The 72,089-nt window shown below is 42.6% G+C and overlaps 2 protein-coding genes and 1 pseudogene across 2 annotated transcripts; 1 reads left to right on the top strand and 2 right to left on the bottom strand.

Moving 5' to 3' along the window:
- Positions 1–16,545: 16,545 nt before the first annotated feature.
- LOC149311905 (noggin-like) lies at positions 16,546–17,811 on the top strand (annotated as a pseudogene).
- Positions 17,812–25,624: 7,813 nt separating this feature from the next.
- On the bottom strand, positions 25,625–48,546 carry LOC149311904 (2-amino-3-ketobutyrate coenzyme A ligase, mitochondrial-like). The gene is made up of 9 exons (XM_089528138.1): positions 48,331–48,546; positions 42,354–42,484; positions 41,990–42,091; positions 41,040–41,186; positions 40,725–40,879; positions 38,977–39,059; positions 38,373–38,544; positions 37,494–37,615; positions 25,625–26,363 (listed from the first exon to the last, which is right to left on the bottom strand). Exons 1-9 carry the CDS (start codon positions 48,536–48,538, stop codon positions 26,212–26,214), a joined length of 1,272 nt encoding a protein of 423 aa, XP_089384264.1. The 5' UTR covers positions 48,539–48,546; the 3' UTR covers positions 25,625–26,211.
- Positions 48,547–61,517: 12,971 nt separating this feature from the next.
- Positions 61,518–64,000, bottom strand: LOC149311903 (histone H1.0-like). The gene has a single exon (XM_089528137.1). It carries the CDS (start codon positions 63,440–63,442, stop codon positions 62,864–62,866), a length of 579 nt encoding a protein of 192 aa, XP_089384263.1. The 5' UTR covers positions 63,443–64,000; the 3' UTR covers positions 61,518–62,863.
- Between the last annotated feature and the right edge of the window lie 8,089 nt (positions 64,001–72,089).

The raw sequence follows: 72,089 nt of genomic DNA, 5'->3' as shown, positions 1-72,089 counted from the left end.
AGGTTCAAGACCCCTTTCTCTTCAGCAGCCCCAAGCCTCAGTCCCCTGGCTCTGGTCCCTTCTGGAGTTTGTACTTGCCAGGCACCACTTAACCCTCTTTACTTCATTACATTCCAAAAGCTCTTAAGCCTCTTGCTTGTTTTGGTGAATTAGAATTTCCTCACCATTCTTTGTCAAGACTCAGTGGTAGCCCAACATGCCAGAAAGAGACCATGAGGAGCAAAAAGAATGGAAGCTTAATGGCATATTGTTGTGAAAGATTGCATTTATGGTTTTGCTGATTAATTAATGGTATCATGGAATTGCTAAATCTCTATGAAAATTTCTGTCCTCTGAACCTGAACAAGTTAGTTTTTAGAGACCAACTCCCAGAGACCTCTGGTCTGGGCATTGTCATCCAAAAAGTAAGTTTTCCAAACTATGCATTTTCTCTCTCTCTTTCTTTCTGGCACAGATCCCACACTCTTAAAAATGGCACAGCAAACGAATGGAAAAAGTGCACTTCCTCTGTTTACTAGGAAAGCTGAACCTGGTGGATTCCTTGTCACACCAATGCTCAAGACATAACTCAGGAGATTATGGCATTGCCCTTTTCCATCCTTCCCTCTCAACCTAGGCATGAGCTGAAACATCTTAAGCACGGATTTTTATTGCATGCCTTTGTGCCCAAGTCGGAGGCATCCCGTACCTGATCATGGCATCCCATATCTGGTCCAGATTTCTCCAAGACTTTCCCATTCTTTGCAAAGTATGAGAGAAGTTCGGATCGGGTATGGGATGCCTTGATTGGGTATGGGATGCATCTGACCTGGGCATGGAAGTATGTGATAAAACCCATGCTTAAAATGTTTCAGCCCATGTCTAGATCAGGAGAGAAGGACAGAAAAGAGCAGTGTGATAACCTCCTCAGTCTCTTGCATCTGGCTACCTTGCCTTATTACTGGCAGCTACAGTCAATGACTGTAAGAGTCAGAAGTCATCTGAGAGAGGCAGTGGAGCCCAGAAGATACATCAATAGGGTTGTCAGTTCAGGATCATTCAGGTCCTGAGATTTTCAGGCCAAAACCTGAGACCTAGAAATTGTCCCTGGCAATGTCATTAAATATCATGCATTAAGTAAGTCATTCAAACACATTGGGTCATGGCTTATCATTCAAACAGGGGGGGCAGGATTAGGAAAGACAACATATTTCCATGTTTGGAAAATGAAGAAAGAAATCTTAACTAAAGGGACAGTTTCCAGATTAAGGTGAAATGATAGGATTATGCTTTCTCACCTACTTAGGAAGACAATATAAGGAACACTGGATCAAGCCTACTTGTTTCTAGCCAGAAGGTGGATACAAAGCAGAGTTGAGGGTGAGTTCTGGTGCCACAATGACTGGGAGGAAAGGAGGAAGCTAACTAAGTAAATGTATAGGAAACCAACCCACCCCGGTCTTTCAAATTTGCAGCAACAAATGCAGTAATCCTGCTGCTCGTCTATCTGAGCTGGAGATTTGCACACAGCCCTTTCCTCTTGCTTGGAGGTAAGCCCAGCAGAGCTGGAGAATTTGCACCCTTTATCTCCCACCTGGACTCAGGGCCAGGCTTTGAGATTTGGCAACCTTATCATCAGAGTGGGCAGATTTACAGCATCTACCTAAAATGTATGAAGCATCTATGAAATTAGAGTGATTTGAGGAAGAAAGAGAAATGGAAAAAAAGATTACTGATCTTTTAAAAGAAGGGAATTATCTCTTTTGGTCCTTTGGCTTTCTACACCTGTCAAAAATCTTGGTAAGTGATAAAAGTCTATGTCTCAACTCTTTCTTCCTATAATCCCCTTGAGCCATGCTCTTTTTCTGTCCTGGAGTGCTCTCAGAACCTCATAAGGAGCTAGTTCTCTCTGCAGTAATATTCTTTATTCAGCGACATGCTATTTACTGTTGGTTATGAACAGCAGGAAAGAGGCTCTGCAGAGAATAACATAAAAGCATCTTCATACAAGAGGCTTATACTGTACAACATGGGCTGAAATGTAACTATAAAGTAACACATCATTAAAACATTTCCCCAATCCATATTAATCTAATACTTTTATTGGGCTGAAGAAAAGGGTACAAAAAGAAGTACCAGCTTTTGAGACCTCCAGATCACTTCATCAGCAAGTAATTACAAAAAAATAGGGAGAGTAAGAAGGGAATAAGGCTTCATACTGAAACCATAATATCTGCATGATCTACTCCTCTCTGCACTGCTTTCTGCAATATCTTGCCAGATGAAGTAATTTGGAGAATTCAAAAGCTTGCTTACATTTATTGGTGCCCCTTTGGTTGATCCAATAAAGGAATTTCATAGAATCATAGATTTGGAAGAGAACCCAAGGGCCATCCAGCCCAACCCCTTGCCATGCAGGAGCTCACAATCAAAGCACTCCCAAGAGATGGCCATCCAACCTCTGTTTAAAGACCTCCAAAGAAGGAGACTCCATTTATGAATATATATATATATATATATATATATATATATATATATATATATGATATTTGTATGCTGCCTTACTCCTCACAAGCTTTGGGCTCAAGTAAGCTAACAACAACAGCAGATAAAACCATAGGATTAAAACACTAGACATATTACGAACAAACTATATTAAGAAGGGAATGTACCTATCTATAGACAGATATAGATCTATTTTATAGTATAGATTTTTACATAGATTGTTAATATTTTTTAAAATGTTCATTATATTGATCCATTTTCAGTTATTTGAACATTACTTACTTTTTCTCTCTGCATTAATGAAATGTATTGAAATGCACCTTCACATACCCTCGGCCATGCAAGGTTGGCTCAGTGACTGTGTGGAGCTTTGCTTTTAGAAGATGTTCAAGCTCTGACTTTTTACTCACCCTGTTGTGGGAAAGTGCAGCTTTACATCCTTTCCCTCCAGTCTATCTGCTTTAGCTCCTCAGACAGGTTCTGAGCTTCCTGCATCAAACCTCCTTCTGCCTTCTTCAAATCAGTGGAGTCCCGTCTGTTTTCACACTGGAAGATGGTATGCTTCTCCCTTCATATTGCTGCCTGCTTCAAATGAGGGCTGGTATTCCTCTCCCTGCCTCCTATAAATGTAGTACTGTGGTAGGAGAAGATGCACCTGCTGAAATTCTCCTTCTGCACACCGGTTCAAAGGAAGCAGGAGCAGGACCTTTGCCTACTGAACGTAGGAACTCTAAGGGCACCCTTATTCTTCTCTCTTCTTTTGCACAACTCCTTTTGGGCCACAGTGCAAAACATCCCCTTCTCTCATTACATTTCATTCATTCACTCACACACGCCCCTCCAAGAATGACAGTACTACTCACTTGGTAAGGAAGAGATGGGCAGGGCACTGCCTGGGTGCCTTCAGGTCTTCTTCACCATCCAGTAGCAATGACTGGCCAACATGGGGAAGCCCCCTGGCCTTGCCCCACTTGTCTCCAGTGCCAAGGGGAAAGAAAGTAGGAGGAACTCTGCAAGTTGTGATGCACAGACCTCTACAGCGCCTCTGCCTCATTTCCTTTAGCTACTTCTTTCACTGCATCTCTCCATCTCGCCCCCACCCCAGCCTACATCTGCTTTTTTCCTCATTTCTCTCCTTGATGTTTCTCTAGATCACTGCTCCCCTCTCCTGCTCTTGCAATGCCAAGCCCATTGATCTTTTCTTTCTTTTTTTCATTGAGGTTGGGTGTTAACCCTGGTATGGCCAGATCTGTTTAATTTAAACAGATTCTGTCTGTCTGTCTGTCTGTCTGTCTGTCATTTCTGCCCAGGTTTGCAAGCCTCAATTGCAGGCACTATTCTACAGGCATCCATAGGAATGTAGAACAGAAATACACATATCTCAACAGCTGCCCCCACTCCCATGAGAGCAGAACATATTTTACCATTCACTTCTAAGCAGCGAGATCATTTTCAGAGCTGTAACAAAAGAATGTGGCAGCAGACCAATTTGATGTCCCGGGGAAAGCAGCATATAATACCTCACCCCTGCCAAATTTGTGACCAACTGGCACACAAAAAGTGTTTTCAGCATGCATGGAGGGGATGTATGTGTTTATTACATTTGTATCCTGTATCTCCCCACTACTAGCGAGATTGAAGAGGCATACATTGTGCTCTATATCTCTTCATTATAGTTTCATAGTAGCCTTGAGAGGTAGGTAAGATTGAGAGGGATTGACTAGCCCAGTGAGTTTCATGGCTGCATGGGACTTGAGCTTGGATTTCCCACATCCCAGTCTATCACTCTAACCACTGTCCCACATTGGAAATATAATTCCTAGTACTTCTTCTTGGCCTGTGTTAAAAGGCCAGATTCTGCACAGGCCAGTGAAGGTGATCAGCTCATTATGGGCTTGGCATTGCCACAAGCAGGCTTTGAGAGAGTTTCCCAATATTTGCCTGACTGTTGTGTGGATATGTACTTAGTTTCAGTGGTTCATTCCTGAAGGATTCACAAAACATAGAGATGGGCAACATGTCCCCAGCCATATGCTTGTACTGCAACTCAAATCATTTCATTCCATCAGGTAAATTGGCTAGGGCCACTGGGAGTTTCATCCACCAACAGTTGGAGAACCACACCTTTTACACCTTTTACTCACTGATATAAAGCTAGATGTACATAGAGAAACTAGTTCCAGAATCCCTGATAATATGCTCTGGAAATTAAGGACTTTACCACATTGGGACAATTGGAAGTATAAACAGTGATTATCGTGTGAAAATCACACAGTCACGATTAACATTTTCAAACTCCCATTATCCCATGCAAATCGCACAATAGCGATAATATTTTTCACAACATTTCAATCAAAAGCGATTAAAGCACCATTAATCCGGAAATAGCCAGGCAATAAACAGCAACAAATCATTCACAGGAAAATCCCATGAATGATTTGTTGTTGCTTATTGCCTGATAATTCCCAGAATAATGACCGCTGTGTGTGAAATTTTTAATTGCGATTTAATAATAATTGCATTATTTTCATGGGATAAAACTCATTTAAATTTCCAGTTTTCCTCCATGTGATAAACTCCTCCATGGTGGAACATAGTGCCTTAACCATGGTTTGCATTAACTATCCTGGCACTGAAAGGTTTAATTAAAAAGGGTAATAAGACACAAAGGAAGGCAAAGGCAAACCCCCTCTGAATAATCTTGCCAAGAAAGTTCTGTGTTAGGGTGCCTTAAGGTCTCCATAAGTCAGACATGACTTGAAGGCACATAACCAGTGATGTCACTATGGTTGGCGTCACCCAATGTGGAAACCTATGACATCACCTCCCTCCTCTGACTTCCTCCCATACCACACCATCTAGACTCCTTAGTAAAAAAAATGTATACTAGTGTAACTCATAAATTGTATTATACCATTGAATTTAATGGCAATAGTTGTGACATAAACAACAAGTAAAATTAAAATGATAACTTTACATTACAATATCATATGCACAGCCTAAATGGATTTATATGTACATAGTTTCATGTGGTTAAAGTGAAATTTTGATAAGATGTGATGTTTTGTTTTTTAAAAAATTAAATTTAAAATTTTCATTTTTCATTTTAAACTGAGGCCGCTCCTTTCTTCTCCCACTGAGCCTTGCCCCTTAATACCATCTCTTCTGCTGAGTTTCAGCAATTTAAAAGGATGTAGGCTAATGCTACAGCCCATTTCTGCCAAAAGGCAGATGTTTGGGGTGCAGCGGTATCACTTCCCCTTAGGATGTCATCTGATGCATCCCCCACCTCTAGTGACACCCCTGCACACAACAAGAAGCAACAGGACACATTCTGTATGTATATTTCAAATGAAACAGCAAATGGATCTGTTTTTGTTTTGTTTTCAGTTGTATTTTTTCCTGCTGTTGTTAAAAGCTGAGAGTCAAAAAATCCTTCCTGATCTCCCCAGAGATCTTCCAGAACATTCAGACCTATGTCCTTCTGTCCACCACCATTGTAAATAAATAAAATGTGCTCAAAGCTCACTCTTGCAAACATTGTTCAAAGCTGAGGTGCACAAAGCAATCATGAAGTCAAAGGCCTCCAGAGCTTAGAAATGTTATCTTTTCAGATGTTTTTTGACCGTAATAAAGAATTTCGTTTCATTTCATTTCATCTTTTCAGATGACAACTCTCAGAATCCCCCAGCTAGCAATGCTACCAGCCATGCTGGTTTGAAGACTTTGGGAGCTGTAGTCCAAAAAGGTAACATTTGTGAGCCTGCTTTTGTTTACCCCATGAAGTCCGCAATAGGGTTATCAAGCGTTCTTTAGTATAAGGATGTCCCATTTTTGAGGGCTGGAAAACTTGTCCTTTATACAACTGGCAGATGTCCCTTATTATAAAGGATGCCCCTTATTTATGGGTTGGAAAGCTCTTCTTTTTGAATAGACTGAACAAGATCTCCCCCCCCCCCAAAAAAAAAACCCCAAACAAACATATTTGCATTCTCTGAAGATGTCAGTCACAGAAGCTGGTGAAACGTCAGGAATAAACTCTTCTAGAATATGGCCACATAGCCCAAAAAATCCACAAAAAAACTATGGATGCTGGTCATGAAAACCTTCAACTTCACATTAAACATACTTCTGGTTGTGGACCCTTCATAAAAACATAAATATGTGCATCATGTAATTTGGAGATGTGGACAATATCTTAATTTTGCAGAGAAATACATGGCTGAGTTAGCTGAAATCAATACTTTAATTTGGTATTCCTACTGTCCCTTACTGATGTTTTGAAACCTGGCAACACTTGCCCACACAGATGGGATTAAGAAGTCAGCATTGGGGTGTGCAGCTTCCAGCCAGCCTTAGATTCTAGCATCCATCTTCTCTTAGGAATTGCGTACTGCATTGTACTGCTTTATTTCTTGTGAAGTTCACGTAAAAACACCATGAACAGCTGCTCATGGGTATCAGCATGCACATCTGTCTTATTCTTTCCTAAAGGGAGAAAGTGCTAAAAGAAATTCCATCTAAAGAAAACTGGCAGGCAGTTTATCCCTTGAGGATGTAAAGAGCTGCTACACTGCATTAGACCAGTGGGGCTGGATCAAACCTTAGTTATATTCAGAGTCTACCCTTTGAAATGTATAAGCCCCATTTATTTCAGTGGGTCTACTCTAAGTAAGTCTAGATGCAACCCAGTATCAGCCATCCTTTACCAGCCTTCACTTATAACTGCTCCCTGATATCTTGTTTTGCTATGTTGGTAAATGCTCTCCCAAACCTACTTTGCCAGTCAGCAGCCTCTCCAAAAGATGAAGGATCAGAGCATAGAGGGATGACATTTCCACCCTCTCCTGGCATAATTCCTTGCTACAGCCTTGCTCGCTGCCTGCAAGAGGAGGTGAAAATGTTACTATTCTGCCAGTCATCAACAGAACAGGCCTCCATCTCTCAGCCTGGTAAAGTAGATAGGGGAGGCAAGAGATGTGACTTATGCAGCTACAAATGCATATTTAAGTAGGCTATGTAGAATACGGTCCATCGACTTTCCTGTCCTAGAATTTTCCACGAGTGGCAATTCACCTTTTGAATAGGTTGCACCTCTGACTCTGCACTGTTTAACATTTAAAAAACAACTTGTTTTTCAAAACCAGAAATAGATTTCCTGCCATTTCTGGGTTTTGCTTTCTTTCTGCATTTTTTCCATGCAATTCCCTGAAGATTTCAGGAGCAGGAAACTACACCACGAGACCCATAAACAGCTGCAGTTGGTTTCCAACTTGCTCTAGATCTTCTATTGCCTTGTATTCTCCTCAATAAGTATAGTTTGTCAATACAGATTTGCTCAGCATATTATGTTGCATGAATGACTGGATAGCAAATAACTGGTTTCAGGTGGTTCAAAATTCACTATATTACAAAGCTGCAGCTGATTTTCTTATTTTTGATTTAATTGCTAGCATACTATTTCCTTCAAACATACACATGTCATTTTACTACCACTCCTTATAGCTGCTTCAAGTTTCACAAGAACTCTGTCAAGGATGAACCTCTGGGGTCCAGCCAGTAGTGTTCCCATGCCTGGTGTCACCCAGTGCAGGAGAGCTGCCAGGGGTGGCAGGCAAATGAATGTGCTCACCTTTCTCCTTCGCCACAGCAGTGGCCTCCTCCTGAGCAGGGAGCGGCTGCTTTGGCGAATCCTGGAGGACTGTGCTTGCCCTTCTCCTTCACCATGCAAGTGGCTTCTTCAAAAGGGAGCTGCCAGCGTGATGAAGCTGGGAAAGGCACACTTGCCCCTTCTCACATCAAGGCAGCAGGATGGCCTGACAGGTTGTCACCCCTCTTCTGAGGTATCACCTGGTGCAGACCACACTCCCCGCACTTCCCAGTGACGCCACTGGATCCAGCCACTGGAAAAGCATCCTTTCATTGAAGAACAGCAAAACCATACAGCAAATTAACTTCCAGGAAGGGAATGGAGTTTCTGTCTCATAGGTGATTATCACACCATGGCCAATTCAGCAACAATTGCACTTTTGGATGGTAGTGCAACAGTAGTTACTTAGCAATAGTTATTTTCACAGGATCACCAACTGCGCGACAACCATTGCATAAAACCTAATTAATTGCATGATTACATTCTGCACACATGCATGAATGAATCGCTATTACATTGTGATTGTTTTGTGCATGCATCATTTTGGCACTACAGTGCATGTCTGACATTAATGTTTCCATCAAGTACAGAATAAAATTATACACACACACACACACACACACATTACCACATTAATTCTATCTGGTGCAAACAGTCATGTCCCATAGCTTCCAACAAGACTGAAATCCACTCTGGAAACGATCCTAGCGTTGTGAACAAATTGCCTGTGCCGAAATGCAGTGTGAGTAAATGTCTGCAGTTGCGCCCACAATAACGCCATTGCTTTTCTCACTTGTGTAATCGTGCTTCAATCATGCTGTTGAAAACTAATTCACGACAGTTCCCCATGAATCAATTGCTGTTGCCAGAGCATGCTGGTTTCTTCATGGGGGCAGTCTGGGATGAGTGTGATGTCCTCTGAAAAGGTTTTGCACCATCACACGATTTCCCTGGGACAATCCCTTTTACTCCTGGTTTTTCCCCTTGTCTGACAATCTCCATAGTTGTGCAGAGCTCTGATGTAAAGGGGTCTGGTACTTTCTCTCATATAGGCTTGCCAGAGTGAAAGCTAGCAAGAGCTCCTGTACCTTTAATGGCTGTGTAGAAGAGGGAGTTTGAGCAGGTGTTGCTCATTTCCTAACTGTGTAACATTCAACACTTACTAAAATGTCTTCGCTGCCAGTTTTCAGCAGCAGATGCACTGCAAATTCCATGACAGCTGGAAATTAGTTTGCAGAGGAAGGTGTTTCAGATGTAGATAATGTAGAGCTATCCTTTTAGTGTATGTGTGTGTGTGCAGAAGTATGCCTTCAAGTCGCCTGTTGACTTATTGGAACCCCAGGGATATCATAGGGTTTTCTTAGACAAGGACTACTTCAGGGTGGTATTGCCAGTTACTTCCTTGAAATATAGCCTAACAACACCTGCTATTCATTGGTGGCCTCCCATCCAAGTATTAACCAAGACTGACCCTGCTTAGCTTCCAGTATCAGATGGGCTTTAAATATACAAGGCTTTAAAAGTCATCAACAGAAGTTTGTAACAAATATGAAAAGGGAGAGGGAGCCAATGGAGGGATGATAATAAAGCAGAAATGTGATTGAAGCAGTGAGCAGACATGATAATGTGTGCAGCTGAATACTGGACAGAAATTAAAGGACGGAGTTGAGAAAGAGGAAGCCCCGCCACTGCCAGAAGGAAGTTACAAAAATCCAGTCGCAAGACCATTAGGGCATGGACCAGAATCATGGCAGCAGAGGCCAAAAGAAATGGTCAGATTTTAGTGATATTATAGAGAAAGAATCTGTATGCCTTGGCTATAGCCTGAAGCTGGAGGATACACAACAGGGAAGAATAAAAAATGAAACTAAGACTGCGGGCTTCCTGCACAGGCTGAATAGAGAATGAGTTAACCTTGACTCATGGCAACACTGTGGATGAGATTTCTCCAAGCCCCTCATCCTCCACTGCTCTGCTCAGATCCTGCAGGCTCAGGCCCCTGGCCTCTCTGATTATCCATCTGGAATGTAGTCTCCATCTCTTTCCACTGCCTTCTACCTTTCCTAATATTATTCTCTTTTCTAATGATTTGTGCCTTCTCATGATGTGTCCAAAATAGTAGTTTCAATTTAGTCATCCTGGCTTTGAGGGAGAGTGCAGAACCCATTTGTTTGACTTTTTAGCCACCCATGGTATTCTTAGCACTTGCCTCCAGCATCACATCTCAGATTACAGTCGCCCCTCCATTTTTGTGGGGGATCCATTCCAGACCTTCCCCCTCCCCTCGTGAAAATGGAAAATTGCCTATACTCTAGCCCCATGTAAGCCCACTAGTTGATCTTGGGCAAGTCACATTCTCTCAGCTTCAGAGAATGGCACTGGCAAACCCCCTCTGAAGAAACCCCCCATGATAGGCTCATTTTAGGATTGCCATAAGTCGGAAATGACCTGAAGGCACACAACCACAAGCAGTGCATGGAAACCCAAACATTAGTACAGTTACAGTGGTGTTGCTGCTGCTACTCAGCTGCTTTGCGTGTGGTATTTTTAGCTGCACAGCTGTTTTGGTTCCCCCCCCCCCCCCCTCTTAGATTAGTTTCCCTTCAGCCCACATTTTTGTCTTTCTGCAAATCTTGGGATTCCTCAAAAGCTGTTGATAACTCCCTCCTGTGTGTGGATGGTGCCCTTCTGGCAACATACAGTAAATATCAGCAGTCTAGAGTTATTAGACTGAAAACTGGAGATGGCTGCTGTATTTTTCATGGTTGTGTAGAATAAGGGGGGCCAGAATACTGTAGTGGTTTGTGTATTGGACTATGATGCTGAAGACCAAGGTTTGAATCTACACTCAGCCCGGGAAACATAGGATGACCTTGGGCAAGTCACACTCAGTCTCAGAGGAAGGCTCTTCTGAACAAATCTTGTCCCAAAAATACTGTGATAGGGTTGCCTTATGGTCTCCATAAGTTGGAAACAACTTGAAGGCATACAACAATAACAACAGAATAAGGAATTTTAGCAGGAATTGCTTGTTACTTGGCTACCTGACAAGCAACATCTGTTAAACTTTCCTCTTCTACCTAACCATTACACAGACATGAGCCCTCTCCATTTGTCAACCTGACAACCCTAGCACTCAGCACAACCCTAGAGAATGAGTGTTGTGCTATTAATATATGTTTAGTTACATGCTGTTTTTTCATAGTCAACTGTACTGAAAGTGACTATGGCGGGATACAGACGGGCAAAAAGGGGTGTGTTCATGACGTCATGAAGGTAGAGCCTTCAGACGGCCCTTACCTGAATGCCGCCATGAACACGCCGCCCGCACGCCCCAAGCGGGAAGAAGCGGCATTAAAAAGGTGCTGCTTTTCCCCGCTTCTTTTCTGTATGATGCGCAGCTGCGCAGCTCCGTCTGTAAGATGCTGCACCGGTACGCCAGAATTGTTACGCTGCTAATTTAAGTTGCCCATTTAAAAGCTCCGTGTCTGCTGCGTCACATAATGAGTCGGGGTCCTGGAACATGCGCAGTTTGCAGTCAGGCTTTAATTGCAGTGTCAGCTGCCATGCAGGTGTGGAAGCTGCAGCACAGCTGCAGCGCATTTTAAGACTCCTAACCCTAACCCTAACCCTAACCCTAACCCTAGAGCAACATGTATGCATGCACTGCTAGAATCGGGGAAAGTTTGGAATTTAAAGTGAACCCCTACACACATTCCTGTGCCATTTTCACCTAACAATAAAAACCCCTAAAACTTTAAATATTTACATATGTACAAGGGAGGTGATGGGGGATGGCAGGGGGACAGCAGTGGCAGCGGCGACAGCTGTGGGTGCGCATTGCAGATTCAGCAAGAGCGCGGTGACCAAAGGAGAGGAGGCATCCATGATGCTGGTGACATTGGCAACGTGCAAGCGGACAAGGATGCCAACACCAGCTGATCACCAGCTGGCAGGAGACCACCATTGTTCTTGGGCAGGGTGAGGGAAAAAGTTTTAAAGGGGCTTGGGCGCTTTAAATGTGCACATAAGCTTTCTGCCGCCGCTGCTGAGCGCCGCAGCTGCGCATCCGCCAGCCGGCAAAAGAAAAAAAAAAGCCCCATTTTTGGCCGCCCGTGAGGAAGCTGCCTCTCTCTTTGCAGCGTCCTCCGAGGCAGCGGTTTGGAAACTGCGGGTCAGAAACGGCCCCAGGTGAGGCGTCTTCACTGCCCCCCATGTGGAAGCCCCATACACCTGAGCCACGCCCCCGGGGCGGGCGGTCTGGAGGCTCCGTATTCAGCAGAATATACCTCCAAGACGTCTTCCCCTGCCCGTCTGTATCCCGCCTCAGAAAAAAATAATAAAACCATTTAAAAAACAAATTTAGCAACAACAAAAATACAGTTAGAAAACATATCCATTTGTTCAAATAAGAGCAAACCAGCAATTCAAATAGAGAAAAGGAGTGAACAGGTTGTCAGGGCCCAAAGAAAACAAAAACAACAACAACAACAACAACAACAATAGTCTGATGGGATGGACTTGCAGCTCTAACTCTGCAATGCTCCATCAGATGTCCATGAAATAGGTTTTATACAGGAAAAACATAAATATCACTTAATAGGCAGGTAGGTGAACCTCCTGGAAACATCAGAAATAAGCAGTCAGGCATTCAGTTTAGCTGTTTTACAGAAAATTTACATCTTGGGGGGAAACATCCTGCCCTAAGCAACAGACACAGCCCTAGATCTTGGATCAAGGAGATGCAGTATAATATTCTGCCATGTGGAAGTATGACATGTCTTCTCCATCACCCTCTGTCCAAAGCCACTTTTTAGCTGCAGCAGTTCACTCACAACACAACCATTTACAGGCCAGTAAAAAGTAGGTAGCAGGCAGAGAATTATCTAACTATAACCCTATGGGTGCACAGTGATGAGGTATTCTCCATGATTTCCAGGGGATCTTTGCATACCCTTTGACATTTTGCAGATGAAAACCAGGACTTAGGTGGCCGAGCAACATCAGAGTGTGGTCATGATGGCAAAAGTTAGCAATGAGAAAAAACACACAAGCTAGGAAAGGCTGCAGCAGTTTGCTTTTGCTTACTGGGAAAGGCAAAATTCTACTCTTCTTGCTGGGTTAAGTGCAAACTGTTTTTTCACTTTGAACTCATTTTGCAGCAATCTGAATCAATTTGAGGACAAAAGGGGGAAGTGGGAGGAGGAGAGACAAACCGCAGCATTTTAAAAGCTGGTGAAAAAGTGGGATGACAGAGGGTTAATTATGACTGCCCCTGTCAAATCTGAACACTTTGAGGGTATGCCTTTGCCATTTGTTACTAATGACTGTATTTTCAGCAATAGGAACATAGCTGGATGCTTCTCTAGCATTTCCCTGCCCAACAATAAAATAGCATAATTAATGTTTGTTTTTTGGAATTTATATCTTTGGGGAATATTTTCAGCCTGTGCATGGTTGAATCTGTGGATGAAGAATCCATGGATATGAAGGGTTGACTGTATTTTGGGATGAGTCAGTATGATCCTTGAAAACATCTACTGCTCTCAGAGTAGGATCAAAAGAGTCTCCTTCCACAGGAGACTAGGCTGGCCCTCTCCTGCTGGCCTTTTGCCGGCAGGCAAATAGATTTTTATTTAAAACAGACCTTTGTAAAATCTTGCAGGCTTGGTTTTATTTGGGGGATGATGGGGTTGGTTTTAGATTATTATTTTTAACTTTTGTGTTTTAAATTTTATATTTGTAATTTTTTATATTTTTTACGATTTCACTTGTACAATTTTAATTGGTGTTTTAATGTGTTTTATATATGTTGTTAGCTGCCTTGGGTCCCACTTTGGAAGAAAGGCAGGATAAAAATAAAACAAACAAACAAACAAAAGAGAGGTGGGAATCTCTTTCTCCATCTGTGCATGAACATGTGTGTGTTGAATTTTCCCTTCCTCCAAGTAATCCATCATTTCCTGCTTTACAAAATGTGCAAATCAATTATCAGAGGTGTCTATGGGTTGTTCATCTGTTGGTGTAAGACAACCATACTTTCCTGTATGGTGTGCATGTTTTTAACCTAATGTCTTATAAATGCATAATTATTTTAAGTGTAGAGCTGTCCTTTTCTTCGATAGTTCCTGAAGGAAGCCACAGTATAATTGATTGAAACATGAAACCAATTTTTTTACATGAGAGATGGGAACTGTGTGATCCTCCAGACATGGATGAACTCTGCAGCACCTAACATTCCACACCACTGGCTCTGCTGTCTAGAGCGGATGGGAGTTCCAGTTTAATAGCATCTGGAGGACTGAATCATTTCTACCTCTGTAAATCCAGCTATTCTTTTTCATTTGGTTACCTTGTTTCTTTCCAGTTTTCATTGTTTTTGTTATTTGTCATGGAGCTGGGACTCATACATTGCAACCACTTGTTGATTGTATTCTCGGTGGAAATGTCAAGTTTATTTTGTTTAGTGTGTAAAATGGCACTTCTCTTGTGCAGCTGAGGGAATCAAGAATTTTCCATGATAGTTGTATGAACGACTGTGCTAATTAATCCCTATGGAAGCAGAGTTGAATTTCACAATAATTTCTAATGTTGGTAGTATGGAGTTTGCAAGAGGAAGAGAGAGAAAGAAGTTTTTTAAATGAGATTATTGAAGTTTATTGAATCTGCAAGTGGGAATCTGGAGGAAAAATCTACCACAACTGCACAATGACTACCCAGACCTTGAGAAGTTTATTCTCTTGGAAGACAAGTTCCAGAATTCCTCAACCAGCATGCTTACTGGCCTGGTGTTTCTTGGAACTGGCCTCCAAAAAAGAAAGAAAGAAAGAAAGAAAGAAAGAAAGAAAGAAAGAAAGAAAGAATACTTTTGCAAGCTCCATGGCCATGTCAAATATGTGACCTTTACATCTGGCCAGCCAACAGGGCTCAGCCAAGACATCTTGCTGTCTGAATCAAAACACAAAATGGTATTCCTCCTCGGTTCCATTACAGAAACCATCTGGCCAGGCCAACAAACATTATTTCAACACTGGCAATAAAATTGGGATCCTTCACCAAATATGGTGGTAGCAGGATGGTAGAGAGCGTGGGATCAGCCAAGTATCACATGCACGTCTGTCCTAAGAGATTAGAGTTGTTGGGAAGCTTAGGTGAAACAGTCAGGAGATGTTACTGTCCATCAATATCTGCCAAGGGAGGTAGTAGCCCCGTCTGAATCCAGTGATAGGACTGCTCTTGTGAACTTTTGCCTCACAAGATTTAGATGTTTTTGTTGTCAGGTGTGACTGTCAAACTCACACTTAAACCTTATGCAGCAAGAAGAAACAAAGGGAGCCGGAGGCTCTGGTTGAACGCAAGTGCTTTGCTGCCATGGAAACCAATGCATGTTGAAGTATGTGGCCTTGTCAATGTGCCCTGTTAATTAAAGAGCTCACCGTTTCATATACCTCTTTCAGATTAGCTAGATTTGTGGTATTTACAGAATCATTCACTGTGTTCAGCTTTATGAAGGATGTTTCCATTGTTACTGCTGCTGTTGTTGTAGGTAATCTGCTTGGACTCCCACACCAGACTGTGCTGGCACTGTATCACGAATGGTGTTAGCTGAATGCCCAGAACCAGACCTAGCACATTTCTGACAAGTTTCTTCAAGCATGGTGTATGCTATCACTAAACCCACCCAGATTTGCTACACCCATTACGAATATTTGTTGTTGCATGCCTTCAAGTAATTTCCAATTTATGGCAACTCTAAGGCAGTCCTATCATGGCGTTTTCTTGGCAAGCTTCTTCAGAGTGAGTTTGCCATTGCCATACTCAGAGAGCTGAGAGAAAGTGAATTGCCCAAGGTCACCCAGTGGGTTTCCATGATTGAGCCTGGAATCGAATCCTGGCCTCCCAGTGTCCTAGATGTTTATCACACTATGCTCTTAAAGAGGTACTATTCCAGTGTGACTCCTCTAGCTGCCTCCTGTTGCATGCTGGGATTGGCAGTTTTAAGGAGGGGTATTTAGAATTCTCAGGCAGAGAAGTTCAGCTCCTTAAAACTGCCAATCCCAGCATGCAACAGGAGGCTGCTAGAGGAGTCACACTGGAATAGTAGCTCTTTAAGAGCATAGTGTGATAAACATCCTAGTCTAACACCCAAACAATTACACCATGCTGGCCCTTATTACGGACAGTAGCATACCATTAAAAGCACAGAAAACCAGTGTATTACAGTGGTTAGGCTGCTGAACTGGGACCTAGGAGATATAGGTTCAAGTCATTGCTGAACCATGAGAATCACCAGATGACCCTAGGACTGCTTTCTCTCCAGCTCAACCTGACTTACCTCACAGAGGTGTTGTAAGGAAAGAAGAGAATAATCTTGACCTGGGGTAAGGCAAGATATAAATGCAGGAAATAAACAACAGCATAGGCTGCCATTCAAATGTCTACTTGGCTAATAAGGTGGCTAATTTCACCCTCTCCATTTCTGTATGTCATTGAGAATAGCAATTCTGTCTGATATCCAAGGATGTAACTAGGGGAAAGGGAAGCTAGTAAACTCTCGGCCAAAGGGATATGTTGATAACAAAAAAGGGGTGGAGAGAAGCAGCCCACAGGGTCAAGTTTGCTGTAGTTAAGAGACGCATATGACTTGAAGGAAGAGTGGCAGTCATGGATCTCAGAGCACTCTTAGTGAGTTTGCTGCTGGTGCTCAAGATGAAAGAGACCTGGTGCCAGAGATCTCCTTACGCTGAAAAAAAATTCCCCTCTCAAGGAAGGAAGTCTTCCCCAAGTGAGTCTCCTCCACATCATGATCAGATCGGTGAGATGGATCAATCCAATCCTGACATCCACCTCATCCGGAGTAAGCTGGGCATCCAAGCAAAACCCTACAGTCTGTCTCTCTCCCCTGATGACTACCATCATTACCTTCCCAAACCAAAGCGCCTGCGCACCACTCGGCTGATGAAACTGTTGGGATCTTCCTATGACCCTTTCTGGATGTCTCTTGAAGATCCCCGAGGTCGGAACACCAGCCTAGATGAATTAGGTGCCTTGAGTCTGGACCTGGCTGAACGTACAGCCCGATTTCGGAAGAAATTCCTGCAGGAGGCAAAGGGAATAGATCTTTCTGAGCTTTTATCTTCTAAGGACAACATTCCTCACAACCTGACTGAATCTTTCATTGACCACCTCCACCAGTGGTTAGTGAACAGTGCTACCTGCCATCTGACCTCTTCCTGGGTGGATATGGGATCAATTTTCTGGCCCCGCTGGGTACGTCACACTGACTGTGACCTTAATAATGCCAAGTGCTCTTGGCCTCCTGGCATGACATGCAAGCCTGCCCAGGTCACCCACATCAAACTCTTAGCATGGCATTGTTGGGTTAGCAGGGACCAAATTCTTGGTCCTCGGAAGTCCTTTCAGCAATGTGCTTGGAGACAAATCCCTTACCCTGTGGTGGCAGTATGCAAGTGTTCCTGCTGACAACAAGATGGCATCAGGATTCTGCATGGCCAGTTCTCTTAAGGATTTTGTGGTCACTTGCCAGTCACTTAGAACCTGGTGATCAAGATGAAGAACGAATCACAAAGTATCTGACCTAGAGGGAAGCTGTACCAGAAAATGAAAGGAAGCAGTATTCTGCCAAGATACAGTAAAAAGCAGTATTTTGGAGAGCTCTTCACTCAACAAGAGAGAACTGTATATTGGGAACTATGGCCATATTTCAGGGAAAGAAGCCAAGTGACTGAAACAGTGGATACCAACAGCTTCCTTGGATTTACAAGTATTTTGATAAGTTGACAGCAGAAACTGAACACATTTGACCACTGATGTTCTGTGAGGCAAAACTCAACTAATTGTGGTTGTCAATTAAGGTGGAACCTAATGTTCCTGTGAAGAAATAAATGTGTTCAATAAAAGTTTAGGATAATTAGCCGAATCAACTTTTTCTCTGGAGCTAGAGCAATTGTCATGTTGCTAAGCAGTAGGGCTGCAGCCTTGTTTGCAGCCTATACCTTCTGGTAAGCCATACATTAGGGTTGGGGAACCTTTAGTTCTCCATCTGTTTTGGAACACAGCTCCTTCAATCCCTTGTCACACTGAATAGATTGGACTGGAGTTGTCAGCCAAAACATCTGAAGGACTAAAAATTTCCCAATCCTGCTCTTAGATGTAATGATGTGGTGTATAATTCAACAGGCTGTCTTCTATATGGGCCGAATGAAATAAGTGGAAATGCGCAGAAGCACTTATGTTCTTTTGGTATTGAAGGGCTGCTCCTTGATATTCTTTTCTGTGTGTTAATTCTTAAAAGTGCATTTAAGGCAAGGATGGGAATCATTCAGCTGTCCAGATATTGGACTGTAATTCTATCATTCCACACCATCAGCTCTGCTGGCTAAAATGGCTGGGTTTTACAGCCGCTGTGACACCTGAGAGTTGTAATCCAATGCATCTGAAGGGCTTTAGATTGGAGAAGGCTCAAAGCTCAGAAGAGCTACTGTTCTCTGAATCCTCCAGTAGTCATAACTGGCTGGGAGTTTTGGGGAACTGGAGTCAAAAGAAACAAAATTTCCAAGCTCTGGGAATGTTATTCTAGCCATTTAGACATAATTCTTGGGCTCTGATTATGTAGACTTTCCTGGGAATTAATCCCATTCTACTCAGATGGCTTTATTTCTGGCTAGCTATATAGAGAATTGTGATCATCAAGAAACAGCCTCCAGGGAAGCTCAGAGGTAAGCATCTATCTGAAACACATAGCTGAAAATACCCCATTTCTGTCTAAATAAATATTACTATTAGAGTAGTAGTACATGATGATGATGATGATATTTTTCTTTAATAGAACTCAAGGTGATCCTCAGGCAATTACTCACCCTGACAGTAATCAGATCCAGAACTGCTAGACTGTAGTAAGCCTGCTGCACTAGCTGCAGTGAAGTTGCTACCTCCATCTCATAGCTCTCTAGCCCTTGGAACATACATAGTGAAATGTAACAGAAGGCATCCAAACCTCTATTCCATTATAATAAAACCTGGTCTTCTCAAAGCAGAGAAATCTTTTTCTAGTTGCCTAGAGCTGCATAACCACACTATATACTTAATGTCATTTAATCATCCTTTCCACTTTCCAAGGAGTCCTAGGAACTGTACTGGGAATAGTAGATCTGTGAATAGGGGTGCTGGAGAAACTCTTAACAGCACCTTCCTCAATCTGGTTCCCTATGATGTGTTGGACTATACTGGCTGGAATGATGGTATTGTACTCCCAACACATCAGGACATGAGGCACCAGATTGGAGAAGACTTCAGGGATCAGGTCCCAGTACCCCTTACCAAATTCCAGTTCCCAGGTGGAATCCTGGATTTAATACAGTTGCTTACCAGAGGCCATGGTTTGAAGTACGGGTATACCATCAGCACAGTTAAAATAGGAAATGCATTAGGACTTGATCTCTTTCTGTCTGTAGAGACAGACAGATCTGAGAATAGGTGAGATAATAATGTGCAAAAAAAGGCTACACAACTGTTCATCACAAAGAGCCCCAGGAGCAGTTTTAAGAGTTTTAAATAGAGGCATACTGGGACAGTGGAGGGAGGGTAGAATAATGTGCTGGTTCCACAAATATTACAGTAGTTCTCTTGTACTTGAAGTACAAATGAGTACCATCGCTACCTTGAACTAATTTGTTCTCACCACTCCAAAATGATAATTTCTTTGTATATTACAAAGGGGCAAATTGAAGCTGAAAGTAACTCTATTGATGGCTTGTAGCCCAGCCCTGTCTATCAGACCCCACTAGTGATTAGAATGAGACTGGAATGTAGTCATTAAGAAAATAGCAGTCCTGTAATGTTGTGAAGAGGGAGGAGAACCTTGAATTGGAAGAGCAGAGAACAAAACATGACACAAGCAGACTGGGATTCCAAAAGTGGAGGATTAAAAAGGCTTGGCTGAACCAGGTGCTTAAGTGTGTGCACGCATGTGCTCATGTTATATGCAGGATAGATAATGCATCACTTTGGCAGTGCATTGTGCATTACAACAAGACATATTACACTAGACATGAATGTCACTGGTTACATCAACCAGCAGCTTGCTGTACAGTATGAATGCCCAGAAATCAGTTAAGCAGCTCAGAACTCACAAAGCTAGCTACGATATCTGCATAAATATGGACATTGTGATCAATGCCAACTGCATTATTAATCTTTTTTTCCCTGCTGAATTTTAAATATTGCAGTCTGCTTTCATTTCCCAGTATTCATTTTGCTATTGTCCAAAGTTGTAGCCTGGTGCATAACATAGCTGCCGAAATGGAAGAGGGCGGGGGGGGGGGGAGGAAGGAAGGGAGGGAGGGAGGGAGGGAGGGAGGGAGGGTGGGTGGGTGGGTGGGTGGGTGGGTGGAGATAAAACCCTGAACCCTATTGATTGGTTCCAGCTAGACCCATTGAATCAATAATTCAATTATGAGTCAACACCCAGATAAATCACATTAATTCTGGCAGAGACCAGTAATAGGATTTAGGCCAAAGTACTTGAAAGTTAAAAAGTAGGGAGGGAGCACATTAGGAGAAAGGGAGCCAACTAGTCTGTATGAAGTTAGTTTGATCATTTTAAAGCAACATCTGTTCATGTGAACATGTGCGTGTATGTGCCTTCAAGTTGCCTGCTGACTTATGATGACCTCATAAATTTCATAGGGTTTTCTTAGGCAAAGAATACTCAAGAGATGGCTTTTTCCAGTTCCTTCCTCTGAAATGTAGCCTACCGTAACTGGTATTCATTGCTGGTTTCCCATCTAAGTACTAACCAGGCTGACCTTGTATATCTTCTGGGTTCAGATAGGATCTGGTACCTTTAGGGTATTTAGGGTCCGTTTGTGTAAATACACCTACAAAAAGAACAGTGGTTGAATTCTTAAAGGGTGTCATTTGGTGTCAGGAAGAACAGTATTTCTTTTTAGTGAAGAATTGGCAAAGAGCAGCAGCTACCAGAGGGAAATAACATATGACAAAGCAGTGTTTTTCAAATGCTTGAAATAGACTCCTCTTGCCAGTGTGTACACACATGCATACTCTTACGCCACCAATTTGCTTCAAGTGGGAGTAAGTAGATATTCTCTTGTACAGTCAACTGTGTAGAGCATGTGCGTGAGAGGATCTGTGGGCTTGGAAATTAACTCAACCAAGCTATCACAAGAGAAATAGGGAAGGACATCTCTGAACTTTTCCTAAAGGCACATAGAGGTTAACAGTGAACAAAACAACTACACTGGTAAGTTACAGAGACTGTCTTGTGCTGGCCAGAATGTATGGATTGGCCCACAAAGGATAGTAAATGGGTTCATAAGAAAGGTCAAGGGAGGAAAGAGGAAGGCTGGCTTAATATTCTTTGGCCAAAGTCCTGCATTTAGTCACAGCCCTGTGATAGAGGAGTATAAGGAGGCAACAGACTTGGTTGGGTCTAGGTGCTTTGGAAGTTTTCTGTTATACCTAGGACTGTTTTTATGTAATTCATATAAAAACATAGGAACCGAGAATCAATTCTGGCAATCCTAACTAGGTGATCTTGGGAGTTGTAAGTCCCAAGAAAGAACTTATCCAAGCTTTGATTTTGGCCTTGCAATACACTTATTTTCCTAAATCTTTCCAGTATAGATCAGTAAGGGCCTATTCACCCCATGCATCCTGATTTGTAAGAAGATTCCAGCTTCTTAAAGATTTCTTCCCTCCCTCTCTAGCATTCGTCCTGGTTCTCCATGTCTCTTCATAATTTGAGAACAAAAGCATAGAGACACCAGTACACCAAGATGTAGCATAAGGTGTTAACTTAATTGGATACCTCTTAGGAACCTCTATCAGTGTCAGGAGATTACAAGGTCTGCTGTTAGAGTGGCTGTATGCCAGGCAGAGCCACATGTGGTCCTTCATCTGTTTTTGCAATCCTCCTGATGTCCAATGAGTCCTGATGAAATATGACTGTGTATTAGTAGCCAAGAAAGCTGTGATTTACCTTTGGACCTTATCACACAGGAAGGAAACACCCAAATCCCATGGATAAATGGGGTTTAAATCGGGGAATATCCCATAAAAGCGGGACTGTTTTCAGATGACATCAGGCTAATTGAGCATTAATGTGACATTAACCCATGCAGAAAGCGGGCAAAATCAAAAGCGGCACCATTTTGCAATTTTATGTAAGGGTTAATGTTGTGTTAATGCTCAATTAGCCCGATGTGTTTGAAAGCAATCCCACTTTTGCAGGATATTCCTGGGATATAAACCCCAGTTATCCATGGGATTTGGGTGTTTTGCCTCCCGTGTGATAAGGTCCTTTGAAATAAAGTGGAAGGGTACAGATGCTCGATTTACAAGATGATTAATATTCCTGGAGGCATTTATCATCATGTGGAAGCAGTAGTGGCAGCAAATACACCCCACATAGCAAGAGCAATGAGGAAAGGTTCACTTAAGGAGGGAGGGACATTGTCCAAGGGACCTAGAAAACTGCCACTGTAGAGGTTATCGATGAGATGGAGGTTTGCTTTATTTGAGTCACAATGATGAAGAGTAGGGAAACACTCTGTGTCACCTACTTCTTCCATACCAGAGCTGCTTATGCAAAAAAGTAACATTCATAAGCTCTTTTTAATACTCAGTTCAACGCTGACCTGCAATAAGCAGTAGAGTTTTCTACTGGGAGTAAACAAATTCAAGAAATACCAAGCTAATTAAGAGAAAAGCCTACACTAAATCCTAGTGATTGAAGGTCTGGGATGACAGCAGGTCACTTGTGGAGCAACAGCATGAGTGGCAACAGTTGGGTAAGCCACTGGGGAGGAAATAGATTTGGGTTCCCACAGTTCTATTACTTTGTATGCAGTACTTGTATAGCAAGGGTGGGAAAACTGTGGCCGGCCAGATGTTGTTGAATTGCAAGCTCATTATGCCTGAGCATTGGCTATACTGAGTAGGCCATCTGGAAACCAAAATCCATCAAAATTAAGAAGCTACAAGTTTCCCATTGCTGGTGTATGTGTGTGTGGAGACTATCCATCAGCTAGGGCAACAAAGCATTTTGTGTTCTCATTCAGTAGCTAAGCACAGTGAAGGGTAAATGCTGCTTTAGTTAAGAGCTTATTTTAAAATTCCATATCTGAAGCCTCACCATTTCACATTCTTCCTGATTCTGTAGAATTTTATCCAACTTATTTTACAACCTTGCCATGAAGGGTGTAGGTGTACTCACAACAGAACTGCATAACACTCCCTGCTATCAGATACAGAACATATGAATGAGTGCAGCAAAGACATGAAACCCAGAAAGTGATTTCTCATAAAGAATTTGTCCTACAGGTCCCATTAGCCCCAAACACAATAAATGATAAAGTACTATGGGAATCATAGCCCAAAACATTTGACAGCTCAAAAGTTCCCCAGCTCTATCTCACAGTTAAATGAAATAATTCTATTTCTCTCCCCTACCAAGTTTGATTGTACCACCAAATAATCAACTGGAATACAGAGAACTAAATGATAAGTAACACTAACTTTAGCTTTCTGTGGTAAAGAATACATGGACACTGATGGATATTACAATCGAACAAATGCAATCCACCTATTGAGAAAGCTCTCCTTTTGCAAATTCTTCTGCTTCGGTTATGCAAGATGAACACAAATGGATTGTTGCAAGCATGCCCTCTAGTGATCAGGCTGAAGCAGTGGTTTTCATTAAGATATGGCTGGTGGAGAGAGGAGAGGGGCAAATCAGCTAGGATATGGGACAGGAGGGATATGGTCATCATTTCCTCCTCCACTTCCCTTGTTTGAGTTCTGCAGTAGTAATGTGGCAGAATGTGGTCAAACTGTTCATCTTGCATAACAGTAGCAATCTGGCAAAGCATGGTTCATCTGATGCTGGGCTTTTTTAGACAGGAAGATACCTGCAATGCCATCATGTACGTTTGGGTTAAGAACCACAACAGCACAAACTTAGGGGTCACGCCGTGTTACCTGCACATGACCAGATTCCCCACTGGAAAGGAAATGTTTAGCCTTCTTCTGACACACTGGTTAAAGGCTTGTGTTTTGAAGAGCTGTTACGTAATTGCAAAGACATCCATAAACATATGTAGACTACTTTATGCTCCATAACGAGAAAATCACAATACTTGGATTTTAATCTTTGGATCCTTCACACCATTAGAGTTCATCCTATTCTATTCTTCCCCAGAGGGATTGGCTTTATGGCAGAAGTCGGCAACTTGTGGTTCTAGAGATACTGGTGCACTGCATGCACTGTTGAACTGCAAATCCTGCATCACTGGTTATGTTCACCTGGGCTGATAGGAGCTGCAGTCTGAATACATCTGGAGTGCCAGACTTTCTTGCTACTTGCTATACTCTCACTCACATACCACCCCATGCCTTTTAAAAGCCTACCCTAAATATAGTGTGCTGAGAAAAGTTTACGTTTTTGCAATGTGTGCACCTAGACTTTCTATTTATTACTCTTGAGCATGTTGACACATTAGTAATATGTAATGGAGAAGGGTCAAGAATAATAAAAACTCCTAAACATACACTCCCAGCCACTTCAAATTTTGTTCAACCATTCTGAGTTGTGAGATCAGAAAAGGAGTGTCCTATGTTAAGTCTCTCCTCAGAGCCCTTAAGGGTAAAATGTTTGTTTCTAAAAGAAAGCTAGGATTCCCCAGATAGTGATGTTTCTATGTTCAGCACCAAGCTAATTCCTTACACAATATAAGCACCTAGAAGCTGTACTACTTAAAAGAATAAATCAATTGAGGTAGTGCTATAATCTAGTAGCCACTGAGAGAATCAGAGGTGAGAATCAGGGGACGGGGGAAGATGGGAGACACAAGCTGACTGTCATACAATGATTACTTGAACATTAGGACCCATTATGTTCAATGAGTCATTGCATATGATCATAGCAGTGAGGAGTCTCACACATTCCTGCTGAGGAAAAGGCACAATATCAACCCAGAGCTAAAGCTATAGGCTGGTAGCCACCCCTTTTCATTTTCCAGTATTGGTAAGTTTGGAAAAGTTACATTTCAGGGTTACAGCTTACAAAATCCCCAGCCAGCATGACCAAATTGATTGGGGATTTGAGGGACTGCAGCCCCAGAATGTATCTTTTCCACATTCTACCACATATGGCCCCAGCAGAGTTGAGAAAAGAGAGAAAATAGGAAAATAATATATAAACCATATGTGGAGATCTGAAAATATATTATCACCAATGCTTTTTGATGACCATCAAAAAGATTTGAACCACAACTTCCATCATACTTGATCACTGCTCTTGATGACAGGGGATGATAGAAGTTTAAGTCCAAAAGCATGTAGTTCTCCATCTACAGTTCACATTTTGTTGAGACACACAACTCAAGTCATTGGCCCTGCCTTCCTGCATGTTACCCCATCTATTACAGTGGCAAAAAACTTCCAAGAGACTGAGGTCAACGTCACCTTTATTATTCTGCCCTCCTCCAGGCACTGTGGTTATTTTGATTGGAGGTAGAATACACCAGTATGACTTAGGCTGGACCCAGACATGAAGTAATGAGAAAGAAGCTGGGAATATGAATTATTACCATCCATGGTGTGCACACATTTTTTGTCCAGAGCTAGGGAAAATTACATTTTTGGACCACAAATCCTCAAATCCCATGGTCATGCTAACTGGAAATTTCTGGAAGTTGTAGCAAAAAAAGGTAACCTACCCAAGTTCTAGTTTTGTCCCACTATCACATCAGGCTGAACATCAGTATTTTGATCAGAAGTGAATGTGGAAAGAGCCTACAACCCATCAGAACAGCAAACCCTTGTTCAAAGCAATCTTCTGTTCTCTAAAAATTCTGTTCTCATACGGCCCACCTTCAGACTTGGAAAAAGTTACTTTTCTGGATCACAACAGCCAGCCTGCAGGGCCACAGTCTTTGGTAACACAAGTCCATCTGAGTGGGGGATTCTAGGAGCTGTACTCCAGAAACATGACTCCCCAAGTTCTGCTTGGAGCACAGCTTTCATTTCTCATCCATTCAAGACAAAGCTCCATGTTTGCGGCCCACTTCAGTAAAGGCCTCCACACACCGATCAATATCCTCTTCACTGTGAACAGCTGAGATCTGCACACGGATACGGGCTTTTCCCTTTGGCACCACAGGGTAGCTGAATCCAATGACATAGATGCCTGTTCAAGAGAAACAAGAGTGTGCGCACATTAGTTATTCTTCTCTCTGTGCTTTTTTCTAATGGGGGCACATACATGGCTCTCTTTCCCACCTTTATCTCCACAAGTCACCCAATGTGTTTCACAGCTCAGTGGGGACTACAGACAGGATCGCTGAGTTTCAGGTCAGCACTCCAACCATTATTCAGATTTTATATTGCATTATTTCTACTTGTCTACTCTGATGTCTCCTTTTTATTTTGTGAGCCTTGACAATGGAGAAAGACAGTTAGCAAAAAGAAGAATGTATAAACCCAGCAGAGGCAGCCATCCAGACCACATAGGAAATTGCTTTATACTGAATTAAAGCATTAGTTTGTCTAGCCCAGTACTATCAACTCTGTCTGGCAGTCTCTCCCCTGGATTGCAGGCAAATGTTTTCCTTGCCCTACCTATTCCCCAAATCCCCTGATGGTCTCCAATTCAAGTACTAACCAGGCTAACTTTGACCAGCTTCCAAAATTAGACTAGCTTGTTTATATCAGGTTAGCTTGGTGGTACGTAAGAGCAAGAACATATGACAGTAATTTCTACACCAGGGGTGGGAATCATGTGACCCTCCAAATAGTGTTGGACTGCAATTCCCAGTATTCCTTCCCATTGGCTGTGCTGGCTGGAAATGCTTGGAGTGGCAGTTCAACAAGATCTGGACGGCAATATGATTCCCACCATTGCTCTATATCATATAATAAAACTTCCAGCACCATTAGGCTAAGCTTGTGTTCAGTAGCACATGGAATTAAAACCATCTGCATGATACATCTTTCTGTAAGGGAAGGGAAGACCGTCAGTTTTCGCTAGGATTTAAATCTCTTTCAGTAGCAGTCTAATGACTGGAAAAATTACCTGGGATATGTAATCAGAATAGGAGCCTTTTGCCAAGTCATCCCATTGACTAATCTAGCTCAGAAGCAGAACTTAGAAATGCTACTTTGGGGGCTACATCTTCTAGAGACTCCCAGCTGTTATACACTGGTACCCCGGGATACGAAAGGACCGGGTTACGAAATATTCGGGATACGAAAAAAGCGGCTTGTAAAAAGCTGTCCCGGGTTACGAAAGATTCTTCGGGTTACGCAATCCTTTTCGGCGCGAAATTCAAAAGATGCAAACTGCAGCGATAGGCTTTCCAGGGATTTAAAGGGCTAACGGCTAACCCAGGGGGCTGGGTTAGGGGTTAGCTTGGGCGCGAATTTTGAATTTCGTTAGCAGCAGTGATTGGCTTGCGAAATCAAGCTGATCAACTGTATTGGCTAACGAAATTGGGGGGGGTGGCCTGGCTTGAGGTACAAAAGCCGGCTTCCATCGATCTGCTCCTTTGTCTGGCCCTGTGGACTGTGTGAGGAAGAGTTGATATTTTGAGCTCTGACTCTTGGGTTCACTTGCGGTTCGGACTTTGCCTGGCTTTGGACTTTTGCTGCCTTTGCCAGGTGTATCTTCGGATCAAGACCGGCCATCAGGAATTTCTCTACAGGTAGGTTGATGGATTTTTACCTTCTTCTTGTGGGGTGGGGTGGGCTGAGACAGTGTGACCATGCTTTTGCTCTGGGGTGCTGGGGTGCTGTTGTTTTTTTTTAAATTTTTTTAATTTTTTTTTAATTTTTATTTTTTTTATTTTTATTTTTTTGGTGTTTTCAAAGTGTGGATTGTGGGTTTTGCTACACTACTGGCATGTTCAGATTTGTGGATGATGGGCTAGAGCTGCTGGGTTGCATTTTTGGGGTTTTTTTGCTGTTTGGGTAACATGCTCTGATGTGTGGATGATGGGTTAGAGCTGCTGGGTTGCTTTTTTGGGGGTTTTTTGCTGTTTGGGTAACATGCTCTCATGTGTGGATGATGGGCTTCATTTGCTGCTTTGATTTCTTCATGGCTGTGCTGTTTTCAAAGTGTGGTGTGAGACTTTTAACACTTTGGCTATGGTCACATGTGGCCAGAGACTCTCACCATAGGGTTGCATTTTCAGATTTTGGGTTTCTGGCCTATGGGCTTGTGTTCTTGTGTGCTTTGGCCATGGCTGTGATGATTTGAGAGTGTGTGGTGGGACTTTTGCAAGTTTGGGCCAGAGAGTGTGACCATGGGGGTGGGGGTGGTTTCCAATTGTGGCTTTTGCTCAGTGCCTGTTCCTTTTGTCCTTTTTAGGCTTGAGCTACAGTATGGCTCCCAAGCCAAGCGGTGAGAAGAAGAAGAGGGCTCCCTTGTCCTTGGAGGACAAGAAGGACATCATTGCCAAGCACGAGAGGGGCGTGCGCTTGGTGGACATTGCCAAGGAGTATGGACGCAACCCATCGACGATTGGCACTGTCCTCAAGCAGAAGGAGGCCATCAGAGCTGTTGTGGCTCCAGCGAAAGGCGTGACGACCATCGCCAAGCAGAGGACACCGAAGCATGAGGAGATGGAGCGCCTGCTTCTCCTCTGGATCAAGGAAAAGGAGCGAGTCGGGGACACTGTGACCACCTCGGTCATCTGCGAGAAGGCCACCGCCATCTACGAAGACCTGGCCAGCAAGGAGGCAGGCGAAGGAACTTCTTCGCAGGAGGAGCCAGCCACCCCGGACTTCAAAGCATCACGTGGCTGGTTCGACAGGTTCAAGAGGAGGACCGGGATCCACTCTGTCGTCCGTCACGGCGAGGCGTCCAGCGCAGACCACCAGGCCGCTGAAGCATTCGTCGTCGCGTTCAAGGCCATGGTGGAGGAGGAAGGCTACGTCCCGCAGCAAGTCTTCAACTGCGACGAGACGGGCCTCTTCTGGAAGAAGATGCCTCGCCGCACCTACATCACCCAGGAGGAGAGGAGACAGCCAGGCCACAAGCCAATGAAGGACCGCTTCACACTTGCGTTGTGTGCCAATGCCAGCGGGGACTGTAAGGTCAAGCCCCTGTTGGTGTACCACTCCGAGAATCCCAGGGCGTTCAAGGCACACAACATCCAGAAGGACAGGTTGCCAGTGATGTGGCGCTCCAATGGCCGCGCATGGGTGACACGCCTCCTTTTCGTCGAGTGGATCAACAGTGTCTTCGCCCCGACAGTGAAGCGGTACCTGGAGGAAGAAGATTTGCCCCTGAAGTGCCTCCTCCTCTTGGACAATGCTCCTGCGCACCCGCATGGCCTGGAGAAGGACATCCTCGCGGAGTTCTCCTTCATCAAGGTCCAGTTTCTGCCACCCAACACGACCTCCCTCTTGCAACCCATGGACCAGCAGGTGATCGCCAACTTCAAGAAGCTGTACACCAAGCACCTCTTCAAGCGTTGCTTCGATGTGACCGAGAGCACACAGCTGACCCTTCGTGAGTTCTGGAAGCAGCATTTTGACATTGTGGTGTGCTTAAAGATGGTGGACTTGGCCTGGCAGGCGATCACCAGGCGCAACCTGATTGCTGCGTGGAGGAAGCTGTGGCCTGATGCTTCTTCCTTGGAAGGGTCACAGTCCGAGGGTGCTGAGCCAGGTGAAGAGGAAGAGGTGCACGAGATCGTCTCCATCGCGAGGTCCCTGGGACTCGACGTGGACAACGAGGACGTGGAGGAACTCATCGAGGAGCACAACGAGGACCTGACAACAGAGGACCTGAAGGCCTTGGCGGCGATGCAACACTCGGCCGTGGATGAAGACGTGCTCCATTTCGACAGGGGCCAGGAGGAGGAGGCTGCGGGGGCATCTCTGCCAACGGCAGAAATTAAAGACATTTTGCGGCAATTCCACAATGTGGCTTCCTTTGTGGAGAAGCACCACCCTGAGCAGGTGCTCACCAGCCATGCCATTGCCCATTTTGATAATGTCTGCCTTAGCCATTTTAAGAACCTGCTTAAGGGCCGGCAAAAGCAGACATCCTTGGACCAGTTCTTCCCTAGAGCGGGAGAACCGTCTTCCAAGAAGGCAAAAGGTGACCCTTAAAAAAAAGGTGACCCTTAAAAAAAACACCAAATTCTTTTTAAAAAAATGGTTAACTTTGTTAAATTGGTGGCATTGGCTAAATTGGCTGAATTGGTTAAATTGCTTGAATTGGCTAAATTGGCTGAATTGGTTAAATTGCTTGAATTGGCTAAATTGGCTGAAGTGGTGAAATTGCTTGAATTGGCTGAAGTGGTTAAATTGCTTGAATTGGTTTAAATTTGGCTTTTTGGGCTGCCCCTCTCCTCCTCCTCCTCCTCCTGCCTCACTCCGAGATGCCAGGACCAGATGCCAAGACCAGCAAAGATAAGAAAAACACTTTTGTACTGTATGGTCATGGGTGTGATGATTTGAGAGTGTGGGATGTGAGGTTTGCATGTTTGGCCTTGATTTGATGTGGGCCAGAGAGTGTGACCATGGGGTGGCATGTTCAGATTTGGGTTTTCTGGCCTTTGAGTTTGGGTTCTGGGGTGGTTTGGTCATGGCTGTGATGTTTTCAAAGTGTGAGATGTGTTTGGCCTTGATTTGATGTGGGCCAGAGAGTGTGACCATGGGGTTCCTTTTTTAGATTTGTGGTTGCTTTGGTCATGGCTGTGATGATTTGAGAGCAGCTCCTCCTCCTCCTTCCCCTGCCTCACTCTGAGATGCCAAGACCAGCAACACTTTTTTTCTTTATCCTTTAGAATGGGCCTTACCATGGGGATGCATGTTCAGATTTGGGGTTTCTGGCCTTTGAGTTTGGGTTCTGGGGTGGTATGGTCATGGGTGTGATGATTTGAGAGTGTGGGATGTGAGGTTTGCATGTTTGGCCTTGATTTGATGTGGGCCAGAGAGTGTGACCTTGGGGTGGCATGTTCAGATTTGGGGTTTCTGGCCTTTGGGTTTGGGTTCTGGGGTGGTATGGTCATGGGTGTGATGATTTGAGAGTGTGGGATGTGAGGTTTGCATGTTTGGCCTTGATTTGATGTGGGCCAGAGAGTGTGACCATGGGGTGGCATGTTCAGATTTGGGGTTTCTGGCCTTTGAGTTTGGGTTCTGGGGTGGCATGGTCATGGGTGTGATGTTTTCAAAGTGTGAGATGTGTTTGGCCTTGATTTCATGTGGGCCAGAGAGTGTGACCATGGGGTGGCATGTTCAGATTTGGGGTTTCTGGCCTTTGAGTTTGGGTTCTGGGGTGGCATGGTCATGGGTGTGATGATTTCAAAGTGTGAGATGTGAGGTTTGCATGTTTGGCCCTGATTTGATGTGGGCCAGAGAGTGTGACCTTGGGGTGGCATGTTCAGATTTGGGGTTTCTGGCCTTTGAGTTTGGGTTCTGGGGTGGCATGGTCATGGGTGTGATGATTTCAAAGTGTGAGATGTGAGGTTTGCATGTTTGGCCCTGATTTGATGTGGGCCAGAGAGTGTGACCTTGGGGTGGCATGTTCAGATTTGGGGTTTCTGGCCTTTGAGTTTGGGTTCTGGGGTGGCATGGTCATGGGTGTGATGTTTTCAAAGTGTGAGATGTGTTTGGCCCTGATTTGATGTGGGCCAGAGAGTGTGACCTTGGGGTGGCATGTTCAGATTTGGGGTTTCTGGCCTTTGAGTTTGGGTTCTGGGGTGGCATGGTCATGGGTGTGATGATTTCAAAGTGTGAGATGTGAGGTTTGCATGTTTGGCCCTGATTTGATGTGGGCCAGAGAGTGTGACCTTGGGGTGGCATGTTCAGATTTGGGGTTTCTGGCCTTTGAGTTTGGGTTCTGGGGTGGCATGGTCATGGGTGTGATGTTTTCAAAGTGTGAGATGTGTTTGGCCTTGATTTGATGTGGGCCAGAGAGTGTGACCTTGGGGTGGCATGTTCAGATTTGGGGTTTCTGGCCTTTGAGTTTGGGTTCTGGGGTGGCATGGTCATGGGTGTGATGATTTGAGAGTGTGGGATGTGAGGTTTGCATGTTTGGCCTTGATTTGATGTGGGCCAGAGAGTGTGACCATGGGGTGGCATGTTCAGATTTGGGTTTTCTGGCCTTTGAGTTTGGGTTCTGGGGTGGTTTGGTCATGGCTGTGATGTTTTCAAAGTGTGAGATGTGTTTGGCCTTGATTTGATGTGGGCCAGAGAGTGTGACCATGGGGTTCCTTTTTTAGATTTGTGGTTGCTTTGGTCATGGCTGTGATGATTTGAGAGCAGCTCCTCCTCCTCCTTCCCCTGCCTCACTCTGAGATGCCAAGACCAGCAACACTTTTTTTCTTTATCCTTTAGAATGGGCCTTACCATGGGGATGCATGTTCAGATTTGGGTTTTCTGGCCTTTGGGTTTGAGTTCTGGGGTGGTTTGGTCATGGCTGTGATGTTTTCAAAGTGTGGGCATCGATTTTTGCAAGTTTGGCCTTGATTTGATGTGGGCCAGAGAGTGTGACCATGGGGTGGCATGTTCAGATTTGGGGTTTCTGGCCTTTGAGTTTGGGTTCTGGGGTGGCATGGTCATGGGTGTGATGATTTCAAAGTGTGAGATGTGAGGTTTGCATGTTTGGCCCTGATTTGATGTGGGCCAGAGAGTGTGACCTTGGGGTGGCATGTTCAGATTTGGGGTTTCTGGCCTTTGAGTTTGGGTTCTGGGGTGGCATGGTCATGGGTGTGATGTTTTCAAAGTGTGAGATGTGTTTGGCCTTGATTTGATGTGGGCCAGAGAGTGTGACTTTGGGGTGGCATTTTCAGATTTGGGGTTTCTGGCCTTTGAGTTTGGGTTCTGGGGTGGTTTGGTCATGGCTGTGATGTTTTCAAAGTGTGGGCATCGATTTTTGCAAGTTTGGCCTTGATTTGATGTGGGCCAGAGAGTGTGGCTTTGGGGTGGCATGTTCAGATTTGGGGTTTCTGGCCTTTGAGTTTGGGTTCTGGGGTGGTTTGGTCATGGCTGTGATGTTTTCAAAGTGTGGGCATCGATTTTTGCAAGTTTGGCCTTGATTTGATGTGGGCCAGAGAGTGTGACTTTGGGGTGGCATTTTCAGATTTGGGGGTTCTGGCCTTTGAGTTTGGGTTCTGGGGTGGTTTGGTCATGGCTGTGATGTTTTCAAAGTGTGGGGTGGGACTTTTGCAAGTTTGGGCCAGAGAGTGTGACCATGGGGTTGCTTTTTTAGATTTGGGGTGCTTTGGTCATGGGTGTGATGATTTGAGAGCTCATCCTCCTCCTCCTGCCTGACTCTGAGATGCCAGAACCATCAAAGAGAGAAAAAAACTTTTTTTCTTTATCCTTTAGAAAGTTTAGAATGGACCTGTCAGTCATTGTTAAGATCATTAGAAAGTTTAGAATGGACCTGTCAGTCATTGTTAAGATCATTAGAAAGTTTAGAATGGACCTGCCAGTCATTGTTAAGATCCTTAGAAAGTTTAGAATGGACCTGCCAGTCATTGTTAAGCTCTTTAGTGCCTCAGGCAACTTTGTATTACATTGTATTGTAGGGTACTTAGCTTAATAGGCCTCTATTGTGACTTTGTTTTGACTTGCAGGTTCAGTCTGAGGTCATGGAACGCATTAGTTATTTTCAATGGGAAAAGCGCTTCGGGTTACGAAATTTTCGGCTTACGAAAGGAATAGCGGAACGAATTAATTTCGTAACCCGGGGTACCAGTGTACTCAGAACTCTCTACAAAGACCAGTAGGGGGCTCTCCAGGGCTTCAGGCAAGCATCTGTCCCATTTTTACATTGGGAAAGTTTGCAGGATAAGTGATATCACTAGGGGATGCGGACCGCACCAGGTGACAATCTAAGAGGGGGTAACACAACTACTCCTCAGACATCTGCATTTTGGCAGAAATGGGCTGTGGCATTTTCCTGTATCTCTTTAAAATCCTGAAGAGATGGTGTGAGTGAGGTGAGGCTCAGCGGAAAAAGAAAGAAGAGGCCCCAAGGTTGTTGTTGTTTTTTTAAAAAAGTAAAAATTAAAATGTAATTTTTTTTAAAAAATAATATTTTTTAAAAATGCTTTTTAAAAGAATCACATTTTACCAAATTTTCACTTTAACCACATGAAACTATGCATATGTAAACACATTCATTATGTGTGTGTGATATCATAATTTAAAGGTATAAATTTAATTTTGCTAGTTGTTCATGTCGCAACTGTTACCGTTACATTCAGTGATATATGGAATTTATAAGTAAATTAGTACAAAAACATTATTAATGTTTCTGTATGGTGTGGTCTAGGAGGAGGTCAATGCAGGGGGCGGGGGGGTATGACACCATAAGCTACCACACCGGGTGACACAATCCTAGTGATGCCACTGAGGAAGACCAGAGTCAAGGAACTTTTTAAAACAGAGTATACAAAGCATGAAAATGATTGAAAACCAAGAACCTGAATGAAATGTATATGGATTGAAGAAAAGTACAAAGTAGAGAGAAAATAGAAGCAAAAAGAGGCTAATCAGAGAGGACTTCACAGCTCTCAAGGGCAGGAGTAGGGTGACCAGATGTCCTCCTTTTCCATATGTCCTACATTTCAACCTTCTGTCCAGGAGGAATTTCAAAATGTCTTCCATTTTGAGCATGACTAAGAAGCATGAATTTACATTTATATGAGTGTGTTTTTATCTTCTATTTGGTAATGCCCTACAGTTTTCTTGAGTTCCTACATTTTGCGGTGCCTTGTTCTCCTTTGGGGTCAAAACATCTGATCACCTTGGGCAGGAAAGAGGGCTACAGATAGTAAGAAACTAAAAGAGGAGATGTTTGTGTAAACCCTGTAATTTATTGATCAGCCCCAGTGGGTGAGAAAACCCTACAGGAAGGACTGGGTAGTTAATAAGGGGAGAGTTGTAGAGGAAGTGTAACTACCAGGGATACTGATTTGGCCTTTATCATTGGATAAGGTATAGTATTTTAAGCTGTGTTCTTTGAGCATTGGTATTCATCTTCTGACACAGGGGTCTGATTCCCAGCTTGGCCATGAAACCCAATAGTTGACCTTGGGCAAATCACACTCTCTCAGCCTCAGGCAATGGCAAACCCACTCTGAAAAAATCTTGCCAAGAAAATTCCATGATAGGTTTATCTTAGGGTTTCTATGAGTCAAAAACAACTTGAAGGCACAGAACACACATTCAGAAGATGATAAAAGGGTATTTCCCTTTTAGTAGTATTACTACTATGTGTAATCTTAGAAGTGCACCCTGGGCTCTCTTGCAGATACACCTCTTAGATCATATCAGGCAGCAGATGATTTAGGGCAGGGTGACCAGACATCCTGCTTTTCCTAGACATGTCTTACATTTCTACACTGGATTCCCAGTGATTGGGCGGCATATAAATAAATCCTATTATTATTATTATTATTATTATTATTATTATTATTATTATTATTTCAGCCTTCTGTCCAAGATGAATTTCACAATGTCCTCTATTTTGAGCATAACTAAGAAGCATGAATTTATATCTACATGAATGCTTTTAGCTTTTATTTTGTCATGTTCTACATTTTCCTTGACTGTCTTATGCATTTTGCAGTGCCTCCTCCTTTGCAGTCAGGACACCTGGTGGTCACCCTGATTCAGGACCAGCCTTGAAATCAGGACATTGGATGGTGTTGATGTACAGTACATGTCTTTAGTATGGGGGTCCATCTTCCAGATGATTTCTAAAGACAATACTGCCCCCTATAGAAAAACTAGGGATCCTCCTGTCAGAAGATGTAAGCCTTGGTTTGATCTAATTCAGAGGAGCCTGTGCTCTTGGACTTTAGGGGCACAGCTTGGGTCTTTTTCTTCCTACAATGCAGCTCCCAGAATTTTTCAGGGAGACTCTAGGAGTTGCATTCCAAAAAGGGAATATTTCCTAGTTGTTTGTAGGTATGATTAAAAGCAAACCAGAAAGTTATCTGTTAAGGTTGCCACTTCATCAGGGATGTCTATGTCATAAGGCAGAATGTGATGGAAGCAAATTTAGGGGTGACATGAAAGGGCAGCATTTTGTTTAAGTACCAAGAACAAGGAGAGGCAGTTGCAAGACTTTCTGCCTTATGTGCCAAAATAATGTGCTGGCTTTAGGTATTACATACTGTGACTTATGTGAGTGAGGGTGCCATTTGCTGCTCTGCCTCAGACTTAAGCTGTCTGTCCATGGATTCAAGGAAATCCAAATTTATGTCTATGTATCTGAGAGAAAAAATATTCCTGAACCAAGAAATGTGCTTGTCCATTGGCAATGCTGTCTGGGAAATTCTGTGAGCTATAATCCGAAACAAAGGGAACTTTTTCAACCTCTGAATATATGTAGTTGTGATTATTTGCATTTTCCAAATTCTAGACTAAAGCTAAGGTTTTCTGTGGAACTCCTTGCTAAAGGAGGCTAAGCTGCCCCAATGGCCTTTCACTGGTCAGCAAAGATCTTTATATTCAGGCAAGTAGAGGCAATTATGAGAACCAGCATGGTGTAGTGGTTTGAGTGTTGGACTATGGCTCTGGAGATCAGGGTTCGATTCCCAGGTTGGCCATGAAGCTCTCTTGGTGACCTTGGGCAAATCACACTCTCTCACCATAGGGGAAGGCAATGGCAAACCTCTTCTGAACAAATCTTGCCAAGAAAACCCCATGACAGATTTGCCTTACAGACACTATAAGTCAGGAGTAGCTTGAAGGCACACAACAATAAATAGGGAATTACACTGGATTCTTGTAGAAGGCAGTGTTAACCAACTGAGTGCTCTTTTATGTGTTTTAATTCCTTTTAATTGTTATTATGCGTGAATTAATCTGTATCATGGCTTTAATATATTTTATTCTATCACCTTCAAATCTCTCTGGCTCCATGTTTTGGGGGAAAGGCAGGATATAAGTCCAATAAATAAATAATTACAAAACGTTAACGTGGTCAAAACAGGGATAAGGCAAACAAAGCTGTATTTACACTGCAGAATTAATGCAGTTTGATACCACTTTAAAAGCCATGGCTCAATGCTATGGAAGTCTGGGATTTGTGTGTGTATATATATATAAATATAGATATAGATATAGATAGATACATAGCAGTCTCTGTTAGAGAACTCTGGCACCTCAACAAACTACAAATCCCAGAATTCCACTGAAAGGAGGCATGACAGTTAAAGCAGTGTCGCTCATACACATTATAAAATGGAAAACAGCCACCTAATACATCCTAAGATTAATTGGTCCCATATTTGATAGCAAAGACATAAGCTATACAGAACTCTGCTCCCTGTTCCAAAATGGTTACCTCTCTTTAACATGTCATCAGCCATCGCTGAAGCAAGCCGGGCATCACCCAACATCACAGGACAAATAGGATGATTATTGCCTGAAATGGTGAATCCAGCTGCTGCCATCTTACTTCGAAACCTGCAAGGAAAGAAAAACCTTCCAAATTCATTTATTTTATTTTTCAAATTTATATCCAGCCGAGGGTATTGTAGTTGGCTGTCTTCCTCCTAGTTTATCCTTAGAAGAATTCCTAAGAAGGAGGTCACCTGAGTGGGGGAACCTGTCCGAAGTCAGCTAGTGAGTTTTATCATGGCTAAGTGGGGGCTAGAATTCAGATCTCACAAACTCCAGCCCAAAATTGCAATTGCTACTGATTACTATCCTGGGATTCCCTTTGCCCCAAACTTATAGGCCCCAAACCAGTACATATCAGTACAAGAATCTAAGCTCTCCCTCTCTTAGTTCTCTGTGTGGAAGGGTACCAGATGCCTGATAGGAAAGTACCAAGGGTTATATAGCCAAAACATATAGCTAGTGAAAACCATAAGGAAAGTATCAGTATGCTATGCGAACTCAAAGTTTTCAGAAGTACAAGAGGTACTAAAAAATTTAGGGAAATTTCTCCCCCTCAAAATGAAGCCAAACCACGCAAGGAGAAATTAACACACTATATGGCTGCAGAATACAGGGAGTGTATAAGCTGGGAGGACAGGGAGTGAATAAAGTAAAGAAAAGTAAGTGATAGTGGAATGAAATAGTCAGAAGGATACCAAGACTGGCTAGAACCCTGAACAGGAGGATTCCACACGGCAACATTTTAAATTATAAGCTGCCTCAGTGGAACTGCTTTACTGGAGCACATGCTCTAAATCTTCTGGTTAGTCTCCTTGCTTACCGTGCAGTCTTGGCAGCCATAGACTGTGCAATGGCATTGCTCTCCATGAGCAGATCCAGAGCCTTGGAGGCACAGCCAACCACAGCAGGAGGCAAGCTATTGGAGAAGAGGTACGGTCGGGAACGCTGGCGGAGAAGGTCAACAAGTGCCTTGGGGCCAGTTGTGTAGCCCCCTGCAAAAAGAAGAAAATATTATTCCAGGGCAGGTTTGCAAAGCTTGTCACCTACCCCATACTCTGGGCTGCCATCTATTTCATAACACAACCCTGCACTGTTTTGGAGGTTTTTTAGGTAGAATAACTAAGACAAAAGGTCATTTTAAGGCCACAGTGAACAAAGTTTGGAAAACTTATGGGGTTTTTTGGACTATAACTTCCCTTTTTGGATTATACATTGCTGGCTGAGGGATTCTGCAAGTTGCAGATAACTGATGTCCTGCTATATGTAGGTAAAGACCTCTGAGAAATTGATGTAAGATGTTTGGGGGGGGGGGGGTGGTTAGAAGATCAAGGCATATGCTACCAGATAACATTTTTAAATGTTCTGTATTTTCCCTAAGTACTAAACAGGACATCACTAGTTAGAACACTAGTTAGAAGGTTTACCTGCTGCGCCTCCAAGTGCCTTTCCAAGGGTTGAGTTGATTATGGTGACTTTATCCATCACACCCAAGAGTTCATCAGTGCCCCTGCCAATAGAGGATAGCCTGATTAGCCTAGGCCTCTCACATGCAAGGATCTTACAAAAGCTACTGCAATGAACATGCTGACTCCTTTCGATAGACATTTAAATGTTAAATGTTTAAATTTTGTTAACCACCCTGAGTCCCTATATCAGGAGAAAGGCAGGAAATAAATACATATATACATACTTACATACATCCTGTAACATATTACCTGTACTAAAATAATGGATTTTCCAAATAAGGCTTTCCTAATGGGGGACATGAACAATCATTTTTTTTTTTTTTTTTGGTTGGTTGGTTGGTTTTTCGGGCTATGTGGCCATATTCTAGAAGAATTTCTTCCTGACATTTCGCCAGCATCTGTGGCTGGCATATTTAGAGAATGCTTGCCTGGAAAGGAGTTGGGTATATATATTGTGTGACCTGGAAAGGCAGGAGTGATTTGCATGTCTCCAGAAATGGGTTTACTGGTTATCTGAAAGAGGACCTCCTCCCATTATAAGCTTGTCTGAAATTTGAGATCCTCAGAGGAGGCTCTGTTGCATGTCCAAAAAACTCCGGACCTTAGGATGGGGTGTACACGTAATAGGGCTTTCTCTGTAACAGCACCCCAGTTGTCTTATTCCCTAACAAAGGGCACTATGCTTGCTCCATCTCTCTTGAGTTTCCAGCAGGCAGGTAAAACAGCAGTGTTTCATCTGCATTTAATGTTTGAAACTACTCTGTTTTAACTGTTTTAAAAACTGTATTTTAGGTCCTTTTTAGACTGTTTTTAAATAATATTTTAATATGTTTTTAAAACGTTGTATATTTGTACTGTTTTAATTGCTATTATTTGTTCATCAGCTTAGGATCCCTTGTTGGCTAGGATGCAATACAGAAATACCATAAATACATACGTACATACATACATGTGATTTTTTTTCTGAATAAAACACATACAGATGTTTGTCATACAAATGTTAATTAATTTCCTATGTGTAGCTGCATGCCAAGAGATAGCACGCACACACACGCACGCACGCACACACAATCTAGGCAAACACACTGCAGAAATAATTCAATTTGAGACTGCTTTAATTGCCCTGGCTCAAGGCTATGGAATCCTGGGATTTGTAGTTTGTTGGGGCACCAGAGCTCTCTGACAGAAGAGGCTAAATGTCTCATAAAACTACAGTCCTCAGAATTTCCTAGCATTGAGCCAGGAAAGTTAAAATGGTCTCAAGCTGGATTATTTCTGCAGTGTATTTTGGGCCTTTGTTGAATTGGGAACTGGATTATGTTCTTTGGTTTTGGTAGAAAACCTTACACGCCAGATATGCTAATTAAGAAACAATAAAGACAATAATAGAGTTTTATGTGACAAGCTATCCATTTATTTCATTTGTAACAACAACAGACAAGCATATTCACACCTACAATCTCATTTAAATTTTTGGAAAGACTAATATAAAAATGTAATCTCTCACTCTCTTCTTGGATGAATGATTTTTTTTTATTTAGCACAATAACACTGTATGTGGTGTACTGTGCCAATTATTAATTTTCCTTTCTTCAACTTTATATTGTATAAAGTTGTTAAAATGGTGGAAAATAAATAATTTTTCCTGCTAAAACTTTTGCCTACAGACATAGAAACAAACTAGGAGGAATAATCTGATTTCTTACCGTCCATTGGGCCCCAGGAATCCAGTGGCATGACATTCATCAACAAAAACAATGGCACTGTACTTCTCAGATAGGCTACAGATTTCCTTCAAAGGGGCAATGTCGCCATCCATGGAGAAAGCACCATCAGTTACCACCATTCGTAGACGAAATTTCTGGACAAAAAAGCAGGTGTCATGGGGCAAAGGATTTGGAGCAAGAAAACCAATAGTTTATTATGAGGAAGGGAAGGAGGAGGATCTAAAAATCAGTGATCTAACCTTGCCTTGGAGCCTCATGATGCTGAACAAAAGGGGAATAACAGCATTAACTCACTTGTGCATCCTGCAATTTGGCTTCCAGGTCTTGCATGTCCATGTGTTTGTAGCGATATTTATTGGCTTTACACAGCCGGATCCCATCAATGATGGAGGCATGATTCAATTCATCTGAAAGTACTGCATCTTCAGGAGTCAGAGCTGCCTGTTCAGTACCAACAAACAGAGAATATTTAGGCAGCTGCCATACTACAGAATTAATACAGTCTGACATTGCTTTATCTGTCATGCCTCCATCCTATGGAATCCTAGGATTTGTAGTTTGTTGTAGCACCAAAACACATATCTCACAAAACTAAAAATCCCAGAATTCTATTGCATTGATCCATGACAGTTAAAGCGGTATCAGACTGCATTAATTCTGCAATGTAGATGCAGCCCAAGTGCAAGCCTCTCTTTACTATATATTATTTAGCTGTCTGAGATTTTATTCTCCAAGAACCCAATAAAACAAACCAATCTTTGGTATCCTACAATCTACCATGTAACTGAAACCACAGAATCTTGTAGAGTTTTTCTGTCCATCTATAAATGGAAATTAACATCGCAAAGTATCTATGTTTATCTGATCAAGTATGGCTATTCTTAAGAGGTTGCTTAGGTAGGGTTTTTTGCCCATCCACTGAAACTTTGATACAGTTGTCAGAAACAGCAGTTTTTACATTTACTTTCCACTTCATTTCAATGTCTGCATTCTCTCATAACTGTCTCCACGTGTGTACACACACAGACAAGACCTGACAATGAAGAGAACACTTCTTGTATCTAATAAAGCTTATGACACAATACATTTGTTAGCTTTTTAAAGGTGCCTCACAACTCTTTGATGTTGTTTTTGCTGCACTAACATAACTTCCCACTGGAAATTATCACAAAGATAAGCTGTTTGGGGTCTTTGATACTTTTCTCTAGCTATCACTCATCATCTACTCCCCATGTGCTACAAACCTCAAAGATTCCAGCATTGGCATCAAAGCAGCTGGCATAGAGAATGGCATCTTCTCTCTGATGGAAGCGAGCAATTTTCTCCTCCAGATCTTTGTGTATATTCTAAAGCATAGGAGAAAGTACCAGAAACAGTTCCAACTGTTATTTTTAAATGCAGATTTCTTTGCTGTAATTTTTTTAAAATGCAAGTACTTCCCTCCCTCCTGCTTACTAAAATGACAACAATTTTAATTGAAAGTATTTTCTCAGGAGCAATTTCTTAAGAAGATATTTCAGATGTTTGTGCTGCAAATGTGGTTAGGTCTCTTCACAAGAAAAAGAAAATTGCAACCCTTTACAATTCCCCACTCTTCCTCTTTCCTACTTGCGTTCCACAGATGAAGCGGACAGAACTGAGTCCAGCACCATATTCCTTCAGGGCATCTAGTCCAGAACGGATTACTTCAGGATGACTGGAGAGTCCTAGGTAATTGTTGGCACAGAAATTCAGAATATCTGCAAGAAGAGCAAACAGAACATCAACAGTAAAAAGTGAACAAAACATGGAGGGAGTTTAGCATTATTTTTCTTATGTAATTATATACTTCTTTCTTTGATTCCAGGAATATAGGAAGAACCTTACACACAGAATTCCCCAGCCAGCACCCCATCTACCTGTGGTGGGTAGAGAAATTTGGAGCATCATAACCTGGAAAAATAACCTTTCCACACTCTGCTAGGCTATTCTACCCATGGTGGGCAAACTACAGCCTTGGTACTACATGTGACCTCCAAGGCTCAACCCCTTCTGATTCCCCAGATTTCCAATAAAAATAACAATAAACTGTCTCAACTGGAATTCTCCAAAAGCAATAATTCTCTCCTTAAATAGGTTGCAGGGGATCACATGTATTACTTAATCATTTAAAAACAGACTTTTTCAAAACCTAAACAAGTTTGGTATCATTTTGTGTTTTTGGGTAGTCTACAGCCCCAGAGAAAGACCCAAATGGTGTAGTAGTTTGAGAGTTGGACTATGACTCTGGAGACCAGGGTTCGATTCCCTGCTTGGCCATGAATACCACTGGGTGACGTTGGGCGTGTCACACACTCTCAGCCTCAGGGAAAGGCAATTGCAAACCTCCTCTGAACAAATCTTGCCAAGAAAACCCCATGATAGATTTGCTTTAGGCTCACTGTAAATCGGAAATAACTTGAAGACACACATCAACAACAGCCTCAGAGGATCCTAGGGGGCAAAAATTGGTACCCAAACACACTGATGGTGGCCACTCTTGGCATACACCATCCTGTATCTAGTCTACTACTGTCTGCTCTGAATGGCAGAGACTTCCCAAATTTCCAGCAGCATGTCTTTCCTAGTAGCTAATGCTTTTAATCTGACGTGCTGGGGTCACAAGCTCAGATGTTCTGCAGGCAAACCATGTGCTGTCGCATTCATCTATGGAATTTTCCCAACAGCTGGAGCTCAGATTACCAAATTTGATTTTTTTTAGGATGCTGGTACCTGAGTGGGATGCAGGAGAGATTAAAGGACAAGACCTGGTAAATGTAATGACAAAAAAAGCACCCTTCCAGTTCCTCACATAGACCTTCATGAACAGTATGATGGGATTGAAACAACAAGCTAACTCTGTACTGTGAATTTTATGGGGAATTGTGAAGGAAGCACTAGGTGGACTTGACTTCAAGGCAGTCAATCCCTGTTCAGAAAGACTGAAGCGGGGAATTAGAAAGTATAAAAAGCAGGAGTATATGTCGGAGGAGATTCAGAGTGAAAGAGAAGGGTTGAGTTGAGAGTTGGAAGAGTCAACTGGAAGAGTCAATAGGGATACTTGTCTGAATTGATTGAAGGATGAGGTCTGACATAACTCAGGTTGAATATTGTTGTATGTTTGGAACTAATAATTGGAACTGGTTAAAGTTTTTACTGTTTCACAGCACATAATAAATTACATTAATTATCTTGTTAATTTGTTAATTCTTGATTCAGGCAGCATCCACGCTGCAGAAATAATCCAATTTGACACCACTTTAACTGTCCTGGCTCAGTGCTATGGAATTCTGGGAAGTGTAAATTGTTGTAGCACCGGAGCTCTCTGACAGAAAAGGCTAAATGTCTCACAAAACTATAAATCTCAGAATTCCACAGCACTGAGCTATGGCAGTTAAAGTGGTGTCAACCTTGATTATTTCTGCAGTCTAAGATTGATCTTCTTTAACCCTAAATCAAGGGGTGGTCACAAGTAAAGAACAGAGTACTAACACACACACTAGCTCACAGTGAGGTCACCTGGAAACCCAGTTCCCCCCAAATCAAGGCTAGGAGCTGCGGGGCCAGCTCTGGGAAGGCCAATGTCACAGGAATGTGGTTTAAGCTTGCTTGCAATACTACTTCTGGACCAGTAGAGTTCCCATTTCAGCATGATGTTAAGTCAGAATTTCAGTCCAAATGTTAAAGGAGTTGTCCAAAGTGTAGACACCTGTCTCAAAACAGGTGCAACGTTTTTAAAGTTTCGACTAAAACATGGAGCAGGTTCACCACTCACTGATACAGAACATACCACCCACCAGTGCTTTTACTTACAGAGAATCAGCAATGAGCACCAAACCGCTGGCATTTACATTTAGCATGGGCAGGGCTTGCACCATGTGTGATTTGGCAGCCGTTTCATTCACTTGGCAGCCATACTTGGAACCAGATCAACAAACCAAAACTCAGTGAGTTGAAAGGCTAAAACAAACACATTGAGAGTACTAAGCACAAGGTCAGAACCACAGAAATATTCCAGCGAGCGAAGATCTTACTAAGCATATGCTGCACATCTGTTTGATACAGTAATCTCTGGGTGCATTGACATTGTAGAAATAATGCAGTTTGACACCACTTTAACTGCCGTGGCTCCATCTTACAGAATTCTGGAATTTGTAGTTTTGTGAGGCACCAACACTTTGGCAGAGGCGGCTAAAGACCTTGTAAAAATACAGATTTTAAGATTCCATGGATGGAGCTATAGTACTTAAAGTGGTGTCAAACTGCATTATTTCTACAGTATAGATACACCCTATGATATATTTAATACATACGGTAACTTTATTGTTACCATTATTGTTCACATTAGCAGATCCATATTATGGACACCATCAACTTTCGTGTTTAACACATTAGTTTAATTTTAAAAAGAGCAAATGTTCAGTGTTATGTCTACAACAAAGGCTTAAAATTGGTACCTTTTAAAAAAAACAGCTGTGGAAGTTTTTGCTTGTTCCTACACTGCTGTTAAACTGCCTTGGGGAGCCAAACGATAATAATAAGGGCTGTGTATAAGAACCTGGGAAAGTTACTTTTTGGACTGTAACTCCCACAATCTGTTCCCCCATACACTGGCTGGACAATTCTGGATGTTGTTGTAGTCAGTCATCCAAACATAATAATAATTTTGTTTTGTTTTATTTATATACCGCTATTCCAAAGATCATAGCGGTGAACAGCAAGTAAGCTAATTAGCAAGTAAGCTAAACATTGATTCTGGCCACGGTATAATCACCTTAAGGTTTAGAAGAATGGAAAACTAATATCAATGTATTATACTTCAATACTTTAATTGCTAAGAAAAGCAGGAAGGAACTAGAATATAAATAATGTTTTAGAGCTGGGCATTTCTTGTGACTCTGCACTGCTATTAAAGAAGTGGGTTTAAACGCATGACAGCTCACGGGAAAATAAAGAACGGTTAAGTCTTAAAGCTGCTGCCACATTTCCTTTCTTTCCATCTCCCCCTTCCTTTCTTCTTTTTATGTCACAAGACACTAACACAACTACAGTACTACTTTGAAAGTGAAGAAAAGTTTTTTGGGGGGCTGCAACTCCCAGAATCCTCCAACCTGGAAAAAAACAACCTGGCTCAGCATCTGTGCCTGTCTTCAGACCACACAACAATGGCAGAAGCAAAGCTTTGGTCTTTGTGCAACTGCCAGGCTGTATGTGGAAACAACCAGCCTGTGCATAGGACATGAAATGGCACGACTCCCAAGATCTCTCTCGCCTATCCTGCACCGGGACCCAGGGGACATGGCCATGATTTCACAACAAATTTGGGTTGCAAGGTTTTCAAAACAGCAATAAGGGATGGTGGAAATTCATGATGCTCTGTCCTGACTATCATGAAGGTGGCTATTAACAAGATTGCGTTCTACCTAAAAATGAAATAAAAGTACTGATTTCAATGAACCTAGCTATAGACTTGTCAAGAATAGTAACATAGTGCTCACATTCTCCAAACGTAAATTACATGAAGCACATCATAAAAATCCTAATTTGGTTTCTTTCTTTTTCCTTTTTTTGCATGCATCAACAATCCTGATTCATTTTGATATGTTTCGATCATATCAGAAACAGCATATATCCTATGTTTAAAATTCTGAGTTAACTTCAATATTAGATTTGGTAGCAGAACACAATATTTCCCATGCCCCAAAATATGGGATTTAGGGTGTCTCTTGTTCAGTCTGCACAAGGGACAACCTTTCCAACCCTCAAAAAAGGAGGGTGATGTCTCTTATAACAAGGGGCATCTGGAAAGCCTAACTTTCTGCATTTCGGAAAACATAACCTGGGGTAGATGCGTTGTCCATGTTATTGTGTATGTTGTTTGCCACCAAGTCATCCCGACTTATAGCGACCATAAGGCGACTCTATCATGGGGTTTTCTTGGCAAGTTTCTTCAGGGGGTTTGCCATTGCCATCCTCTGAGACTGAGACTTCAGACCCTACTCTCCAGAGTTGTAGTGCAACATTCAAACCATTACACCATTGGCTCCATTTAGCAAAGTAAAATAACATCTAAAATCCACAAAACAGTGATACCTTTATTGAGACGATCAAAATGCATAAAATACATGTTGCAAGCTTTTGAAGCTCCACTGGCTTCTTCATCAGGCAAAGGTGTTAAAAAACATACAAGAGGAAAAAATATAAGATGAAGTTAGTCACAGGACTGCATTTTGTCAAGTTGTTGTTGTTGTTCTCAGTTGAAATGGTAGGGAGGGATAACTATGCATGCAGGGCTTCCTCCTTCTGGTATTGGGAGACTAAGCATTGTAAAGACCAGGAAATAAAAATTAAATTCCATTAGCAGCACAAAATGGTACTTCCTCTGAGATTCAGGATATCTTTTTCCCTTGTAAGGCCACAAACCCCTTTTGTTTGGCAGAGGATCTCTCAAGAGAAGCCTTCAGGCTTTTAAGGTGCTGTTTTGGTAAAATGTGCCAAATGCAATCCTGTTTTTAAAAAATGTTTTTCAACACATAGTTACTTGAAACACTTTCCTATACTATCAATTCTTGCAATGGACAAAAGAAATTGCACTCTTTCTATGAGGACAGGTCAACCCTTATTGACTGTGTTACCGCTACCTCACATTTCCCAAACCACCATCAGGGACTGTTGACTTATGGAGAGGTATTTTCAGCTTGAACCCAAATCCATCATGAAAGCCTCTCTCATCAGTGAACTTTTATGTTCATCCTAATAGTACATTGCCATCCAGATAACTATCCTAATGGAACTATCTGGTAAGTGTGCCTTGTATGTGTTTTGATGTTAATTCATATCCTAAGCCTGTATGAACATTGTTTTAGTATTCTTTTGAAACTGAAATCACTAAGAGTGTGTGTGTGTGTGTGTTTTACCTGTGTTGGAGGTAGAAACCTCAAATAGTGAAATCCTAGTCCATACCACCTCATCTCAGCACAACACCAACAACATCTTGACAAAATGCAAAAAAATGGGACTAATATCATCGTACTTTTTTCATTTTTAACACTTTTGCCTGATGAAGAAGCCAGTGAAGCTCCTGGACAGACAGTTGATGAAATGGAGGACATGCCCTGGAAAAGGAGGATGTATCTGGTCACCCTAAAGGCATGGCACCCCAAAATGGAGGGCAGGAAAGAAAAACAGAGGACATTCCCAAATAAAAGCTTTAAAAAGCATTAATATAAATATAAACCAATGCTTCTTAGCCTTGGAATCCCTCCTAGACAGAAGGTTGATGCAATGGAGGACATGCCAGGGAAAAGGAGGGCGTCTGGTCACCCTGGAGGCAAGGCACCCCAAAATGGAGGACAGCCAAGAAAAACGTAGGACATTCCCAAACAAAAGCTAACAACAATGATATAAATATAAGCCCATGCTTCTTAGCCCTGCTCCAAAGGGAGGGCCTTTAGGAATTCCCTCCTGGACAGAGGGTTGATGAAATAGAGGACATGTCCTGGAAAAGGAGGACCACCCTGAGGCTGGAGAGACCCTTCCCCATCCAGCCCCCCTACCTCCTACCCACCTCCCTGGCTGCCTTCCACCTGGATGTGCGGCCCCTGCTTGGAGGTGATGACCCTCTCGCTCTTCCAGGTCCCGGCGCCTCGGATGCCCTCCAGCTCCCCCTCCAGCACCTGCTTCAGCTGGGCCAAGGAGGACTGGGCCCGTGCCCCGGGCACCAAAGGCCGGGCAGCAGCCCCCAGGAGCAGGAAGCAGCGCCCGCCCAGCATCATGCCAGCAGCAGCCCAAGAGGAGGAGAGCCAGAGAGCAGCGCAGGCACTGACTGGCCCACTCTGATAGAACGCGGAGGTGGGGTGCGTCTTAGCCAATCAGAGGCCGCCTCTGCTTAAAGGGGAAGCCAAGGAACAGAGGGCTTGAGAGTAGCACCTTTGAGGCTGAGATAAAGATGCTGGCAGCATGAGCTTTTCTACTTCCTCAGATGCATATAGTCTATATGCACTATATGCATAGAGTGCATATATATATATATATATATATATGCACACACATGCACACACGCATGTCATGGACTTCAATCTTCGTCCTCAAATGCATATAGTCCATATGTACTATATGCACTATATATATGTGCGCACACACACACATATGCATATAGTCTGAAAGTAGTTGGCAGTATGAGCTTTCATGGACTTAGGTCTACTTCCTCATATGCATATAGACTATATGCACTGTGTGTGTGTGTGTGTCTCACACATATACCTATATATAATGCATATATATGCATATAGTCTATATGCACTATATACATCTGAGGAAGCAGACTGAAGTCTACAAAAGCTCATGCTGCCAATGTCTTTCAGTTGGGAAAAAGGTGGGATATAAATAAAATAATAAAAGCCTTCTAATACTCTGTGTGTTTCATAGTGAGGAAAGGTCTAAAATAAATATAAAGTGGACTCTTCAAAATATTCTGTTTTGTTCACCCTGAATGGCCCTTTGGTTTGTTGGGAAGAGCAGGAACTCAGAGTCAAAACAGCACTGACAGATGGCCATCCAGACTTTGTTTAAAGTCTCCAAAGAAGGAGACTCCACCATGCTCCAAGGGAGTATGTTCCACTCTCAGACAGCTCTTACCATTAAAAGTTCTTCCTGATATTTAGGTAGAATTGATTTTCTTGTAGTTTGAATCTTTTGCTCCATAGACTAGTCTCTGGAGTAGCAGAAAACAAATTTGTTTCTTCTTCAATATGACATCCCTTCAAATATTTAAATAGGGCTATCAGGTCATTCCCGGCTAAACATCCCCAGCTCCCTCTCCTCATAAGGCATGCTTTCCAGACCCTTCACCATTTTGCTTGCCCTCCTCTGGACACGCTCCAGTTTCTCAACACACTTTTTGAATTATGGAGCCCAGAACTGGACACAATATTCCAGGTGGGGCCTGACAAGAGCAGAATAGAGTGGCACTATTACTTCCCTTGATCCAGAGATGCAGCCTAACATCGCATTGGCCTTTTTAGCTCACAGATCACACTGTTGACTCATATTCAACTTTTGGTCTACTGGACTCCTCGATCCCTTTCACAGATGTAGTCCCCTTAAGCCAGTTGTCTTCCATCCTGTATCTATGCATTTTATTTATTTATTTATTTATTTATTTATTTATTTATTCTGCCCTAAGTGCAGTACCTGACGTTTCTCCCTGTTGAAATTCATTTTGTTAGTTCTGGCCCAGCTTTCTAATCTATTAAGGTCATTTTGAATTTTGATCCTGTCCTCTGGAGCTGCTCCTAATTTTCTGTTATATGAAAATTTGACAAATATGCCCTTATTCTTTCATCCAAGTCATTGACAAAGATGTTGAACAGCACTGGCCCCAGGACAGAGCCCTGTGGGACCCCACTAGTCACTTCTCTCCAGGATGAAAAGGAGCCATTGTTGAGCACCCTTTGGGTTCAGCCGGTCAACCAATTACTAATTCACATAACAGTTGCATTGTCTAGCCCACATTTTACATTTTACTAGCTTTTATGCAAGGATATTGTTTACTGAAATCAAGATATGCTACATCCACAACATGTTTGCATCTCTATCAGAAAAAGAGCTAAGGTTATTCTGGCATGGCCTGTTTTTGAAAAACCCATGTTGACTTTTAGTAATCACAGCATTCCTTTCTATGTCCTTGCAGACTGTGTGTTTAATGATCTGCTCCAGACTCTTTCCAGGTAAGACAATAAAGGTTGGTTCTCCGTTTTTAAAATATAAACTGTTTCCACCTCCAAAGTTAGAGAGACAACTGGCTAAATACTGAGCTGGGAAGAGTTACTTTTCTGGACTGCAGTTTCAGTCAGGATGAACCAGTGTAGTGTAGTGGTTTGAGCACTGGACTATGATTCTGGAAACCAGGCTTCAGGTCCCCACTTGAGCAATAAAACCCACTTGGTTACGTTGGGCAAGTCACACATTCTCAGCTTCAGAAAACCTCACAATAGGGATGACTTAGGTTCGCCACAAGTCAGAAATGACTTGAAAGCACACAACACAAGTTCCCAGAAGCATGGCATTAGCCATACTAGCTGAGGGATCTGGGAGCTACAGCCCCCAGCCAGTAACCTTTCCATGTCCATATGTGCATGCCTTCAAGTTGCCTGTCAATTTATGGCAATCCCATGCATTTTGTAGGGTTTTTGCTCTGTTACAAAGGGTTAGCTAGGAAATATCTGGAAGTCCCGAAGGGTGTGTGCCATTCCACTGCCATCTCACTCCAGAATAATGTATTCTAGGTCTCTAAGAAAGAAAAGATGGGGGAAATCAGGGTGGGGAAACACAGAGCAATCTCCGCAAAGTACCATATATACTCAACTATAAGTTGACCTCATACAGTATATAAGGCAAGGGCAGGATTTAGGGGCCAAATTATGGATTTTGATATGACCCGTGGGGAAGTTGAGAGTAAAGCTTAGTAACAAAGAATCCAAAGGATGAAGCAAAGGAAAACAATGCCAAAGAACCTACAAAATTTCAGCGGGTGTAACTGTTTGTGTTCACACTAAATGCTGGATAAATGAGAGAGAAGGTCAGTGCTTCCAGGACAGATTATACTCTTGCCTTTCATCACAGGATGGTTCCTTTTTTCTAAGAGTTAAAGTATCGACCTATAGATAAGTCGACTCAAGTTTTTTGGGGTCAGTTTTTTGACCTAAATTTCTAGACTTATACATGAGTATATACAGTATTTTGGGCTGCTGGGCCTGAATCTATTAGGTCAGGTCCTATTATTAGGCAGAATGAGGAGCTGCCAAAGAATTACTGTACTGAGCAAAACATGCTTGCACAGAAAACAGACGCAGTGTTTGCTGTACGGGAAATCCAATTTCTGCACAGAAAACATGCATGTTGCACACATATACACACAAACTGCATGTGTTTTCATGTGCAAAATAATTCTTCCACAACTCTTCAGGATGTCTAATTGCTGGGAGAAAACCGAGCAAAGGCCTTGCTGCATTATTATTCTTTCCAGTTGGGTTTCCTGATTGTTGGAAAACTTGTTTTTCAGTTTGTAAATGAGTAATAGCAAATATGCTTTCAATCCCTACCCTCCAATTATCTCCTTCCAAAGGGAACCAAACATGAATGAACACTGCATGCCCAGAATTTATCACCTCACAGAGAAGTGTGGCTTGGGTAACAATATCAAAGCTTATTTTTGAAAAAGGGTGGTTCTGTTGGTGGATCAACCACTCAGTAAGATGCTATTCAGCTATTTCTTGGTGAGGCTGAACTTTTCCAAAGGAATGAGGGTGTAGGAGTCCTGATCCACAGATTGAAGCTCATGTATAACAATCTTCCAACTGAACTGACACGCTATGCATCTGACAAAGTGGACTTCAGCCCATGAAATCTGCTCTCAAAGTATTTAAACCCAGTCATTTAACTGGGGAGAACTAATGTGGTTAGGAGTTGGAGTGTTGGACAAGGACTCTGGGAAACAGGGCTTGGCTGTGGAAACCCACATACTCTCAGCCTAAGAGGAGGCAAAGACCAACCTCCACTGAACCAAGCTTGCAAATAAAGGCTAGATTTAATTACCAGCTAAAATCAAATAGTTCCAGGCAAGGCTTTTATCATGCTATCATCAACCTCATTCACTGAATTGTTGCCTACCATACTTTTAACTCTTCTGTATTTTTCCATGGCTGCTTGTGCCTTTTTTCTTACTTGTGGGGAATCTGTTATAGAAGAAAAACAAAAACAGAACAGGTACAAAGTACCTTCTAATCAGCTAAGCTTTTAAAATTTCTTTCCTAGGGACTTTAAACATCTTTCTGTTGGCAGGCAAAGATTTTTTTTACAATTCCAAAACACTTTCAGACAGTGATCGTTTTAAAAGAAAGGTTGTTTCAAAGAGTGCTGTACTGCTCTAACAGTACTGTTTTTCAAATTTTTATTATTTTAATCATATTGTTTAAATTGTTTTAATATTGCTGATAGTTTAATTCCATTTTAATGTTGAACTTTTGTATGTTATGTGTTTTCAACCATAATCCATCTGAATCTCAGTTTTTGGGGAAAGGCTAGACATATATGTTGTTGTTGTGTGCCTTCAAGTAGTTTCTGAGTTATGGCAACCATGAGGCAAACCTATAGTACAGTTTTCTGGCAAGTTTCTTTTGAGTGGGCTTGCCATTGCTATCCTCTGAGGCTTAGAGAGTGTGACTTGCCAAAGGACTTGCCCAGTAGGTTTTCATGGCAGAACTAGGTTTCAAACCCTAGTCTCCCAGTGTCCTAGTCTAATGTCCAAACCATTACAACACACTGGCCCTCAATGGTATACTCTGAGCAAGGTATATTTTAGATATAATACAGTAATATTAATAATAATAATAATATATTCCTGGAAAAAAGATGGGAGACTTCCAGAAAATACAAAAAAGAATAACAATTTCTTGATAATATCTTGTATACAGCAAGTTAAAGCAAATGAAGTGTGACAATTTTATGATAAACACTTTATGATAAACAAGCAGAATATTTTTAGCCTTATTTTTAGCTGTGTTCTGGCTTGTAATCTTGCTTGACATTTTGCCTAACTTCAAAAAACACAAATCTCTGTCTCAGGCTGAATCTGCACTGCAGAAATAATCCAGTTTGACACCACTTTAACTGTCATGGCTCAATGCTGTTTAATTTTGGGAATTATAGTTTTGTGAGATATTTAGCCTTTTCTGTCAGAGAGCTCTGGTGTCACAACAAACTACGGCCTGGGACAGATGAGCCAAAAGTGGCGTGCCACCGCCGATACTAGGGTCTGGGAGCGTGCAATAATTGCACGCCCCTGAACCCTGGGACATAAGGGCGGTGCCATGACTGCACGGCCCCACCCACACAGGGTGTGCGTTCATGACACAAGTGTGGCGCAGCATCCGCACATCACTGCGCCACGCTTACATCATGGATGCTCAACAGGTGCAGTCATGGCGTCCGGACGGTGCCATAAAAATAACCTGCTTTTAGCAGGTGTTTTTTACTCCAGAGGGACACCGCGAAGTTTGGCTGCTGTGGTGTCCCTCGGCAGCAGAAAGGAGTGGCTGCAGACCGCCCTTTCAGGGCTCTTTGTACAGCCCCTACAGCTCCCAGCATTTCATAGCATAGGCCCATGGAAATTAAAGTGATGCCAATCTGAATTATTTCTGCAGTGCAGATGCAGCCTCATTCTTTCATTCCCTTTTTGCTCATGTTCTGTTTGCCTGCTCACTTGGGGCATTTCAACATGGGTCAATTACATCAGTTTCCCCCACCTTCACCATAACCTGTCTACATGAAATGAGTCCAAAGCCAGATTCGAATGCAGACTATCTTCACCAGAGAAGGCCAGTTCCACATGGAGTCTGGTCCATCCCTGCCTAAATCTGATTATAAGAACTCATCTTTTGCCCCAGATATTGCAGGAAAATTCAGAGCTCTCTGGAGCAACGCTGGATGATTGTTTACACATGTGTCCCACTATGCCACCTGCCGCTGCCCCTGGCATGACTCTCTCCCTCTGAGGTCAAAGGAGTAACCCCAGCATGTGATCAATGCTGGATGCCTCATTATTTTTTACTTTGGAGGGAGCCCTTGCACCAGCAGTGGCAGTGCCAGATGTCACAGCAGGACACATGTGTAGACAGCTATCTGGCATTGCTATGGAGTACAGAGTTATTCTGGCTGGTATAGATGAGCCATAGGTCAATAATGCAATACAGTGGGCTCTACCCCCTGAAATCAGATGAAGAATAGATTGCTTACCTGCAACTGTAATTATTTGAGTGCCCATCTGTGAATTCACCCCAAACATTGTATTAAGATCTATGGGTAGGTAACCCATTTTGTTTCTTGGAATACATAATACAAGGAGGTATGGTATTGTACTGATCTGAGGGAGAGAATTTGTTTGTTAATAAGGAAAACTGGGACCGACGAAGACAACAAAACAATACAATAATTCTGGATTTGCCTTCTCCGCATGATCTTTTCTGCATTTCTCCATACCAGTCTCTTCTACACATCTGATACCAATGATACATGTGGAGGACTTTTCCAAGACGTTGTTAATAGTGATTGGTGGTACTGTAATATCACAGTACACACACAAAAAAGTTGGCTTTGGAAATATACATTTGAGTTTGCTAGATATTTTGTTACTTTTCTCAATATACTAAGAGTTGGGTTGGCATTAATTGGTGCGCTGTTTTTTGTCATCTGTGAATTCACACATACATACTGTTTTGCACCTGTAGAGAGTTATGTCTGAAACAAAGAGCTGAGCTTTGTGTGTTAGTGAGAAACTCTGCCCATGTGCACATGCTCCAGGGAGCCCATGCTCTCAGTTCCTTGTACACTCCATCAGATGACGCAACAATGTGCATGCCTTTCAGGTGTGCCAGGATTCTCTGTGTAAATTTCAGATACCGTGGTTACATTTTCTGGCTTTCTTCACCACCCACGTCAGGTAGAAACATCATCACAAACAAAACAAAGTCACTGAAAGCCAACATTAGTTCCATCTTTAACAAATTGGTCAGACAGTAATCCCCAACTTAATTCAACTGAGAATACTGTAATTGTATTCTAAAGGATCTGGGTTGTGTTCCAAATTCTCATACTAGTGTCATATACAATGCTACCTTCACAGGCTTGGGTGTGTGTGGGAGAGGGGGTCTTTGCGAAAGTATAATGTTTTCTGAAGCACAAGCTGTATTGTAGTGGTACATTTTGAAGCGCAGGGGCTCCTCATGACAGCCACACCTGTGAGAAGAATCCAAAATGCAGTTAGTTGTGTTGATCATATCAACAAACCGGTTGAACTCCACCACAGCAAAGCACTTCAAACTTCTTTTCATGTCAACAGGGATATAACTCAGAAAGAACTAGCTAACAGCATGTATCTGACAACCTGATGGCATCATTTGATATAGAAAACCGGCACAAACATAAAAGACTGGATTTTAAGGCATGAGTCTCAGTCTGTGGCACATGGAGACAGAGAAGTAGCTTATGCTGAACACATGCATTTTGGGGAATAGCAATCAAACGTATTCCCAATAATGCTATAATAATTTTGTGCTTATATTATATGTGTTTTACAGCTACTGTAACAAAACATTTTTGCTCAAAAGTGTTGTAATTTGATGTTACTATTGGCATTATTATTTCTACAGCATTCTATCACATTGTCACTTATAATTTTGAAATTATATCCACAAATTCCAACCACTCACCATGTACCATGTATTTTTAAGAAGCTGGAGATGTTTAGCCTGAAGAAGAGAAGGTTAAGAGGTGATATGATAGCCCTGTTTAAATACTTGAAGGGATGTCATATTGAGGAGGGAATAAGCTTGTTTTCTGCTGCTCCAGAGACTAGGACCCGGAACAGTGGATGCAAGCTACAGGAAAAGAGAGTCCACCTCAACATTAGGAGGAACTTCCTGACAGTGAGGGCTGTTTGATAGTGGAACACACTCCCTTGGAGTATAGTGGAGTCTCCTTCCTTAGAGGTCTTTAAACAGAGCCTGGATGGCCATCTGTTGAGGATGCTTTGATTTAGATTTCCTGCATGGCAGAATGGGGTTGGACTGGATGGCCCTTGCAGTCTCTTCCAACTCTATGATTCTATGATCCTATGATTCATTATAGACAGAAAGCAACAATAATCAACAGATCCCAGATATATGCAATGGAAACACATAATGACTTATATTTTCCGAGATGGCAAACTTCAGGCCAATACTTATCATGGCAAAACACCCTTCCAAAAATCGATGTGGAAAGATGGAAGTGAGAAATGACAGGGCTTTTTGGCCACAATGTTTGTTTGGATAGATAAGACAAAAACTGGCCCAGCAAATCTATTTGTTCTTGCCACAGAGATATCTATTTGTCCCAGACATCATAAAGTTAGCAACTTTTAAAAAAATTGCATGCCATTCTCAGTGAACCATGATGCCAAGAAACAAAATGATACAACACTGGTTGTAAGTAGGTTGGCCCCATATGGGAGAAACATTGGGATTTTTTGGGGTTCACGAAATAGAAGTGTAGTTGAGAGCCAGCATAGCGTAGTAGTTTGAGTGAGTCTGACTCTGGAGGCAAGGGTTCGAATCCCAGCTCTGCCATGAAATCACTGGGTTGACTGTGGGTGAGTCACACTCTCTCACCCTCAGGGGAAGCCAGTGGCAAGCCTCTTCTGAAGAAACTTGCTAAGAAAACCCCATGATAGGTTCACCATAAGTTGGAAATGATTTGAAGGCATAAAACAACAACAAACATAATATCTTCCTTAACTTTAACCACACAAACTGCTTAGATAAGCCTATGTCTAAACCGTCTATTCTACGCCATTGGTCTGAGGAAGTAGGTTCAAGTTTATCAAAACTCATGCTACCAACTTCTCTTTCAGTTAGTCTCAAAAGTGCTACAAGATCCCTTTGCATATTGATTTTCCAGAAGAACACGGCTGTGTCTTTGAATTTTAACCACCATTTTAACTCTACTGCTAATCTTCAGTATACTGTACTACAACTCACACAGTGTAATTTAAAAAATAAATCCTGGTGCACATGGGTAAACAATAAATAAATAAATAGCCTTTCTGCTAAAGAAAGTGCTCAAGGTAAGAGTAATAAAATATAGAATTATAATCAACACACAAACAAGAAAAAGAGCACAACAAGTTGAGATGACACTCAACTAAAGTTACCTGGATGGATAATGTCTGTAAGGTTTAAGAACCTTTAAAAGGAGTCAACATCATGTGGCATTCACATAGATCTAATTGTAGTCTTTCTGCTCCACATCCAGAGGTTTGTGACAAAAATGCAAATATTGGAGGTACTGAGAATCCCCAAAAGAGAAAAGGGCTTGGGAGGTGGAGAAGGAGAGAGGAGGAGAGAGAACTGAATGCTTATCAGATAATAGTTCTGCATGTTCCTCTTTTATGACCTATTTTCCACAGCTACAAAATTTTCTTTTATAACAAGGATTTCTTTCTTTTATATCCCACACTTGCTCTAAGATACTATTCTCACATACATACCATCTACCAGAATGCATGTCTTTTGTATAGTTTTCCCCCGTTTATATACTTTTGGTTAAATATACAATGCTACAGGAAAATAAGGTAGCTATAGTTTCTCCCAGTGTGTCCTACTCATCACAGCACAGCTTTCAGGTTTTTTACAGGCTGAAGATGGACAACAGCTTGTAAACAACACCTGTTTGTTGTTGTGTGTCTTCAAGTCATTTCTGACTTATGGCAACTCGAAGAGAGCCCTATTATGGGGTTTTCTTGGCAAGTTTCTTCAAAGGGAGTTTGCCATTGCATCCTCTGAGGCTGAGAGTGTGTGACTTGCCCAAGGCCACCCAATGGGTTTCCATGCCCAAGCCAGGATTTGATCCCTGGTCTTCAGAGTCCTAGTCCAGTGCCAGGCTGGCTCACTAGAAAACATATATACACACTCTCTGAATAGCATTGTTCTCATGTATTGAGTCGCTTTTGAATTTGACTTCAGTAGTTCTTATTAACCACTTCCCCCTAAAAGTAGTATGTTACAGTTTAATTAATATGGGTAACTTACTACTTTTAGGGAGAAGTGGCTAATAAGGACTAATGAAGTCAAATCCAAAAGCTACCCAATAAGTGGGAACAATGCTATTCAGTGTGTGTGTGTGTGTGTGTGTGTGTGTGTGTGTGTGTGTGTGCTTTTGTGTGTAATGATGTTTTCTAGTTAATTTCCATTGCTTTGTACAAGATATGAGAGTATTTTTGCAATGTTTTTAAGTGTGATGCCATTCCATTATCCTTTTTTATAAAATGAAGAACTAGCCCAAGTGAGTCGCTACAATACCCACTTATTGGGTAGCTTTTGAATTTGACTTCATTAGTCCTTATTAATAACTTCCCCCTAAACGTAGTAGGTTACCCCATATTAACTAAACTGTAACTTAAAATTAACTTAACTGTAAAGATACTCATTAATTGCAATGAATTATTTGGGGTTTTCAAACAGCCACGCTACAAATTACTTTTTGAAATTAAGTTTCCAAGCTCTAGATCTGAGCACCCTACATTGGACATACCACCTTCACAAAGTAGAGAACATTAGAGTAATAGGTTTCATCACAAAACTTTTTTTCACACTCCATACTTTGCTTTTGCTTGGAGATTGTTGTTGTTGTTGTGTACATTCAAGTTGTTTCCAATTTATGATGACCTTATAATGGGGTTTTCTTAGCAAGGTGTTTGCCATTGCCCTCCTCTGAGGCTGAGAGTGTGATTTGCCCATGGGTTTCAATGGCTGAACTGGGATTCAAACCCTGGTCTCCAGTCATTGACCAATGCTCAAACCACACTTGGAAATACTGGTCCCAATCTCAAAATTATGGATGTGCAAGAATGTATCTTAGGAATTAGTGATGCGCTACCCCTAAGTGTACTGCCTCTAGGAGTAGCTGTGAATGCCCATTCTCAAGATACCAATATGGAATCTATTTCTCCATCTACACTGTACAGTGGTAGGTGAGATCACTGGTCTTGAATGTACAGTGCAATATAGGACCCAAACAGACAGGCCAAAACAAAGCTGCTTTGGGTCACTTTGGAGGTATGCTGTTTAAATGACACATGCATCTTAAGAGACCAGAAGCCGCACTAAAGCAGCGCTCCAGTCCTTAGGACTGGAGTATGGCATTGGTGCGGCTTCTGGCCTCTTAGGACGCATGCATCATTTAAACAGCATACTTCCAAAGTGACCCAAAGCAGCTTTATTGTCTGTTCTGGCCCATAGATAGCACTTCTGCCTTCAGTATACTCCACAAGCAGGGTATTGCTCTAGATCTTACCTTTGAAACATGTGTTCCTTATTGTTGCATGTAAGCCCCCGTGTTGTAAGACTGTGATGTGCACAAAAATGTTATTTCACTTGCAATTTTTACCTACAGGTGGAAAACATGTGACCCTCCAGGTGTTGTTAGATTGAAACTCCTTTTTGCCATAGCCAGCAGGAAGGAAGGAATGGACTTGCAATCCAACATTTGGGAAAGACACCTCAACAGGGCCATTTAGTGGCCAGCGGAGAGCAGTCAGTGTCAGTGACTAGGTTTTGTGTCTGGATACAATGGTAATTTTATCCTCTGGAACCTCCAAAGTTCTCCAGCAAGGCCCAAGAGGATACCATCACGGTTATAGATCCAGCTAGACTTGCAGTGATTCCCAAACGCTGCTCTTCTATGGGGTTTGGACTTCAGTTCCCAGAATCCAAGTCTATTGGCCAAGATGGCAGAAGCTTCTGGGAGCTGTTGTCCAAATCAACTGGAAGGCCAGTTTGGGAATCACTACAACATGGGTTCAAAACACACTGCAGAAACAATCCAGTTTGAGACAGCTTGAACTGCCCTGGCTTGATGCTAGGGAATCCTGGGAACTGTAGTTTTGTGAGACATTTACCTGCCTGTCAATAAACAACAATTCCCAGGATCCCCTAGCAATGAGCCAGGGCCGTTAAAGTGGTCACAAACTGGATTATTTCTGCAGTGTGTTTTGGACCATAGGCTGATCCTGCTCTCCACCACTGGCCACTAAATGGCCATGGTCCAAGCGTGAAACTAGTGGATTTTAAAGGAGCTGGATTTTGCTGCATGCAGCAGGTGTTGAATTCCTCCCTCTGCAACAACCAAAACACCTGTTAGTGTCTGTAACTAGTAGGTTGCCAGCCACAGCTTTCAATTATTTTTGCTTCTACGCAAGGATACATTTAGGGAGACAGATATAGTTGTTCCCCAAATATACCCTGCGTTCCATATATGTTGGCATTTTTTCGTTAAGCTGCCTCCATTCCTGCCTACTGTTGAAATATTAACAGAAGACCATTGCAGGTATTACATCTTAGTGCCTCATATATTGTTAACACTGCCCCCCCACAATTCTCATCAAGTTTGAAGTATGCAAGCCAGAAGCATATAAACCGCCAATATTTGAAAATGAGCCTGGTTAGTTGGAGAGGTCTAGTGGTTGATATCCCAAAAATGCTCCTTTTTCAAATTATGGTTATCTCCTATAAAGGTACTACTTGTAGAACTCACTGAGCTGCATGGCAATTCTTCCTTGTATACTCTTAAAGTGAAGCAGAGTTCCAAAGCAATCTCCATGCCTCTGGAATAGAGCTGTGTTCACAAATATACACCACCATATATACATATGTGTATGTGTGATACACACACACATACTGCATACACTGCAACTTGTAACATGAAGTGTTACTTGAAGTATAGTTTACACCAGATTATATCCTTAGGCAAAGGAGCAAGGTACCAAACTGGTTCTTCATTCTCCACCCCACAACACACAACTGCTTACCACAGCCTTTTTATTCTGCTTTAAAGTGAAATGAAGACGTACTAGACTGCCATCTGGTGGCTAATCCCATTGGCGTTTTTTCCCTGGTGAAACATTCCCTTTCCCGACCTGTCATATCTATCCAGATGCCTTCAGAAGGGCCATTGGGTAGTTTAGACATAAATAGAAGTTTGTGCATCCTTTCATTGGTCTGTTACTAGGATGGAACCTCCCTTTTTGGCGCACTGAACTTTTTCAGTTGAAATAAGAAGCATACTTCTGATTTTAAGGCTATACAACACTCAGCCTGAAATGATAAAATGTCTTCCTGTTTTACATTGCTGCTTTTTCCAAAGAAATGAGGGAGACTGAGCCACTATGCGTTTAAATTTTATTTTAAACCCTAAAATTACAAAGACTACTAAATCCTTCTTGCACAAAATTACACATACAAAATAAAATGGACAATCAGGTATCAATCCTATGAGAATTTTTCCTTTATTTAAACAACAAGCATCCCTTATTTTTGTTTTAAAACTGGAGTACTGAAAGTTATCTTTTCCATCCCTCTGTAGGGGGGAAATAAGCCACACACCCACACACCCCAAACAGAAGCATTAATAGTACACAGCTTTATAAAGCTACCTTAAAAGATTCATTATTGGCTACATGTCCATTCTCATCCACAACATTTGTTCCTTCCCTCCTCCTTCAGGTGTTTTAAGAGACTGGCAACTCAAAAAGTAGATTGCTGTGGAGAGCGGATGGACTGTAGAGAACTGTGGATTAGAAAGCAAACATTGCAGGGCTGGGGACACTTGGACGGCAGAGAAAGGACGGGTTTTGTTTCACCATACTGATTTTTCCCCAAACATGGCGAATTCTTCCTTGAAGTTGTCAGGGACGAGGCAGTGGTCAGGCTCCAGGAGAACAAGGGTGGAAACCATGCCTATCTTTTAAAAACTCTTTGGAAGGAGAAAGGAAATTAAAACCTTCACTCTATATCTACTTCACCATGGTCAGGCTATAGATATTGAAATAGAAAAAGCACAAGTATTTGCACAATTTCCACTGATCCCATTTTTACCCCCCAGACCCCTAATAAGAGTACAGAGCAAAGCCAGTGGAAAGCTTACCAGCCTCTTTCTGCCCAAAACAAACAGTTCTGTATGGATTCGGTGACACTAGCATCTGACTCGCCTACAAAAAGCTTTTCTAAAAAAAGTTACAGCATTCAGTCGCAATTTCCACTATGATTATGTTTCTCAAACACATAACTTAAGGGTCTTCCTTTAAAGTGGGCCCACACCATACGTCCCTTTCTTATTCATCCCCCTCCCCTCCCCACCATCCTCTCCAAAGGAGAGGAACATTCAAGAACATCCTGATCAGATTTGTGTGTCTCCCCCTCATGCTCAAAACACAAGCAAGTATTGCATACCTTTATAAAGGAGGCAAGGATGAACACATAAAAATACATTTTAAAATTACAAGTGATAAGGAGAAAAATCCAAATCCAAAAGAAAAAGAGCTTTCTATATTGATGGGCAGGTTGTTTTGTTTTGTTTTGCTTTCTTTCCAGCAATTGGTTTAAACTATTATAGGAGAAGAATAGTTCAGTCTTTATAAAGCTGCAGTAGAAAGAAGTAGGGAATAAAGGAGGACTCTATTTACATGGTAGAGGTCAAGGAGAGTGTCCAAGGAAAGAAGGGGTCCCATCTCACTTTTTCTTGGCCGTCTTCTTTGCACTGGACTTTGCTTTGGGTTTTGATGCCTTTGCCTTTTTAGGCTTTGATGCTTTCACTGGCTTGGCCTTAACAGTCTTTGGCTTCTTGGCTTTCTTTGGAGCAGGTGCCGGCTTCTTTTTGGCTTTCTTTGCCGCGGGCTTGGGCTTCTTGGCCGGCGACTTGGCCGCAGCCTTCTTGGGCTTGGCCGCTTTCTTGGGTGTTGCGGCCTTCTTGACTTCCTTTTTGGCCTTCTTGACTGGAGCTTTCTTGGGCTCATCACCTTTGGCCAGGCGGAAGGAACCGGAGGCGCCGACCCCTTTGGTCTGCTTGAGGACACCTGTTGTCACCAACCTCTTGATGGACAACTTGATCTGGGAGTCGGCGTTCTCCCCCACCTTGTAGTGGCTCTTGATGTACTTCTGGATGGACTGGCGAGACGAACCGGCCCGGCTCTTTTCGGCCTGTATGGCAGCCACGATCATGTCCGAGTACTTGGGGTGGTCCGTTGACTTCTTGGCCGCCTTGGCCCGCTTGGGCTTGGCAGCAGGTGCCGCGGCAGAGTTCTCTGTCATCTTGGCACGTGTGTGGACTTCCTCCTGAGGAAGGCCAAAAAGCTGTGGCTGTGTAACCCAACTGGGCTTGGAAGCTGGTTTCAAAAAGTGGGCACGTGGGGATGCCTTCCCAGCAGAGTTTCCTCAGGAATCTTAACTTCCCTCACACAACTGAAAGGTTGTTGTTGTTGCTTTTCCTTCCTTGTAGTCAGAGAGAAAGAGAGAGGGGGGGGTTCCTCAGGAATCTTTAAGTTCCCTCACACAATTGCAGCGCTGTTGCTTTGTTGCAAAGGCAGGAGTGGGATGTTGCCCCTTGAAGGTGTCTCTTCCAGGGTGTGGTCCACAGGGCAAAGAAATGTCCCCTGAAACTTTAGCCCTGGCTAAGAAGGCCTCTGCCAAAAAGCTTGGCCGAACTCCTCTCTGGAGCCCTGTGGGGCTGCTTTTGGCAATGGCCAGGCCTTCCTTCCCCTTCTCTTTGGGGCTGTTCCCACTCTTCTCCTCCTCAGCGACGCTGCTGCTGCTGCTGCTGCTGCTGCTGCTGCTGCTGTCTCCCTCTCTCTCGCTCTCTGCCTCTCGCTCTCTCTCTGTGTCTGGCTCTCTCTCTAGGCAGCAGCCGGCGCATCCGGGTATTTAGTGCTCAGGCGCGGACCGCGGTGAGGACAGGGCTGCTGGCTGCCTGCTCAGGCCCCGAATGGCGCCTCGCCGCCGACATCTGTGTTTCTTCCGCCGCCTAAAGCGCCCCTTTCCCGCTCCTGCGGGCGCCTCCCAGGCCCGGCACCCCCTCCTCCGGCAGCTCCGGCCCTTCATCTCTCGGACCGGGCTCCCTGCTCCGGCTGCTGCCTTCCCTTCCTCCCTTACGAGGGCCCAAACGGCGCTGGGTGCGAGTGGGGCGCCGCCACATTTCCCCTTTGCTCCCCCATAACCCAGCCTCCGAAGGGAGCCTCGAAGAGGGAAACGGCCTGGAGCAAGGGGCCTCCCTGGGCCTCCAGAGGAGTCCGGTCCGGGGTCTCTAGGGTCCCCCCAAAGGACGCAGGGACCCCTGGAGCAGACCCCAACTAACACAGGGAGCCCCGAGCCAGGCGAGGGCTCGCCTCAGACCCGGCTGGGAAGGGGCGGGAGTGGCTCCCCAAAGAGCGAGGGGCTCCTCGGGGGGCACCCCTGGCTCCTCTCCCAGGGGTCCCCCGACTCCAGCAGCACCCCGACTCCAGAGCCCTGGAGCCGCCAAAAGTTTTAAAGAAAGTTTAGAGCCATCCCCTCCCCCCATGAGAGCCCTTTGGACTCTTTCTGTGGGGATTTTGGGGGGCTCTAGGATGGGGAACAGGGACCCCGTCGCCCCAAAAGAGAAGGAGCCCCTCGCCCCCCAAAAAAGTAATTCCTCACCCCCAAAAAAGTATTTCCTTGGCTGCAATGCAAAATAATAGTGAACATTCCTATAGGAGAAAGAGAAGGAGGGGGAGAAAACAGCTCCCTATAGATATAGTCCAGGCACTTTTTGGGGGGCACCCCTCATGAATGTTTTTCTTGCCCCCCCCTCATATCCTCCATAATACCTAATAATAATAATAATACTCCTATGGAAGGAGAAGAAGAATTGGGGAGCGGGAGAAAGTAGCTCCCTATTATAGTCCAGACATTTTTGGGGGGGCACCCCTCATTAATTTCTTAATCCCTATATCCCCCATTGAATACATTCCCCCCTTTGTCTCCCCAATGTTTATTTTTGCATTGGAAGCGGAGGCGTTTTGTTCTCCCTTGGATTTTTCCAAAGGTGGAGTCGAGCACTTTTTTAAAACAACAACACTTTATTTTGGGACACGACTAAGGAGAAGAAAAAGGAGGGGGTTGTTGCTGTTTGTTGTTGTTGTGTGACAAAGTGTTGTTGTTATTGTTGTGAAGAGGCATTTCCCCTTCCTTGGAAAAGACTTAATTTTCCTTCCCATTCCTGGGGGAGTGCTTAACTGTTGCGAAGAGATTAAATGTACGTGCCATCGCCATCTTGCTGGCAGAACTGTGGTTGTGTTTTTTCCTCTCTCTCTCTTTCCCCCTTATCTCTTATAATTCCTCACATTACACACACCACAAAAAATAGACACACAAACGCACACACTTTAAGAAAGGAGATTAATTGAAAGTGTCGTGGGTGCAAATATTAACGACGAGAAGAGCTTTGCAAATAATACCATCGACTGGCTGAAGGAGAACATCCTACTTTGAAAACAACAACAACACACCACGGTTTTTATACCATGAAGCTGGCACCCTAGCAACACGGAGGACACCAGAAATATATATATATATATACATACACACACAAACACACCAGAATGGGGCACCTCTGTTTCAGCCCTAAAATCCAGAACCCCCAAAAAAACTACCCTTCATTTAATGTGTATTTTTAGGTCTTTATAATGACGCGGTTCTGTGGCTGTGGAATAATGAACGCCCCAGATGTTTGCAATGTCCACATCTTTCTTTCTCCTTTTGTTAATTATTTCATTCATTCTTTCTTCCATTCTTTCCTCAGAATCAACCGGAATAAAGAAGACAACTGCTGTTTAAAATATAAATCGTCTGTGTTTTGGAGGGAGAAATAGCATGGGATTTTATGTTCTTGAGTCTGATAGAGAGCTGCAGTCTCTCTATGCTCTTGACCACTGCTGTTTTTTTAAGGGCTTTTTTTATCTTTAAAATTGCATTATGTTTTTAAACAAAATGATCATTTTTCATATTGTAACGGTTTAATTGTGTTTTAATGGTCACTTCTGGGAAGTTTTTAATTGCTTCTTAAGCCACTTTTTGAGTCCCAAGCGCAAACAAAAAGCAGGATACAAACAAATATGGTCCTAAACACACTGCAGAAATAACCCAGTTTGAGACCGCTCTAACTACCCTGGCTGAGTGCTAGGGAATCCTGGGAATTGTAGTTTATTGTGACACCAGTACTTTCTGACAGAAGGCTAAACAAAACGACAGTTCTCAGGATTACCTAGCAATGAGCCAGGGCAGTTAAAGCGGTCTCAAACTGGGTTATTTCTGCAGTGTGTTTAGGACCAATACTATTACTAGTAACACCAGAAGTTACTTCAAAAGTGAGATTATGACCGCAGGGAGGGTTCCTATTGTCCACCCATTCCTTTTGAATTAATGTATCCCCAAAATATGAGAAAGTTGAGGGGAAGGTTTGGTTTAGTTGTTTTGCCAAGATAACAACGTTTTGGGGGTTTTGCTTTGTGTCCCTCACTATTCACCCCTTGGATCCTGGTGTATTTTATTTAAAAAAAACAACACCAAATTTGTTTTTGTATTTCTGCTGCTATTAAACCGATTAAACTTGGTAAACTTGATGTTGGGTGGGGAGATAATAAGGTGTTGTTGTGAAACTCATTTCCACCCCGCCTTGATTTGTCCTGCCAAGAAAACGTACCAAAATATATACGTTTAAAGTGTGCTGTCCAATGAAATATCTATGTATCTATCCATATAAATCACCCTTTCCCTCCAGCTTTAAAATAGTGGGGTGCTAAATGAGGAACTCTGAAATTACATATAAAGTGTGATGTCCAATGAGATAGATAGATGATAGATAGATTGATTCACCCTTTCCCTAAGCTTTAAAATATTGGGGTTTAGAGTGAGGAACTCTGAAATTACATTTAAAGTGTGCTGTCCAATGAAATTTTACACACACACACACACATATATATCACCCTTTCCCCCAGCTTTTAAATATTGGGGTGCTGCGTGAGTAACTCTGAAATTACATCTACATTGTGTGTATATGTTTATTTTCATTGGACAGCACACTTTAAATATAAATTCAAATTTTCTTTTAAAGTATGCTGTCTATCAAAGATAGATAGATAATCACTGGACAACACACTTTATATGTGATTTCAGAGTTCCTCACTCGACACCCCAATATTTTAAACCTGGGGGGGGGGGAAGGAAGTTATCTGTGTGGTGGTGGAAACAATATCAAAGCTTTAAAAGTGCAGTTGCTGCTGACAGTTTTCTAACATATTCTAGTTATAAGTGAGGCGTCTGAGGTCAAAAGGTTTAAAAGGTGGCTTTTTTTGTTTTGTGGCGGGCGGGAAATGTTGTTGTCACGGAAGTGTGTTTGAGAGGAGGGAAAAAACTGAGGAGGATCGAGCAAGGACCGTTGACAACAAGCCACAGCACCAGCTTGACAGTCATCTGCTGACAGTTGTCATATCACTGCTTTGTAGAGACAGCTGGTTATTTCTTCAGGGAAGGGGGGCAGTCGGGACAAACGGTCGTTTGTCCCTGAAGGCTACCGTAGTGCGCGCGCGCGCGGTGCCTTCTGGGAAATGTAGTCAGTGGATGTGTTATTACCTCATCTATCCTCACAGTGGCCAACTAACTACCAAGATAAACAGATATAATGATAATAATCTGTGGCTCGAAGCACAGAATGTTTACCAAGCACTCATTGGATAAAAATTATGAACACCACGACAATAATATATATATACACACACACACACACGAGTTTTGTGACGAGGATGTAAATACATCGCCTTTTTGCCAGGAGCCTTTTAAAAAAGGATTATTGCTGAGGTAGCTTCCCTCAGAGGAACAAAGGAAGCGAAACGTCTCTCGCTATTGATGTCTCCCAAAACGTGTTACGCCATGTTTGCGTAATGAAAACGAAATCCCCCCAATAAATAAACAAAGATTGATTGATGAGCGGGATTTCGTTCTCATTACGCAAACATGGCGTAACACGTTTTGGGAGACATCAATAGCGAGAGACGTTTCGCTTCCTTTGTTCCTCTGAGGGAAGCTTCCGCAGCAATAATCCTTATATCCTCTGTGTTGTGGTGGCCCACAAAACTCGTCATTTTCACCTCAGTTTTGCCCCTGTGCACGAGGCTGGCAGAAAGTGTGTGTGTGTGTGTGTGTGTGTGTGTGTGTGTGTGTGTGTATATATATATATATATATATATATATATATATATATGGAACATTTAAAGGACAGCCTCGGTTAGTTTGGCAGAGAGTTGCCTCTCTGGTAGGAAAATTCCGTCAAAAAGCAAAAAAAAGAGGGGAAAGGGAAATGGCAATGTATAGCTACTATATGGCGACTGCCTTGGCAAACTGCTTTCAGGGAAGATATTCAAAATGCTTTTAGGGAAGATATTTAATTCCATTCAAAAGCAAAAAGGGAATGGAAAATGGCTATGTGTACCTACAAGTATGGCAACTGCTTTGGCAAACTGCTTTTAGAAAAGATATTCAGGGGTGTTTGCTCTGTAGCAAAGTACAATAACATCCCAAATCCACAAAAACAGTGATACTTTTAATCGGCCAACCGGTTAAACTTGATGTCCTAACCTCAAAGGAGGACAAAGCACTGAAAAATATAGGAGATTCTAGAAAAACCGAGGACATTACAAAAGAACAGCTAAAACACACTCATATAAACGTAAATTAATGCTTCTTTTAGTCATGCTTAGTCAAAATGGAGGACATTTTGGAATTCCTCCTGGAGAGAAGGTTGAAATGTAGGATATGTCCTGGAAGATGTCTGGTCACCCTGAACAAAATGCACAAAATGCATGTTGCAAGCTTGTGAAGCTCCACTGGCTTCTTCATCAAGCAAAGGCGTTAAGAATCATACAGGGAAGAAAAATCAAGGATATTACAAAATAAAAGCTAAAAACACACCCATATAAACATTAATGCTTCTTATAGTCATGCTCAAAATAAAGGTCATGCAAAATTTTGGGCAAAATGCACAAAATATATGTTGCAAGCTTCTGAAGCTCCAGCGACTTCCTCATCAAGCAAAAGTGTTAAGAATCATACAAGGTTATGACAATGTTAGTTACAGGCTTCCATTTTCTCAAGGTGCTGTTCTTTAGTGGGATAAAAGCATTCCAATGTCCAGTAGGTAAAAACTGAATTAGCAATGGAAAAAGGTACTTCTTCTGAGATCCCAGATGTCTCCATCTTTTGTGAGGTTGCAGCCTTTTAGGAAAGGGTGAACAAGCCTTCATTGGAAGGGCTGTCAGAAGATAAGCCTCATTTTCAGGGCGTCTTCAGTTAGACATGCTGTCTTGCTCAAATCTAAAGACAACCATTAAGGTGGGATTGCTTGACATCTGGACAGACACCTAGCTTGCCTGTTCACATTCTTCCCCGATTTTGGTGAGATGATGACAACTCTGTTTAAATTATAAACAATATTTTTGCACCTGAGCACATTGGTTGTTAACAACAACAACAAAAAAAAAACCCAAGTGTCCCTTTTTTGGTAATGTATAAAATAGTGGCCACTTTTTAAAGTGTGAAACTGCTACTTGAAAGTGTTTGAATGCCCAGCCATGCAATAATTTATTACAAGCCCTTCCTACAAGAAATGGTGATGAGTAGTAGAACAGATACTTGTATGAAAGAAGTGTACATGAATGCATGCAGTACAGGTTTACCAACTGGTCATTAGAAATGTTATTACTTAGCAAGGCTATGGTTAGAGGTTGTTGTTTTGTGCCTTCAAGTTGTTTCTGACGTATGATCCTAAAATGTAAAGTCATACAGCAGAGCACCTAAGTCAGAATTGCCCAAGCTGTTATATTCCCCATTGTTATGTCCAGGTGCAAGAGCTGAAGAAAGCTGTCAGAGAGAAAATAAACTCATTCAAGATGTGGTGCTGGAGAAGAGTGCTGAAGTTACTGTAGACAGCCAGAAAGGCAAACAAATGGGTCCTTGACCAGATAAAGCCTGAAATCTCCCTGGAAGCCAAGATAATGAAACTGAAGTTGTCGTACTTTGGCCACATCCTGAAAAGGCATGGCTCACTAGAAAATAATGCTAGGGAAGGTAGAAGGCAACAGAAAGAGAGGCAGACCACATGCCAGTTGGATAGACTCAATCAGGGAGGTCACGGGAATGAATTTGCAGGACCTAAGCAGAACAGTGGAGGGCAGGGTGTTTTTGGAGATGTCTTATCCACAGGATATCCAGTATGGCTATCAGGCTAACCCCAGCATTAGGCAGATTAAGACAACTATTTCAAACAGCATACGAGGGCATAATAACTCAGAGACCCTGCCTGTTTCCCTCTTAGAGGATAGAAGTATATATACTCCTCTATCATGCACTCCCACAAACTTGCAATCGGCAGGTGTAGACAACACTATGTTGCCGATGCTGGAGACAGATCCAACTGACCAGTTTTCTACATGAAATGGAAATATAGCCTTTGCCATTGGTTGTAAAATACATTGGGATGATCCACAAGGCTTTATGGTGCTCTTTAGCTTTCTTTCACTTTTAAAGGCAGACTAGATATAATTTTGAAAATAAACACATAGGTAGATGCAAGATTTTCTAAGAATTATTGCGTTGTTTCACCCTATGGACACAATAGCCCAAACTGCTGTAAAGTATACACATTTTAGATCTTACTTTTCTCTAGTTCAGGATACATTAATAGTTCATATCCTCCCTACCTCTATTCCTATTGACTTATGTTCAGCTTGTAGTCTACTAAGAGTCCCAAGATCCCCTTTGCATATATTGTCAAGACAGGTGTATCCTATGCCTGGGTCTTTCTTTTTTCTGTCTAAATGTAGTACCTTACATTTCTCCCTGTTGAAATTCATTTTGTTAGTTTTGGCATTTCTAACCAGTTAAGGTCATTTTGAATTCTGATCCAGCCCTATGCCGTAATAGCTACCTCTCCTAATTCAGTGTCATCTACAAATTTGATAAGCATGCCCTCTGTTCCATCACCCAAGTCATTTATGTAAAGATATCGAATAACACTGGACCCAGGACAGAAGCCTGTGGCACTCCATTGGATGAAGAGAAGCCATTGGTGAGCACACCAGTCACACTGTCTGGCTCACATTTTACTAGTTTATTTACAAGGCTATCATGGGGGGGGGGGGATCTCGTCAAAGGCCTTACTGAATTCAAGGTATGCTATTTGCACAGCATTCCCTTCACCTACCAAGCTTGTAACTCTAGTTAAATAAGAGGTAAAATTAATCTGGCATGACTTTTTGAGAAACCCACATTGACCTTTAGTGGCAACAATATTTCATTCTATGTGCTTAGATTATTTAATTATCTGCTTGACTCTTTCCTGGTACTGATGTCAGGCTGACTGGACGGTAATTATTTGGGTCCTTCCCATTCCCCTTTTTGGTGATGGGGATAACATTTCTCCTCCTCCAGTTTGCTGGGACTTCTGTTTACCAGGAATTCTCAAAGATGATTACCAGTGGTCCTGAGATTACTTTTGCCACTTTTTAAAAATACCCTTGGATTCCAGATGAATATCTGGATGGAGGAAATTCCACACTAAAACTGACACACTTGCACTCTGGCTTAAGCAATGACATGGTTCAAAACAGAGAAAGTAATTGAGCACAAATGAATTCTGAAAGCTAGTGGCTGTAATAGTATATTGGAATCCATTGATTGTATGACTGTCTGAATTCAAAACACAGAATTCAATACTGGCGACCAAGATTTCAGAATGCTGAGAATCTCAGCATCCTCTTTAAAACAATGTATTTCAAGAGGCAGGTTTCAAGTCCTACTGGTGGGCTCAATGAGATTTTCCGTGCCAGGCATAGTTCCTCATCCTTGGTAACAATTGAACAAAAATAAAATAAGTGCATACAAAGGAATAGTG

The sequence above is a fragment of the Sceloporus occidentalis genome, unplaced genomic scaffold (assembly GCF_023333645.1).
Source record: "Sceloporus occidentalis isolate IW3139 unplaced genomic scaffold, rSceOcc1.0.p SCAF_5, whole genome shotgun sequence".
NCBI lineage: Eukaryota > Metazoa > Chordata > Lepidosauria > Squamata > Phrynosomatidae > Sceloporus > Sceloporus occidentalis.
This window is presented reverse-complemented; position numbering and strand designations above follow the sequence as displayed.

What these genes read in the sequence shown, in the direction of transcription:
- LOC149311904 (XM_089528138.1), bottom strand. Translation starts at nt 48,538, where the DNA reads ATGATGCTGGGCGGGCGCTGCTTCCTGCTCCTGGGGGCTGCTGCCCGG. An exon ending in GCTTCATCTGTGGAACGCAA is followed by an intron (nt 42,092 to 42,353) that starts GTAGGAAAGAGG and finishes CCTATGCTTTAG; the next exon opens with AATATACACAAAGATCTGGA. An exon ending in TTCCTGGGGCCCAATGGACG is followed by an intron (nt 39,060 to 40,724) that starts GTAAGAAATCAG and finishes CTCTATTGGCAG; the next exon opens with GGGCACTGATGAACTCTTGG.
- LOC149311903 (XM_089528137.1), bottom strand. Translation starts at nt 63,442, where the DNA reads ATGACAGAGAACTCTGCCGCGGCACCTGCTGCCAAGCCCAAGCGGGCC.